At 41.1% G+C, this 72,089-nt stretch overlaps 1 protein-coding gene across 1 annotated transcript; it reads left to right on the top strand.

Annotated features, from left to right (window-relative positions):
• The first annotated feature begins 37,922 nt into the window (after positions 1–37,922).
• LOC118228076 (G1/S-specific cyclin-D1) lies at positions 37,923–50,554 on the top strand. The gene is made up of 6 exons (XM_035419306.1): positions 37,923–38,191; positions 38,756–39,117; positions 40,554–40,769; positions 41,239–41,398; positions 44,702–44,850; positions 46,752–50,554. Exons 2-6 carry the CDS (start codon positions 38,923–38,925, stop codon positions 46,905–46,907), a joined length of 876 nt encoding a protein of 291 aa, XP_035275197.1. The 5' UTR covers positions 37,923–38,191; positions 38,756–38,922; the 3' UTR covers positions 46,908–50,554.
• The last annotated feature ends 21,535 nt before the right edge of the window (positions 50,555–72,089 follow it).

Genomic DNA, 72,089 nt, shown 5'->3' with positions numbered 1-72,089 from the left:
GGATATTATTAGCACTGATGCAGACAATGAACACAAATTTGTTTTATGTGATGTCTGTTCTGATAATAATCAATATTAACATGGATGTGAGTTCCTGTACTCAAATTTACAAAGATTGGTGACATGGTTTTCATGTTCTTGGAGGGAAAAGTCTCCAATGAAATACCCCCCCCCCCCAAATAAAAAGAAAAATAAATAAAATAAAATATTTGTCTTAAAAAATCTAATAATATATTTTAGATTCGTGCTACTTTTTCAGACTGAGTCACACTTTACACTGAAGTATGTATTCCTGAAGCTTTCATGAGGCATGTATAATTAGCAGAACATCCTTATAAATGATTCATAAGCACGAGTGCTGGAATGTTGGTCAGAGGGTTGACCTTTAGTCAAGTGACATCCCGTCTTCAGTGGCATTTCAGAATAGAATTTGACATAACTTTGCCCAAGTTCCAAACTACTATTCTACAATCGAACTTTTTCTGAATACTGTTCCAATACTTCTCAATGTATCTCCTAATCATTTTTTAAACTAGGCATACCAGAATGTGCTACCATAAACACCCTACTACATTAACGGTGGTAAGCAATGAAATATATACTTAAATGCTTTTAAATCTGTCCATTGACTTTGTTTTGGTGTAATTGTCAGCATGTTTCAGAATTCCGGTTACCAGTTCCAAATTGGCTATTACTGGTTGTTTCACACAGTAAAATTGCAATAGTAACAGAACTTTGGTGACATTCTGAGTCTAATACTCATTGCCAAGCTACAAAGCTAAGATCTCTGTGTCCTTACTATCAATCTGAAGAACTCAATTTTAGGTCTCAAACCCAACTCTCACTTGCCTTAAGATAGTTAGCTTGCCATCAAACTTTTTACTCCTTGCCACTACAGCCACTCAGCTAACCTACATGCCAACCACTTTAGCAATCTTTCCATATTTAACTTTCAAACATGAACAAATATATTAACTGTTTGGATATTAGCCTGCATGCTAACATTAGCCAGAGCATTACTTGGCCACAGTTAAATTAACATTACCCGTGGGCAGCTAGTGGACTCTGTGAGTGGACTTAAGTAGGAACAATAGCTTTACATTCATATTAATAGCACAGGTACTGTTAACTAGGGATGCACAGAGATGCACTGTCTGTATCTGTATCTACATCTGCACAACCAACAAAATAATTTGGTATAAAAAGGGAAGTGGGCGTGGCTTGAAAATGGAAGCTGAGAGAAAATGTCAATTTTCAAGCCGAATGTACATTGTTGTTGCAATGATTGTGATTTGATGGCAAAGGCATTACCATTTCTACAATAACTTTGACATTTCATCTATGATATGCCTTTCCATTATTTATGATACAGATTTGTTAATATTAAAACAGTGGTGACACAAGATAGTGGCGAGACGCAAAGAGAAAAATTAGGCCATTGTGTCAGATTTGATTAAATGTAGATGAAGGGTTATAGTGCCATAAATGTGGAAATCAGGTATTTGCATGCTTCATGGTGTTGGTTTCATATATTTAAATGACACTAGATGGTGAGGAGTGAGATGTTTGATGAGAACATGTCTTCTCAGGGGTTGACAAAGAAATGGCCTGAAAACAACATCAATGCTGTCAAGGATTTTTCCCCCCTCTGTAGAACCTCATATTCTTCCCTGGGTCAGCGGTTTGACGATGGGCTCACCTCATTAAAGACCTACCTCCGTCCATTCGATTTTCCTTTTTCAGGGTTTTGTTTTGATTTTCAAAAGGGGGGGCTGTCTTTGTGTGAGGAGGGGGGGCTGAAAGGGACGTGGAAACCCCTGGAGGTAGGACGGGGGAAATGGATTGTCCTTCCCTTTCCTTTATCATCTTTTAGTGGGAAACTACGCAATAAAGAAAATAGAAGTTCAGAGGAATCGGGACTATAAACACTGTTCACAGGCACAAAGACCGAAGGGTCAAAGGTCACACAGCACCAAGCAAAAGCTCTAAGGAATGCACAACAATAGCCAGGGCCAACCTGAACCACAGTGTTACAGAGGGGAAGCAAGCCACCCTGAATTTACAAATGGAAGGTTCCATTCAAGCTCATTTCTTCCCTTCGCTGTCTCTGTCTCTGTACATGGTTGATGAGCCACTGAATGATTAGCACACAAAGAAAACATCAATTTATTTGATTTATTATTACACATTTGTGTTATCAGGGGCAAACCAGATAACTAATGCAGTATGCAGTTGCGCTGTAGGTTAGCATTGGCTTGTGCTCCTGAAATTAGTGAAATACTGAACATTGATTTTATGTATATTAAAACAACAATATAATAATACAAATGTAAGGAGTGGTTTACAGGGAGTAATGCAATATGGCCTACATATGTGTATGTGTGCATGTGGGTATGAGTGGGTGTCTGCGTGTGAGGGTAATATTACCCAAATGTTTAACATTACTATTATTATTATTATTATTATTATTATCATCATCATACAAGATATATTCATTTGACTTCCTGTTCTTACTTTAGTCAATTAATCTCACCAGCACCAGCTGCAAATGCATATGCTTTAAAATCCAACCTATCCTCTTTGCTTGGTATTTTGCATTATGTAGATTAAATGGAGGCACACCAGTTGAGGTGGTCAGTTAAGCAGATAAATTAGTGGTGTACTCTGCAGATGGAGCTGAAGTGAAGAGGATCACCTTCGTTCCTCCTGGGAGATAATCACCACAAATGTGCTACCTCAAAAGTTAAAAGAAAACAATAGAAATCGATGGTGTGGGATTAGCCCAGGAATTATGTATTACATTTGTAATATCAAGTCTCCGAACAGGTCAGCACCGCAGACTTCTTAATTATGTAAAGGGCAGATGGGACAGTGTGGTCCACAGTGGTAAAGCCGAGGAGGAAGAGAGATTCTGGTCATGACCTTTTTATCCTATTACCGTAGCGATGCACAATGAGATGGACATCGGACTGACAAGGCCTGAATTCCCAGCCAGTGTCCAACTCGGCTGAGCTTGTTCATGCCACTATTCTAGACTGCATCGCAGAGATGTGGTCTGGTCAACAGTCTCCTACCGCATGTTACAGAAGCTTCATTTGTTTTTACTGGCAAATGGGTTATTGGTTTGTAACACCTCTACTCATTGTTTGGATTGAGTTTGTACTAAGGACACCGACGTTACTCGTACAGTCTTATGCATAACAATTCAACAGTTACTTTTTTATTACTCGCACAGCTTTTAAGTTATCAGGATATGAAACACACAACAAACAATGTCAACATTCCATTCATTATCAAGTCAGCATATTTCCATTCACTTTCTCTCTGGACATGGTCAATATATCCCCCATGTCATAGATTACTCAATGCAACACTGAACTTTAGTGATAGCCCCTAAACAGGAAACAGAATTCCCCTTGGCAGGAAGTTGCACTGATTAACAGATTCTTTCACATAAACTGAGGCCATTTTTTCCAGTTAGGTTGTAGCAGTCAAAATTTGCCATTTGCCATTTGCCTGTCAGAAAGCTGGCTTGAAAGGACAGGAGAATCCTGTTCCATTCTTTTTCCTGGTTCACCTGATCTCCCGCCAAAGACTTTTTATTCGTTACTTTTTGTTCCAACCCCCCAATATCTGACAGCTGTGGCATTTTTCTGAAATGGACTTATTTACACGTGGGAGTAAGCAGAAACAAGCGGAAATCTCCTCACTACTGAAGCTCTGCCAGATACGTCAGAGAAACTTAAAACGAAGCAGTGCTCCCTTTAGCAAGTATCCAAGGAGGGAGCGACATTTTCGAGAGGAAAATGCTTATGGCTTCACAGCACTTTTAAGGGGTTCATTTGCCCCGTCACATTACAATAAGTTGATATTTATGGATATTTTGATGAGTACCTTTTGGAGAGTCAAATCCATTCCAAGTGTGAAGGGGCTTTGGGTTTGAGTTGGCTGTGATTGCAAATATGGAAGCGGGTGTGTAAAAATAGTCTCTGCCTGGGAGAGAGGCGCAGAAGGCGGTGGAGGAGCAGCAGCTGTTGGTCTCTTATTCCCAGGTTTCTTCAGCCTTTTTCTGTGTGTGATGTCATTCGGCCCTCGCTGCGAGGGTCGGGGGGGGGGGGGGGGGGGCACGTCAACAAGCCCACAAAACGAGTCAGTCCTCTCGAACCAGAACACAACCCCTAAGAAACAGCAAGCCCCTCTGATTAGGGGCTGGTTTTAGATGAAAGGCAGCGCAACCAATCAGTGATGAGTTATGGGCTCCATGGGAGGAAGTGGGCCAGTCACAGGCATTTCTGCAGTCTAGCTATTTCACTTGAAGTTACTAGAAGCAGAAAGAAATTATTTAAAAAATATTGTTTTGTAGGGGGGGGGGAGGGTACACATACACAGACACGGGCACACTATGTATACAGTTAATGGTATATATATATATATATATATATATATATATAGTATGCAGAATGTTTGGGCCAAAGACATATTTTGTCTTAAGCTCTGTACTAAACCTTGCTTTTTGTCTGTTATTGGCATGTTTCAACATGAGGACAAAAGCTGTGCCAATGAAAGTCAAGGAATCCAATATGAGGCGGAACAATAAGAAAACAAAGACATAAAACCTTAGTCTTCTGTTTGGAACATCAGAAGAGAGTGCCGGTGAGCTCAGTCATCACAAAGGGCCTGGTAGCCCAAGAAAGACCTCTAAAGTTTGATGGCCAAAGAATTCTCATCATAATAAAGAATAACCCGCAAACACCTGTCGAACAGATCAGAAACACTCTTCAGGAGGCAAGCGTGGATGTGTCAGTGACTACTGTCTACAGAAGACTTCACAAACAGAACTATAGAGGCTACACTGCAAGATGCAAACCACTAGTTTGCACAAAAATAGGATGGCCAGCTTACAGTTTGCTAAGAAGTACCTAAAAGTATTGAGTATGTATATTTATTTATATTTATACAATGGCATGGCTGAATACTCCATTCTGGTTGGTCCAAGGATGTATATTAGCACACACCGGCCTTTTAACAGTTCTAAAATCAATGTGTTGCAAAATTCAACAGTCCAGTTAAACAGCAACATCATCCTTTACATTTTGAATGTATATTCCATCCCCTCCCCTTTCCAATGTATATTCCATCCCCTCCCCTTTCCAATGTCCAATTTCTCAATTAATGGCAACATTGAATCACAGTTCTAAGTACTGTCGCCTATAGCTTGATTTAGGGGTGCGACCAGTCCACAAAATATAGAATCATTTGGACAGTAGAAGAGGCGTTCCGTATTTAATTCATACAGGACGCATTTTGTTCCATATCTTTCTGAATTTTAATATTAGCTAGGTAACGTGAGTGACGATGAACATAACATAAAGCTAGCTTGCATTCTAACCTGGTCTCAGGGGAACTAGAAAAAAACGCTGTCTTCACTGCATGACCAAGCCATTATAAAAAGGAAGACAGAGCAAGGGAGATAAATTTGACTGGGTTGTGGCTTCATGCAATTTTCTTAAGTAATGACAAAACTAACCAAAAAATGGGAAGGAACTATTTTTTGCTGATAGAATCAGTGTTCTCATAGAAGTAACAACCAGAGGTTTTTGCTTAACAAGAGTGCTATTTAGTAACTATTTTGTATAGTTATTGTCAGTAACCGTTGTATGAGGTTTTTTTTTTATTTTTATTTTTTTTACTTTTACTGCTTTGTACAGCTCAGAAGTTTTGAGCACTTTTTCCATATGTGTCACTCTTTCTTTTGCTTTTCATGTTGCTGAATCACTCTGGGGACAAAATCTGTCATATAGCTGCTGCTAGCCAACACCACTTTCCATGGAGCAGAAATCCCGGTGATGCGTGCGTGATGTATGCTTGCAGCACAGCAAAGACTTTTCAGCAGAGAAGGTCCGCTGTTGATGTGTGCGGACACATTCAACACAATGCTTTACGCGCCCAGGAGTGTCATCCACCTCAGGGTACTGGCAGTTCTGCTTCCCATTCCTGCTCCAATTTAATGACCCCTCCACTGGCACATGACCACTCTGTCAGCAAATATGAATCCAAACCAGAGGGACTCCCCCAGACCTGCCTGATATATCACAGGCTTTCATGAGGCACGCAGGCACCGCAGTTCTCTTCGCCGCTCTGTAACGACACTAATAAATTGATTGCGGTTTCACAGAACCCTGTTCCTAGGCATTTTCAGCACAGTGTACTCCCGGGGTAAACCATCCCTCCCCTCAGACACATGCAGCGGGTTATGTAAGCAGAAAATGGCTGAAGCCGCTAGGCTGCTGATACTCCTCAATTCATCACAGCTGCTTGCATTCGGGAGGCTTTGCCTTTAATTTTCCCATGGCTTTGAAGCGAAACATTCTGAAATTGCGGTATGCACAGGTACCTTGAACCTGCTGGGTTCTATGGGAAAAAAAGCTATTGGGTAAGGTCATTAAGGCATGTACATGCTTGCTTGGTCCCTCGGGATGAACCAACCCATAGGCTTAAATACCATCCTAACTCTGCAGTTTCATTATAAGCCATATAAAACACATCAGCCTGTGGCTCATGCCTGTTGATTTTTTTAATATGCATTCAGGAAGACACATTATTACTTAACAGAATCTCTTGTTAAATGCAACATATACCAAAGAACATTGGCATACATACATACATATTTAGCTAAACATCAAATGTAAAAATGGTCTTTTTTCTCAAATGTAGAAATTATTGAGACAGATTTTGCAGCATATAATGCTTGCACAAAATCAAAAGCCAATATCAGGGTTAGACAAAGCCTCTTACGTACATCAGTGGTGTTGTTTTTATTTTTTGTGCACATATACTTTTTGCTGTTGTCTGTATGGATGTCAACTTGAAATTAAGAATGTAAATGAGTGTGCTATTATTGTGCAATGACATAGCTCAGGAGGTAAGACCGATTGTCTGGCAGTCGGAGGGTTGCCGGTTCAAACCCCGCCTTGGGCATGTCGAAGTGTCCTTGAGCAAGACACCTAACCCCTAACTGCTCTGGCAAATGAGAGGCATCAATTGTAAAGCGCTTTGGATAAAAGCGCTATATAAATGCAGTCCATTTACCATTTACCATTCACATCCTTTACCATGCACATTGTATGGGCATCTGGTGTCTTGATTAATTCTACTGTACTCAAATACTACTCAAAAACCTAGTAAAATCTTAGAAGCCATGAAATAAGCATCTGAACATTGTGAGCGTGATGCTCCCCTCAGTCTATTGAGGTCAGTCAGTCAGTCAGAACCTTTATTTAAATTCTCAGAGGTACAATTGAGGGCCACGCCCTCATTTTCAATGTAGCCGAGATTACAAACACAATTAAAACACAATAAGTATAATAAAGGTCACAGAATATAGCAACAGTAACTAACATAGTATATCATAAAACAACTAGAATAAAATAAAGTAAAATATAATTTAAAAAAAGTTAAATAAATAAAATCAAGCACAGATAAGATCAAAAGCAGATACAATCAGAGACAGGAATGTTCAAAACCAGCGATCTAAACTGCCCATAATATGATGAAGTAATAATTTTACAAGAGTTGTCCCTACTGACACGATTATATGCAGCTTAAACAGTCAACTAACCTTGCAGAAGATTATTGGTGAGAAAGTAGGCAACTCATCACTCTTGGAAAAATCAAGTCTAATCTATCCTCTCTCTCTCTCCCTCTCTCTCTCTCTCTCCAGCCTGAGGTGTTTAACGGAGAAGGGAAAACAAGTCTTTCCTGAAAAAAGGCCAAACATTGCCGCAACCATGGGAAAATATGTGTTCTGGGCTTACCGGGCTGCAGTCAGCCATTCAGAGAAATTCAAATCGTCTTTAACACAAGAAATGTGAGCTCTTCGATGCCAAAATATCATAAGGGGAATTGTCACGCCCAGACTATACAAGGATGCCCCATGAACTAATTTCATTCTGCCTGTGCAATTTTCCCACATCACTCCAAAACATCATCTCATGTACACTTCAAACAATGGTTACTGGATATCATCAGAAATATAACAATAAAGCCAGTCCCTGCTGTTGGCTGTGCTAGTTGGCCAGGTTTCTGACACAATCACTGCAAAACTAAGCGGGTGGACTGAGTGCGTGTAGCTGGCAGCGGTAAATGGCGTGCATTTTGGAGGTGAATAAGCCTGTAGTTAGCCATATTCTGCTTGGGCTCAATGGGATAGGGAGTAGGGGATTCAGATTGTCCCACTTATTTAGTATTTCTCAATCCTGGGATCCTTTTATACCTTTCCAGGGAAATCCCAGGTATCCTGACTAAACCAGACATAGCATTTGACAGAGATTAATATAATTAATGTATTTAAATACCGCCGTAACCTAGTAACCATCTTGGACCAGAATAAGCATAATGTCAGTATAATGTCAAGTGAAATACAATGAAAGACACTGAAGCATGGAAACTTATAGTTAAAGATTGTGGATAGAGTTAATTCAGAGCAGTGAACAGCGCTTCTACCTATGGGAGCCTTTACTTAGCTGTTCCTCCTTAGTCCTGCAGAGCTCTCAAATAAGCCATTTTGGGCAATTCGTTTTCTCACTTTTGACTTTGAAGCCTTCTCCCAGCTTGCCTTTCTGCTTGTGTTTGTTTATTTACTCTGCCTCCAAAATGTTGACGAGATGACTGAGGGCAGACGTGGTCCGTAAACACTCTCTGGATGCCTACAGGCCTGTAGGGGGGCCGCATCGCCGGCGTCGTGCATCCGCACCCCCCCCCATCCCCCCCCCCACACACACACACACCCGCCCCACGCTTAATGTGGTAAGGGGCCATGCAGAAACAGTCCCCGCTCCTCTCTCTCAGGAAAGGCTTTGAGCGTGCGCCACAGAGCAGTTTGCGGACAAGCTTGGGAGGTGCCCACACTCTTGGACGGAGATGACACAGCTGCGCTATTACGTTTGCCGCAGTCGGCTTCGGCCTGCTTTTTCCAACCCCCCCCCCCCCACCCCACCCCACCCCACACACACACACACACACCCCGACTCCGTGGAGGTTGACTGTATCTGTTTTGCATTCTGACTTCCTTCTGAATGTAATCTCTCAGCAGACAGGCATTAGGAATAAGAAGAAAAATGAGGGGCGTGGGCTTTGATCTGCTCCCCGCCGGTGTACGGTGGGGCTGCCCACTGGCCGAGCGCACGTCCCTCGGATGCTCGTCTTTCATTTGGGTAATTGCCCGAGAGACTGGGTACTTTTTTTGTTCTTGAGGGTGGCAGCCCCACCACACAATAGATAAGAGGGTTCTGTAAGTATATAAACGCAAGCAGAGCATACCCTGACAGGGTGTTGATATTTCTGATCGGATGGAATAACAGTTCTATTTCCTCTCAGTTCATGTTTGAGAATAAACGAACCAAAGAAAAAGTAAATATGCTCAACTTCTCTGAGTGTAGGTAAACAGGAGTCATTCTTACACTCCTCGGTCCACAATATTGCTTAAAATAATTCAGCATGCATGTTTTGTTGCACAATACATTTTGCCACACTGCATAGTACTGACAAAGCAATATAACCAAACATGTATATCTAACGGTCTTTTTGCAAAGGGAAATTAAAATATCAAACAAATCATACAAAATCATTATCATAAGCTTTTGTGTACCAGTGGTCTTTCATAATTACGTGTCCTGCTTCATCAAAGTTTGTTTCTCTGTTTCTTTGAGAAAACCACCAAAAAAAGTCAAGATACATTCCAATAAGTATTCCATAAAGTCTAGAGATAATTTCATGATTTCATATTTCCATGATCATCTCAATGGCACTTTTGTGCTGATATGTGACATGCATATTACATGGAGTTTGACACCTTTTTAACACAGGAAGATTAGCCAGTCATCTCAGCTTAGGACCAAAGGAATCAATCTGGACTCCCGCCTTGCTGTGGAACACAAATGTCACTCCTCAAAATCAGTGTCCCAGACAAATATTAGTCGAAGAGGATCAATAAGGGTTACGCTGATGCCCAATTATCCTGATTATCACGTCTGCTGAGAAAAACACGGCCATGCACAGACAGTCAGAGGTGACTTTCATAGAAGATGGTTATTAGAAATCAATGAAGAATGAACTGTGTAAAAACAAACACACGGATGGCATCTGACAGCGCTGTCCATATGCGTTCCCTGTGATGAATCTCTATCTGTTGCATTAATCAATTATTTTCATCCATCACATATTTATTTGCCGGGCATCTTAACTACAAACATATGAATACCCGTTTGTGATCTAGATGTTCTATTTCATTATGGTCAACACGCCACTGTATGGGTCATCCTCACCGAGAGGGTGAACTTCTAGAAGGCTGAATCGCAAATTAGCCACCTCTATGAGGTGGACACAAGATCACACAATAAGTATTGCCACCTGTCCACCTCCAGTTTCTCTGTTTGCCTCCTCAAGACAGGTAAGGGTTCTGAGACTGATTGAATGATGCTTTTGAATGTGCGTTCCTATGGCTCTTATCTCCAAACTTTGCCTGAAACTCCCGTCCGCCTAATGGAGCCTGTTCTCCCAATAGGAGTAGGCTACCCAAGGCAATTTTCACTTCTGTGTAGGGCAATATTGCGTTGCTTGTTGTGATTACTCTGCTTATTGAAAGTGCACGTTCACATATCTGGTTGTTCAAAGCAGCCTGCTGCTATTTCCTTTTGAATTATAGTATTTTTTTTGGAGAATATACATATAGTATATTGTACTCATTGTTTTGCTACTTAAACATTATTATGGAGAATCTTTCCCTGATATGGAGTATGCTACCAGAGACATTTCATTTGCACTTGGCAAGGCGGCGTTGTTTGGTGTGATTAGACTGCTGATTGAAAGCATGTGTGCTTGAGACTGGGTGCTTACAGCAGTCTGAGATCATTTGCTACCTTAGGCTTCTCCACCCCTCATGCCCCTGCAGTGTTACTGTCCGAGGCCGTGGTTTAGTACTCCAGCATTTAGCATGTCGGAGGGTGCACAGAATTTGGGAGGTGGTGGCTCATTTGTGGGGGACGTCCCATCTGGGCAACTTAGTTGTACCAAGCATGACAGGGAATTACACATGCAGACACCTGTGTACTACAAAGTGCTGGCATCAGGAGCCTGAGCACCTTCAGCTGCAGCTGCAGACGATGCAGCAGACCTTCCAAGGGTCAGTAGCATCGCAACAGCAGCTACTGTTTGTGAGAGGTCAGCGTCCAACCAGGAGAAGTGATCCTCTTCACCTGGGCCCCCTGCCTTGGATCCCTCGGACCGGGCTCAGAGAGGCTGAGCCTGCTCCATTTCTCTCTCAAGCCTAGGCTTCAGCCCATTCAGTTTGTGATTGTGGCCACCAGTGGCTTAAGCCTGGGGGTTTGCTGCTTCTGCCTGCCTTTATGATTGAGTTATAACTATCTTACCAGTCTCTGGGGACTGCAGTTCTCCGCAGGCCCCAGCGGGCCAATCTGGCAGGTGCTGCATCCTATGGGGTGGCTGCTGTTCCTCTTATTGTGCCTGTGTTTGCAATGCTTGCAGGCATGATTCACAGGGCTGGACGGGATTACTGGCATCCCAATAAGCCCTGCCAGGCAACTGTGCCAAACCTACCAGGCTTCTGCCTTGTCGGCTCGGCTAGCCAGCACCAACGCACAATTGTTGGTGTGTTTGGAGGGGTCGCTGCAGGACATGCCCTCCACTGTGAATTATCGGTGGACATTTTGTGAGTGGTTGACGTCATGATGCACGGGGCTAGTGCGCATGCCCAAACACTGGGGCTTTCCATAGCCTCAGTTGTTCAGGTATGTCAGCAGGTATGGCTGTCCCAGTCCAGTCTGGCAGACGAGGACTGCATGGTAGTCCATGCGGCCCCTGTGTTTCTGCAATTAAGTAACCTTAGAACAGCTCAGCATACGTCTCTTCAAAGCATTGTTATTTCAGTTTAGGTTTTATTAATGTATTGACTATTTATTGTGTATTATGTATAAAATCTAGCCCGGTTTTAACATTTTCTTTGATCTGATAGCTTAAGTGCTCAATTTGTATAAGGTAGCAACACCTAGGTATTGTGTCAAACATTTGAGAAGATAAGAGAAGCTCAGAAATTTGTGGTGTTGGCAAAATTGCACAAAGATACTGACTTGGAATTTATTGCTTTGGGAGGAAGGAACCACAATGTGTTATGTGGTTTTGAGTACCCTTGTCCACAATAGCCACATGACTGCTGACCCAAGGCCAGGATTACACCTTCTGCTGCAGCAATCTTCAGCTGACCAAATGACACGTCCCTCACTGGTGGGGTAACACCAGAGATGTCACCTTTCACAGCTTTACCCAGGCCAGAAAAAACACATGAAGTCTATTTACTGAGCAGCGTCTTGTACCACTTCCATTATCCCCCCCCCCCCCCCCCCCCACACACACACACACACACATACACATACACACACAGACACACACAGTTATTGTATTGCTGAATTATGGTTATGTTTCATTATTTCCTTGCCAGACTATACACCACTGTAATGTTTCTGAGAGGCTCAGAAATGCCCCTGGACATTGTGTTGTCAATATCACATCAGAGTTTAATCTAACATCCAGAGAATAGAAAATAATAAAACCAAGGCACAATATTGTTCTCTCAGTATATTATTTCATGTTCTTATTTGAAGGAATTGTTTTAGGTTGCAAAGACCAAGTGACCTGTCAATGCGTAAAAAAGATTTTATAGGTTGGCTGAAATGATGCCAAATCTCACAGACACACATTTGGCATGCTTTTAGAAGTGCCGCCCAAGAGCTCCAGTGCTGTTTGGAGGCGGCAGTTTTTGATTAGCTGCATGCCGACGACCCCCCAAGCTCTGCGCGCCAGGGCCAAAATGGCCTGGCTCTGGACAATTTGCTTAGAGAGGGTGTCCATGCATGTGACTGCACATGTGGACAAATGCATCCACCATGAGCTGCTTCCAGACCTTTTTGCATTTAAGAGAATTCTTTCCACTTCGGGGGTTGACATGGCGTCTCGGCCATTCAAAGGGCAATTAAAACAAATGTCGGTTTACAGCAACATAATATCAAAATCAGTTCCATAGCAACTGCAAACAGGACGGCAACAGTGCCAATGCAATGACACAATGAATTTGCAATAAAGACCATGACCGTGTCTGCAGCACATGCAAAAAGCAGACGGTTTCCATGCATTCCTTGCACCTCATCAAAGCCTAGCCGTCTAAAACTCAGTTCCTACAAACTCCGGTTGAAACATTGCCATCAGTGTGCATGCATGAGGCGCATAATCTGAAACTACTTAGTGGGGCTCCGTGAGTGAGAGAGAGCAAGGGGCTGCCTCTGCCCCTCAGACAGGCAGCCAGATAAAAGCACACTTTCCCCATTAAAAAGCCATCAGACTCTGCAGAAACACTGAGCTCTGGGGGGCCGCGTCTCCCCATATTCCCATTCCCAGCCTTGATATCATAAGATTGATCGCTCAGGCCAAAAATAACAGATCAGTTCCTATGGAGACACAAGCAGGGTTGTACATTCTTCAAAATCACATCTTTTTTCCCCTGTATTTTGAAAGTGATTATTATTGTTGCCACTCCTATGATGTCATTCTGCGATTTAACTCGTTGCAGGTCCCGCTCAGTTCGCTTTGGAGAGGTTCTCTTGTAGAAGTAAGCAAAGATTTTTAATGAAATGGCAATATGTTACAAAATATGAGTGCGTGCACAAATGTGTGCGTGTGGGTGTGCATGTACATGTGTGTATGTGTGTGTGTGTGTGTGTGTGTACATATGGGTGCATGTGTGTGTGTGTGTGTTTGTGTGTGCGTGTGTGTGTGCTCATGCATGCATGTGTGTGTGTGCTTGCATGTGTGCACATCACATGAAAGGATTCCCCTTCCATCATCTCAGCGGAATCACAGTGTGCACAGTAGCCATGTTTAGTGGTGGTAGCTCTTGTTGCCTATTAGCTCATTACCTGCAACACCATGTAATGTGCGTGCACCAGGCTGCCCCATGTCCGCACTGTGTGTGGCGACTTTTACTGACTCCCCTGTTGTCCCAGTCTGACGTCTCTGGCTAGACGCGCTCTCACACTTCTTTGGGGGGCAGCGCAGGATGCAGGGGTCCTGCTAATTTGCAGGGTAGTGCTAAATCCTAGCCCTCACCTCTCAGGCCCTTTGTCACAATTCAGCCAGGGGAGCACAAAGAGGTTTTCTAACAGATTTCGCTTGTGTATGTTTGGAGGTCAAGGGGAAAGCGGAGCCAGTTCCAGGCCTTGGCCGTGGGCACTAAAACATCAGTGCGCTCAATTACAGTTACTGGTGGACGGGCCTGCTTTGCTACCCATAACTTTGTAATTGAAAGCATGAGTTTTTGGGGGGTTCAACTGCTCCAGGAGGGTGTTTTGATAAGTCACAGGAAATGGGCGTTGGCAGGAAGGGAGGAGGGGGGGTTGAACCTTTCCCTCTACAATGGGGGTTCGCATGTGGGATCCTAGTTACCCTGAGGGGGAAAAAATAAAATAACACCAAGCCCATGGAGAAGTCATCGTGAGGTTGAACACAATGTTATACCTGCTTCTCAGGTTTGGAGAAAAACTGAACAATTCACAGTCTCATTCAGGTGTGTGTGCTCTTTCTGGGTTTGTTTTCTGCATTGTGATGATTGCATTCATTGAGCAGGAATATTAATCCATATATTTACAGGGTAGGAGAGCAAAATTGCATTCATCTAATTTACATGAGTAATAGTGTCAAACTTGGCTAACAACATTCCCAGACCACTAAGCACATATAATTCACTTAAGGAATAATGCAAATTAACTATACGAAGCAACAGCCAAAATGTTCATTCTGAATACCCTCATAACCTACATTACCTCCATAACAAGTCCAAAGAAGAAAAACCTAAAACCATAAAAACACCATAACCTGAACTAGCACAAAAGACATGAGTGTTAGTGGGTGGAGATGGGAGGTGAACCAAGATGCAGTGTGAAGTTAGTTGTGTCTGAAAATGGACAATGATTCTGTTGTCCTGACCACCGTGGGAAGTTAGTTCCACCATTGGGGGTCCAGAACAGACAGGCATCATGACTGGGAGGAGTAACTATGGAGGGAGGGGATAGCCAGTCGTCAAGGTTGAAGTGTGGAGAGATCTGTTCAGCGTGTAGGGTTTGAATGAAGGTATGGTGGAGCCATTCCATTAGCTACCCTGTAGGCTAGTACTCGGCCTTTAAATTGATCTGAGCAAAAACAGACTACTAATGAAGTGAGATGAGGGTTATTACATGAGCATGTTTGGGAACATTGTATACAAATTGTGTGGCTGCATTCCATATTAGCTGCAGGAGTTTACTGGCACTGGCAAAGAGTCCAACAAGAAGGAAATTGCAATAGTCCAGGTATGAGTACCAGGGCCTAGACTGAGAGCTGTGCAGAGTTGGTCATGAGGTAGGGACAGATTTTTTGGATGTGGTATTGAAAAAATCTGCATGCCCTACTGTCAGTGCTACTATATGGGAGGAGGAGAATTGATTATCTATGTTTATTCCTAGGTTTCTTAGGAATTGCTGTGAGTGAGCTCTTCTGTACCTTCAGGACCAAGTGGGAGGTCTTGCAGTGGTGGGAAATAGAGAGCCTGAAAATTCTGTAGTGTAAGTTAGGTTATGCTTTAAGTGACTGTCATTGTGCCATCGAGCACAAGGCAAGCTGAGATGTGTAATGAGAAGTGATATGGAAAAATGTAAAAGAACATGACAGACCAGGGGGATTGCATGTAAAGGAAAACTAGGAGCGGATCAAGTACAGAGCCTTGGGGGACACCATAGGAGGTCATTATGAAAGTAAGATAGGCTATCATCTCAGGAATCCCTAAAAGGACCATCCAGAGATGTAGTTTTTAATCTACTTCAGAGGTGTGCCAAGTTTTTTCGTTTTGGTACCAAAGTTAGATTAGATATTTTCATAACCAAATCAATGGGCTTAATTCTACTATAGGACTCTGTTAAGAGTGTGAATAGCCTGAGGATGTATGGAAAGAAACCAAATAAAATTAAATTTATTGGGAAATTATGTGAGAACACACATTATTTTATGTGTCTTCTACAAATTATGTACTGAAAATCATATTCATTTCTATTATGACGCAGTTGGAAATCCAGTAACTGGCCATATACCTGAGGGTGCTTTAGGTGGAAGTGATAAAATATTAGTCAACCAAACTGTGGCTGTCAAATAATGAATCATATGGCCCAAATTGTAAATATTTTAGGCTGACAAAAAGCTCATGGAGCAAAACTGGGCTTAAAAGGTGTTATTCAAAAGAAGCCAAAAGTAGTCAAAGCAAAATTTAAGGACCAAAGGATGAGGGTGTACAGGTCTTTAAAATTGAAATTATGTTTAACTTCCTGTTGAGTGCTCATTTTGCCACCCTGAATCATGCTGTGATGTCTGTTAAGTTTTTGGAAATTTAAAGGGCAAAAAAGTTCTGCAGCTTTCATAGCACATGCTGTGCACTGTGTGTAAGACCTAGTATTGTTGGGTTTGTGCTCATATTTTCCTGGCGACTTAGTACTAGTGAGAAGAATAGAAGCATACAGAGCTGCAGAAGTCCTTTCACTCATTAACTCTAACAAGCATGTTCGTGAGATGGTACCTTAGCACTGGCCCCATTTTTTCTGCTCTAAAGGTGCTTTTGTTCATGGTAGGAACCACCTTTAATAGGCCTTTTGGGTCTTTCCTGAGTAAAGGCAGAATCCGAAGGTGCAGATGTTTGTAGTCTTCTGATGTCCCCGAGACACTGCAACCATTCCATTGGAAAGTCATGCCTATGTCACAGCATTCAATTTTAAGAAAAAAGAAAGATATGAGTCGTGGCTTCAATGCAATACTTAGAAAGCGACTGATTTCATAACAAAGATCATTATGAACTAATTATTTTGTCACAATTTATACCATTGAGTTTAAGCACAACTGAAATCTTTATTCTCTGGTTCAGTTCCTGTTTATGTGTGATTATTCTGAAATCTTCTTAAAAGGAACGACTTTTCTGTTCTACAGCCAGCTATATAATTAGCACCTGTTTGGATTCACTGATGAGGGTTTGTAATTCTGAGCTGAAGTCCAGGTGCAGAATAACAACTTTCTTTGGAGACACAGCCTTTGTTTTTAAAGTTTGTTTTGGCTTGAATCCCATATGAAAGTATGTTGCGTGGTATGACTAGCAGATAGCTCTACTATCATACTGGATGTGGTTTGTGAGCATTGCAACAGTGAACTTGTTTCAATATTGAACATTGCAAATCATTGGAGAAGTTCCTTAAATTAGCATAGGTTTAAGAAAGATAATTCATGATGAAAATATATTCCCTATGAGAGAAAACTTTTCTAGCAGTCCTATCACAGAAATACTTTTTTTTTTTTTTGCATATTGTGTGCATTGTTTTTTTTTTTTTGTTTGTTTGTTTTTTTTTTGCACATTGTGCACATTGTGTCATGTAGGTTATAGCTTGCCTTATCAAAGCTGAAAGTAACTAGATTGAAAATAATTATTACAATCAGGTAACAAACTGTATGTTATTAGGCTGATAGTCTTTATTTTTATTCAACATTAATTCTGGCTAACGAGTCTGGATACATTTTTTATTGTGCTATAGCTGAAAGTAATTTTAGTTATTTTATTAGGAATGTATGTTCACCATGTGTTCTTTATTCTTTTAATTTAAGCTTCAGGTAGCACATGTACTGAATTTTACACACACACAGACAACAAACACACACACATGCCCATACACACACACACATACACAGCAGCGGTAACAGCACGTTGTTCAGGTAATGCCTACTTGGTAAATCAGTAAACAAACATTGCATTTTTCAATGAATTGCTTTTTCAGATATTCCAGGCATATCTGAATGGGGGAAATATCTCAATAACTGATCATTCTTTGGAGCTTCATTTATGGTCCTCTTCAAAGGTGAATATCATATATCATATAGTTCCTGCTAATTACCATTACCATATACAAGCAGATGTTAAATTGTACAGAACTCTCTGCAAATTCACCTCAGTGCTAGGATGGTGAATCGTTTTAGCCACAGATCCTTTTACAATGACGATATGAATACTGTCCACATTAATAAATGCAGTATAAATACCAAACTGCTCACCTTGTACATATCTAAACCACAGCTAACTAACTGTGATTTCAGCTATTCCCAGCCCAGAACATCCTATATGAGGAACAGTTGTATAAATAAGTGAGAAGGAGATGCATTATAACTAATGGATGTGTTGCTGTAAAGCTTCAGAGGGAAGTATCTAGTCGCATGTTCTCATGGCTCCATACATGTCCTGTTATTTGTGTTTATGTTTTTCTACTGTGGGGTTTCCCTAGCTGCCTGCAATCTTGTCAGTAATCCTGGGAAGATATCTTTACACTCAGTGAGTTTACATGCACAGTTGAAATCGATCTATATTAATAGCCCCATTTGACAAAGATGAGATTTAATTGGATTATTGTCGTTGTCCCAATATACATGACTCGGAAAGAATCGATTTATTGACCGAAGTGTGTCTGACGAAGGCTTCTTATAAATCCTGCTTCCTCCAATTTTGTCACAACTTTTTTGAATAGTTCGCCATTACGCAATATTCTTGCAACTCTTTTAGTTGCGATAGCATGAAGTTGGTCTCCTCGTCCGTCCAGAAATGTGCTTTTTTCGCCGTGATACTAGGGAGAGCAAAACGGAGCTTTAGAATGTCGCCAGCAGTGTATGCGTGTGAGCTCGACAATGCATTTCTCACAGAAAAGGTCATTTGTCGCCTTTTTTTAGTTCATTACAGTGGTCATAGAAGTGACAATAATTAAGTGGTACTGTGCTGTTAGCCTTTATTGAATGCCGTACAAGGTTAATGTGACGTAGCTAGCACAATTGGACAGCACTAACCCATAAAAATATACTTTGAATGGTACTCGCTCAATCAAATGGTACATGTGAAAAACATTCGATTATAGTCAGCGGCACCGAAATTTTCTGTCACACACTCAATAAATGGAAAAAGTCCCAGTAGAAGATTTAATTAAATCTTTTAAAGTTATATATTTTCTGAAACATTATCGATTCTGCTTGGCCACCGTGAGCGTATAGTTGCTGTGTTAAATACGGAACATGCGCAGAATGCCTAGGTCGATTTTTGGCCTATTGAGGCATATACATGCCGTAGTAAATCAACCCCCAACCGCATTATCTAGGTATGTTAGTCCGACTATGAAAAAATCGACTTTGTACGATTTCAGTCGCACTACAATGTTTACCTGATTTTTAAAAGTCCAGTTTTAGCCGGACTAAAACAATAAATCGACTTTTTCAAACATCATGTAAACCTACTGAGTGATGATAGTACTGGGAGTGAAATCAATTCTACGGGCTTCTTAGCACACCACAGATACAGACCTTATCAACTGTTCAAACACCCAGAAAACAAATATTCAAATCTTATTTGTAGATGTTTATTCAATTGGCCCTGGAGTGTCTCTCTTCCCGCAACCAGCCCATCTTCACACATCCTTCTTTATTGTGCTAAATAAAAGTCAACTTGCGCCTGAATGTTGCTGCAAGCTTGGACAAGAAAGCACCATTTCCACACATAATTTTCATTGTTACATTTATGAAGGTTCAAATTCTTCATCATGGGAACAGTATGCCACTTGCCTGCGGTAGATTAGGGCTGTTGTGAAAGAGGGAGAAGATTAATTGTAACAAGCCAACAGCTGCTTCAAACGACGTTCTTCTTTTCCATGCTTATAATTGCCAAGATTCAATCACCATTGTGTCCTTAACTTTGACTTACAAAGAAATGTGAGTGCAGCTTATTTTCAACAATATATTCCCACAGTTTCTTTTATTTCTTTATTATTTATTTTTCTTCATTTTTGTGAGCAGCATTATGCTGTGGAGGAGAAGTAAAAAGACCAGTGCTTCCACATGATGGGAGTCATAGTTAATAACAATATAATGTTGATTGAATCCAGGCCAGTTTCTGATTATTGCTGCCTGAAATCTCATTTGCTGAGTGTGAGCGTCTTGGGTCCTGGTTTGCCCGTGATTGCTTTAGCTGCTGTGCATTCTGTAGCTGCAGAGCTGTAAATATCTGCCAGGATGGCCTATAAAACAGTCCGGGGCCTGCTTTTATCTGCGGTGTCTTGTGCGGGTCGCGTAAGCCCGAGAAACGTAGGTGATTTCATGCACGCCCTCTTTCTCAGGATCTTTGCCCCTAAACACCCAAATGCACAAAAAAGAAAAAATTCGCCCGGACCCAAAAATCATGGGTGTCCGAGATAAAAGAGAGCGGGAGAGGCAGGGGTCATTGTTTGCCCCTTCCCTCTCTCTTTCTCTCTCCCTGTCTTCCCATTCAGTCTGTCCTGAACTCGACCAAGAGGCCAGGGGCCTGGCTATAAATGCGGGTTTTAAGAGGCAAAATTCAGAGGTCAGTTACTGAGCGACTTGCAAATGCTTGGGGATTGGGCTGAGGGGGTAGGGGGGTGAAAGCGCAGGAATGTGGTGGACGGTGGCATTATGCCATTGGAAGACTGGGCTGGAGAAGGCCGATGCTGTGTTGTAAATACTGTCCTCCCCGTGTACTCTTTTATTTGGATGGGCGATAGCTGTGAAGCCGCAGTGTCCCCGAAGGTGTGAATGCAAACGGGGTGCGGTCGCATTGTTGTCCGCACCCTGCCCTGATGGGCTGCCCACTTTCTCACTTGTTTACACAAAACAACGATGGCATTATGCGTGGAAGCAAATCGAATGTGAAAAACACTAGGACTATACATGCTGCAATGGTAATCCTTTAAAGGGAAAACACTCCTGTGTTTTCCTCTTTGTCAGATGGGATATATTCCTTAATCACTGACTCCAATAAAGATATCGCCGGAAAAAAATACACAGATTTTTCCATGAAGTATATATTTAATTATTTCAGGTTTTTCAATAAATTATAATCATTCTTTTGTATGTATTCACTCTCTTTACCTCAATTTCTTTATCCCAAGATAATTTAAGTAACAAGAATCACTCAGTCCAAAATAAACACATCATATAACTTTCACAGTAATATTGCATGGCTTTGCTAGAATTTGTGTGTGTGTGTCTGTGTACGTGCATGTGTGTGTGTAGCTATATGATTTATTTTTGTCTTTTATTTGATTTTACAGTCATGTCATGTCAGTCCACCCAGTTACCTCTGATTGCACTGCTGGCTTAATGTACAGGTAAGCTGTGGTTGGAGATGGCAAGTTGCATAGCTGCTCGGCCTCATTTGGCCTCATTTCTCATGTACACAAGAGAGGCGCGTGCTGCTATCAGCCATCACCGTAATAAAAAGTAGCGCGGTGTCATCGCCTTTTTTAACAGAGGCCCTGTGCCTCGGACTGTCGATCGACCCGAGGCACTCATCTCAGTGTGAGCAGATGACAGCCGCTGCCCTGGCCGAGAGTAATGCAAGGATAACCAGCCATGCCGTACCGGGTCAGGCAGCACCACCTCCTGTGAGCCCGCTCCCAGCTCCACAATGGAGAAGGAGCGCCACAGCACACAGAGCGCTGGGGTTTTAGGGGGAGAAGTAATGGGGCTGGAATGTGCCAGTGGATCACTTTGAACTCCACTGCATTGTAAACTGCTTGGAGAAGGTTTGTTCGAGTCTCAACGAAAGGTCACATTCCCTGGCCCTTGTCTGGCATTATTAATATTTATAAGGATTTAATGTCTGCAGAACATCTTCCCATCCTCCTCTTTCCCCCCTTCAACCACACAGATTTCAGCCGAGAACAAAATGCTCACTTCTCAGGAATCTGCGAAACAACTCAAATGTAATTATAAGAAATTCTAAAACTTTTATTAAATCCCTTGTAATGCAGGAGTAATTCACGCTGTGATTCAATAAAAACTCTGAGATTTTAATATCTCAAGGTTAGATACGTTTATAGAGACTACTGCATTTATTTTTTCTAAACAATACTTAATGAATGTATCTGCTCATTAATACTGAGAGGAAATATTTATAAATGAAGTGGCCTGTACTAATTTAAGATCCATCTCAATGAAAATAACAATTTTAAGTAAACTTATCGTTTTTGTTTTTTTTTGTTTGTTTTTTTACAATAAATACATACTGGGAAATAATATTGCAGTAGCATTCTTTATATTTCAGACTAGTGTGGAAATATGAAGATTTGCACAGTTCATCTAAGGAAAAACTCTCCTAAGGTTTGAGGAGGTGGAATAAATTAATACATAAATATCTTGATTGAAACCATACCTCAAAAATTTCCCTCGTTTTGTTTCTTTGTCGTCAATAGTTTTGCCTGTACTTTAAATATGATCAGGTCACATTGTGCTGAGGTAGGGAACAACATTGGATGTCTATAATGTCTATACAGTTCAAGATTGTGACTTTGGAAATGATAAGTTTTAAAAAAAGGATGCCCATTTAATATAATTAGCCTACCAGATATTGCTATGACATGTAAGAGGCCAGAGGGTGATTTTGGAATTTCATCGCTCCTAAAGACATGAAAATTTGCTTTGTATTCCTGGCCTTGAGCTTGGGAAGAGACCAGACTAGTAGCCTACCGCTCATGCCTAATCAAAGGCTTCACCTTGAACCACTAGGCCTGCTATATAAGGGCTATTGTGGTGCGTCATTTACATGAATGTAGCCATTGCGGATCCAAATAAAAGTATATCACGTTGCAATACAACCAAAATGTTTATTAGTCTGCATCGACTTTCTGTAACTGTGGTCAGAGGGCATGACTATTATCATGTATCCAGTCCATTTACAGAAAAATACAAACAACTGCTGCTCTGCTACCTTACAAATATGGAGTCTTAAGAAAACTGCATATAGGGTGCAAAGAGTGACAGTTAAGTCGCAAACCCATGTCTTGAAGGATATTACTTTTGTAAGCTGATCGTCTTACTGTATGCAGTCCCTGAATGTGCCTGAAAGTGCACCTCTCTGTACCTCCCCGGTGGAACAGGTTAAGACTTGAAATTCAAGCATGAAGGATGTGAGGTGGTACTTTGTTTAGTCTGCCTTAAATAAACAGAGAAAACACTCATTGTGGCATAATCCTGTGAATGCTCATATGTCAGATCCCAGTTTCATGGGAAGTGATGTGTGACCTTATCACGAGCAAGGTGCTTCATTCTATGTTAATTCTGTCTAAGCAAGGTAACTGAGTCCTATGGGGTACGTTGTTGATTACACCCGGATATTACTGGTTCAACATATGCATGCTTTTGTTTGGATCTAGTATTATATGTAACACTTATTGTTTGTTTGTTTGTCAGAATTTGTCTAGGCTTGTTTATGTTCAATTCAGGTGCTTTAACATTTGCTTTGAGGCGCTTTGTTGCTTGAGGCATGGGGATTTCTCTGTTAATCACATCTGACTCATGCATGCTCCAAGGATACTTGCTTTGAGCATTAGCCACCACCCTGTCAAACACATTGCTCTAAAAAGTGTTGTTGTGTTGTGTGTACATTATGTATGTATCTCCTACAGGACATACATAGCTTAGCATGTAGCATGAGCCTAACGGAAGTCTTATCTCATAAGGTAAAATGAGGTTATGTCGTTGACTGCATTGTGCAGTGCTAACTGTTAGTGCTTTCTTGTCGTTGCAAGACAGCAACTGCGTATTATCCAGACCCCCAGTACATTTCCATGTATTTTAGCCTCAATAGATGTCCTGAAAGAAATATAGGAGCCTAGGCAAAATCATGCAAAGTTATGCAAATTCAAATCCTGGAATGTGTTATGCAGGAATTGTATTAACATGAAGGGGCAAAAAGTCATACAGGAACACGTTCCTATTTTCTGCCCTAAGGCACCATTACTGAAGTGTATTTCCTGATAAAAACGATGAAATTTACCATAGAACTGAATTACAATGAAAGCTGCCTGTGTTGAATTAGAACTTCCTGACTAGGGAGTGCCGGGTACTTTCCTCATGACTGTTAAAGCAAAAAGTTTGGAGACCATTCAAAATTTTTGCATACACTTTACCTACCAAGATAAAGGGCATCCAGGGTTGTGTAAAAAAAGGGAAAAAATCAGTTAGTGTTTGGTCCAACATTATTGTGTGTGTTAAATATCCACTGGGACAGACATTTGCTTTGGTGTGTTATTGGTTTGTTCAAAGCTGACTTTCCCTTAAGTTCACTTGCTAATGCTCATTAAATTTTACCCAGAAAAATGCCAAGTTAATATTATCATATACACATTACATACAAATGTTCTATTTCAAATTGTATGTAAAATACTGAATATTTAATCATATAAAATTAATGGTGCAATAAATCCTTTTGGAAAAAAAGCATAGAAAAATTTGAAGACCAGCAGGTCATAAGCACTTCTTTAAGCGTATATTTAGCAAACGTGTCAGCTGGTTAGCAATCAATCAATAAATCAACCAATCAGGAAATACAATTATTTAAAACTCAGGTTTCCCATTTCTTTTCTTTTGCATACATCTTTGTAATGAAATATGTGGAATATTTGCAACTAATAAACTAATACCACAAGTGACAAAATGCAGTGACCTTTATCTTACCATCCACACACAGGAGGTGTACTGCCAAAAGAGGAAAAGATATTGGGCTGTAAACGCAACTTGGGTAACCTGGGAGAACATCATTTCTGTTTGAAGGAGAAAAAAATGCTAATTGGTTCGTCAGACGGGGACGAGAGTAGGTGATAAGGAGGGAGCCCCAGACAACCGTCCCCTAAACAAGTGCATCCTGGGATGCCAGCATGCTTTGTATGAGACAAGATAAGAATGAAAGGAAGGCTAAGAGGACATTCACAGGCAAATTAGGGCAGTCTCGAGAATCTCTATAAAGGGGTGCAAATTCTCCTACGAGCAGAGGCGCCCCGCTATCAATGCAAAGATTTACTGTCAGTTGTCAACGAGAGCTAATTGACACTTTGGCTTGTAAGACCTGACAGAGAGTACAAAATGTATTTTCACCCTAAATACCCAGAAATCATGATATGATAGTCAATTAATGACAGGGCAGTAGTTCAAAACTGTGCTTCTGAATACATATTTAAATTATTTCATGTAGTTTTTAATTTGAACAAAAATGGCTAAAAATATTAATAATTTGTATCGAGATACTTTGGCATACCAATAACTTCAATGTGCACTCTTGTAATCTGCCACAAAAATGTACCCACCACAATTTATTTTCCAGATAAACAGAATCATCATTAGAACAAGTTTTTATTCTGCGCTCAGAGTTGTCACTGTTATTCTACTATTTAAGTAAGACATGCCAGCCATGCTAAAGATGAAAACAAAAGAAATGTGATTGCTCAGCCACTGAGGTACAGTATTGCAATCCTTAATTGGAGAGAAAGCTATCAGCGGCAGTCAGTGCCTGTTGTCTTGTGTCTGCCACTTCCCCAGAGTGATCAAATATGCAAATATGCACTAAACAATCAAACAAAAGTGCTAAAATTGTGTATGTACATATATAGCCTGTAAATCAGTGTGTGTCTGAAATCACTAGCTGTGCTAACACCAGTTGTAGGTAATAGTGCAGGAAGATTTGGTGGATGCTGGCTTGTGAACAATAATGACTATCACAATGTCAACATGTGACCGTCATATTGAATTTAAGGTTAATTTAAGTAAGCAACAACAAAAAGCAGCAGACAATCAAAATCATATAACTGTATTCCCCTGAGAATATCTGCATTTTATTCACAGAAATTGTGTTAGCTAGCCAAAAGTTCAAATTAGTGTTTATGAGCAGTCTTGTAGTGCTAGATAATGGTGGCCCTATTTATAGCGTCATTTGGCACTAGAAATCTAGAAATATATTTGAGTCTGTGATATATATTGAAATGTATAATTTGGTTAAAAATTCACTCTCCGTAAGTTGTTTCTTTTCCCATGCGTACAAATGTTTGCATGAAACCTTTTTCCAATCCTTTGTTGCCAACATACACTGATATTGACGAGATCTTTTTAACTACACTTTCAAATTCTAACCTCAGACCTTTAACATCCAACATGGTCATCTAACGATGTGCAAAAAAAAACCCCAAAAAAAACAACGACTGCAACCACAACCTCCGTGAAGGTAGTGTTTTGGTCTCAGTGTCCAGAAAATAAGATTGATGACTGCATAATTCTGTTCTAATTGCCTTCGAATGCTCTAATTTCCCATCTGCGCCTTTCTTGGCTGACAACATAAACAACATTCCTGAAGGAGAGAGAACAGTGGCAACTCCAGCCAGGAGAAAAGGCCCGGCTTATCAATCACAGGAAACACAGGCCCTATTCATTATACGTTCAAATGGGTTTTTCCCCCTTCTTTTTTTGTCAAATCAAATCATTTTTATTTTCCGATTCAGGCAGAGCGTCTACTGTCGCCCTGACCCCCGCTTGTGAGGCCTAAGTAAATGTTCTGAGCGGCGGGCCACACCGGCTGCTCGGCTGGAGGAAACTTCACGTTCTTTCCGCTCCACTTGGCCTTCACGTTTCTAAAGTACTTAATGTTGCGGCTCCATAGCCGGCGTGGCGTGAACGGCGCTCTCGCCCAGGGCCCCCATTGTCCCCGGTTTCCCTCTCGTTAGCACCCTTGGCCTTTCATTGTCTTGGCTCACCAGTGTCAGGTCAGGCTTGGTGTAGGCCTCTCCTCTGCTGAAGGCCCCCTCCTTTCCCATTTGCGGATCACTAAACAGGACAACTGCTCTATCCATCTTTTCAGGGCCTATTGTAGAGCCACCCCAGGTTGAGCGAGGGTCTCTTTCAGGGGGAAACCCTTTCTCCTTTTTTTGTCTCCATTTTTGGGGGAGTTAAAGACCCCCCTACACACACTCACTATGTGTCTCTTTTGGGAACCCCCTTCTGCCCAATTTTCAAGACTGACTTGATATCTTGATATGAAGAGGATTCTGGACATCAAAGCTGTAGATTGACAGGACCAGACAGGGGTATGGAGTGGGGTGGTGGTGGTGAGGATGTGGGTGAGGAATTTGAATCATACATTATTTTGATATTCCCATAAAATTTCATGCTCATTCGCAAAGGCAAACAGTCTGTTTCTCACCTGAATCATGACTCAGTGGGTTTTCTGGTGTTAAAATATACTGAAGATATAACCCTGTTCTATTCTGTCATGACCTCCTTTCACTTAAACTCACATAGTGAAGTTATTAATCACCAACTGGCAATTTCCCAGACATTCAGAAACCTGGTTTGGGTTTTGCCACTGCTATAAGGTCAATCAATAGCCTAGCTGCACGCAAGGTTAAATTATGAAAGTCAAATCACAGCTGTCAGCTGCGCCCCACACAGTAAACAAGTTGTATTTTTTTTCACGTAAAAGCTGACTAGAAATAGGTGTTATCTTTACTTGTGACCACTTCTAAATTTCACAACAGTACATGTCCATATCTTATAAAAAAAATTTAAGGGGAAAAGCAGTGTTGCATATAAAATGTCTTTGGACCAGCAGCACATACCCCAAGAATGGGGGATTTAAAATGTGAAAGGTTCAGTTGTATCATTTAATCTTAACTCTCCACCAGCCTTGACAGGTCCCTACATACAGTAGGTGCATTTAAATTCTTAGGCACTCACTGTATTGTTGAGGGAGGATGAGTCAGGCAAACAAGAGCCTTCATGGAAGTCCTGCCCAGAGGACTGGGCTGTGCCTAGTTCCCATGTCTGTGTGTCATTAAACTATCTCAGCAGCCCACACAAGGCAATCACCTTTCAAACAAGTGTGTTCTGAACTACAAGTATGCCAACAAGTATATACTGTAATGTCAAGATTTGTACTTGGAAAGAGTTTTGAGCATGCATCAGCACATGGTTGCATGTGCACTTAATTACCACTGATTATTGTGCTAAAACCATGAATACAATCATTTATTTTTGTAACCACTGGCAAAAAAGCTAATTATCAATTGCAAGTTATATATCTTAATTGTTATGGTTCATGATACATTTCCGATATATTTCATGAAAAATATTCAATATGGAATTGTATAAGTGACAGTAGCAATAACTGCAATGAACTAGCCACAGATTAGAACTTGCTAGTCACCAGATAACTAAAGATAACAATGTCAATGCAGGCAAAAATTCAGCTAACACTGGCTTGGTCAAATATCGTGATCACATAGTGAATGAATGATAACTAGCTGAGCTATTTCATTTGGTAGGTGGAAGGACCACCAGCAACCAGTCAAGTACTTCTGACTTTCCTGTTAGGTCAAAGGTATTCTGACAATAGTGATGATGTCATCAAATGTGTTGCAAATGGGTCAAAACCGATGAATATGTATGGAAGTATAAAAATGGAAAATACACAGAAAACAAGCATGCATAACAGAACACACCCTTATCATGTTTTTTCCAGTGGTTGGTACTTGTGCAAGGGACAGCAAAGGAATTTGTTGGCTCTAAGGCTTGTTTCTATAGAAGCAGATCGATCCTGACTGGACAGAATCACTTAGTAATGTGTTGGCGCTGCCTGCTTTGATGAAGCATTCTTCATGCTTTTTCAAGAGCCAACGAGGCAAAAAAATTGCAATCATAAACATTGACATTTCATGGAAACCAAATTTGACAGATTGTATTTACACATAGAAATGTCACTGGCAGGCACATTTGAAATCCTATTTTATGAATCACTAACCAAGCACTCAAATTAGATACCTGCCTACCCTGATCTTCCTTTGAAGCAAGTTCCAACAGAAAGATGAGGGATCAGCTAAAATTCCAACTGTTATTGTCTGTTTTTAAAGCCTATGCCTCTGTTTAAAGAAACAGTGCTTCATATTTTGTTTTAACCCAGTCTTTTCCCTTTATTTAGACTCAGTTCAATTGTGTAGTAATCTTGCCTTCTTGCTGTGACACCTTTCATCAATACAGACTAGAATGTGCACTGAATGTGCTGCAAGGACGTGCTTCTAGCCACCACATATATTGACTGCCAACTGTGCTGGGAAGTCATTGTATCAGAGGGCTGCTCTTTATGTGCAGGTGGCACGGTCTAATTGTGGACACGTAACTGACCAGTACATTCACTGACAATGTAAGATTAACAATCCCATTAACTGAAACCCTCTCTTGGTGGTACTAGAAATAATTATGTATCATTCTGCAGGGCTGCTGGGCACTGCCATAGTCAGAAGTGACACAAATCTGTGGGATGCATCCACACACAGAAACCTAGTGTCATTGCCTGGACTTTTCCCAGAAGTTATTGATAAATATATATTTTTAAAGGAAACTGAGAGAATATAAGTATGTATTTAGTAATGGTACACATATTGAAATTTGTAATGATTAAGAAATCCATAAAATATTTTTGCTACTGATGTTGGAATGACATGGACCGAGGAATACTTTTTTGGAAGCAGATTGTATCAGGTATTGAGTGAGATCTTTGGGGAACATGATACTGTAGAAAGTGCCAGGATTATCTGCTCCTCTGCTCTGCTGTAGTCTCTGTGAAACTGTCTAAGAATAGGGAGAACTGGACCGGCCTGTGGGAGAATCCTTTTTGCTAGTCAATCTGGTTACACTATGGAAATCATGTGCTGACAGGAAAGGTGACAGGGAAGTTTCCCAGGGAACATTGTCATGCTGAAGTACATTGCAAGGGAGGAAGGAATGTTGAAGTCCTTCATCTTAAATGTGCAGTCCATATACAGGGAGTCACAAGTGGTATTCTCAAAGGGGATTTTCAGGCCCAAAATGTGTCAGAAGGTGTCGTTCTTGCTGATCCTGAGGAACAAAAAGTGGGAAACAGTGGGACACGTACAAAAAAAAATAATAATAATCTATTTGGTGACTTCAGATTAAAAGTTCCTGCAACCACAACCATACCCATATGCACATGCACAGAGACAAATTCAGCCAGCCCTATTTCCTTGTCCAAAGCTCTAACACAACACAATATTTCAAGAGGCAATGAATTATGACCTTATGGAATGCATAACATGTACTGATATGTCAGGCATTCAGTTATTACATGCATTAAATGCCTCCAGCTATGTAGATACTATCAAGAATTAAAATGTAAACATTAAAATGTTATATAACTATAATATTTATTTATTTATTTATTTGATTGAGTAAGGCTACAGAAATGTCAGAATATTTCAAGATCATTAAAAATAAAACATCCATTATGAATCATGCTACTGTCAAATCTGCCAGCAATCATACTGTATAAGTGAAGTGTCAATATAGGCAGCGACCATACATTCGGTGTAATAAAAAAACGTGGCTTCTTTTTTGTAATCAATGGACCATAAAGCAAGGTAAAACAGAGTAATTGTTTACTTCAGAGGAATGAGCAGATCATTCATACATTTGCACAGGTACATCTCGGACACTTCCGACAGGGGCTGTGCGGTAATCTTGTCATAATTGCTGGATAAGCCCCTGCATGGTTTTTCTTCCCTTTACCAAACCTGCAGTCAAGGCTAATTATAATTTTAGGAGAAATTTCCTTGGAAATGGGGGAGGGCCCAAGGGGAAGATTACAGAGGCGACTTTGTGTCTGTCACCAGCGCATTTCCTAGAACCTGAAGCGTGAACGATCCTGCAAGAGACCACCAACCACCCCCCACACCCCCAGCTTGCCTCAAACCCCTGATCCAGCACATCTATCTCTGGAGATTACCCTGTGTATACAGACCCTAATCTGGCCTCTCCAACTTGAAAGGAGCAGGGTCTTCCACTGGTGCTCTGGGAAAAATCACACCGCAGAGACTCCTCTGTTGGTCTGGGTTGGGTATTTCTCCTGTGGGGTTTGCCGTGGGCAAGCTCCACACATTTTGATCCCTGGGATTAGGAGTTGGATTTAATGCTCTAGAGTTATATGGGACGCACATCAATTTCAGGAAGCAAAGCAGTAACGCTCGTCAATCACAGCTGGAAAAAGGATGACGGAATGATTATATGTTGAGAATATGCAGCTCATTAACAAGTTTTTATGTTTATGTAGTTCTATGGTTGATTTTTTGATGCTCCCCATTCATAATCACCGTTACAGTGTGTTTGCTGAAAATACTTTCATGGCGTGTTTTTGTTTTTGATTACTCTTTTTGTTACAAAGAACTCCTTTAGATGATGCTGAAAAATAGACATGATATTCTTTTTAAAATATGCTGAATATTTTAAGAAATTACTTGAGTTAATTTCATAGAATCTTATCATTTAAAAAAGGTAATTGTTTTGCTTTTAGTTGAGGACATAAACATCCTTCTTGGTTTTTAGTTATGTGTCTCCATAGTCAAACATTTGTCTCCACTAATTTCCTTGGAATTATCGATTTGGTGTCTGAATACTCAGGTCCTGGGAATATGGAATGTGTAAACCTTTAGGTCACTAGCAGCATGTGGAAAAATCCAAATGCCACAATAAACAATCACAAAAAGTTGCAGAGATCCTGGGATGCCTGAGCTCCACCCTGAGGTTCCTGAAACAACAGCACAGCCATTCATCTTAATTCCTCTCCCCTAAAGGGCTTGTAGTTTGGCCACCTGTGAGGTGAACGGGAAATCCATTTTATACCACATTCATCTTCATCAATGAATACAAATCTGCTCCAGTGCATTAGCATACAAATAACAATAAAAATTCTTGCCTTTGACTCCGCTCTTCTGGACACCCCGCACCCAGGAGGAACCCCACCCATATGTAGTCTGATCAGTTGCTGGCAAACTGAAAGCCAAGGGCAAAATAATCACATTTCCCTGTTATGGTTTCATGAAGAGCAGAATTGTTGTGTAAGTTGCAACTATTTGAACGACTAAAGATTGAAAAGATAAAGAGTCCAAGCATCAGAAGCAGACAGATACTGGACTTAATAAACGTTTGAATTAGTTTGGTTTGGTTCACAAATAAGTGTACGTATCTATTTTTGTGTTCATCGGCACAGTTTGCTGAGTTATTGTGGTGACTACTGAGTCCAGGCTAGACAGTCATAGAGAACAAATCGTCCAAACAAGACGAACATTCACGGAGCCTGGCCCTGGAGATCTCAGTAGTACAAAAGTTCATGCAAAACCCTATAAACCCAGCACACCCTCATCATCCTATTACCAGGGGGTTTGCATGAATCAGCATCATCCAAGAGCACACAATGATACACAGACAGGAAGGTCACCTTGCACATATTTCACAGTTTTGTTTTCTCATTTTTACTTTTGATTTATATACTGTAGGGATATATTTCAGTGCAAATATGTATTTGAGAGGGATGCCTTCCAAGTCTTGGCTGCTCAACTATGCTCCTCAGCTACATATTTCCAAATGTCTGGAATTTGTTGGAGGGTTTAAAAGTTTATGTCTAACAAGTGCACACGTGTATGGCTAATAGAAGTACACATGAGTACAGTATGCAAGTGTCTTTCCACACTTCTTTCTACGTAACTCATGAAGGTTCCAAAAATACATTCAATGTGTATGGGTTAGCAGCAGCCAGAGCAGCTCTACAGCATGTAGTTGAATGATCCTGAAGATGAACCTGTGAAAACAGGCATGAGACCTACCTGTGTTCAGTTTACACCAGATAAACGGCATCGTTTTGTAAGGGATCTATAGCCCATATTATTGTTTTTTTTTCTGTTGTTTTTTTCTCTTTCTTTTGAAACCTTTGTTGAAGAAAATGAGACAGGTTTACATCCTTCTTTTGAGTTCAGTGCTTTGGCTCACTATCACTTAAAGTGTAAACTGTGGAGTGGTGGTTTGATTTATGGCCACTGGTTGCAAATGTAGTCAAAAGATGGAATGGGTTGGCTGTTAATCTCTGATTCCCGTTACATGGTACTTTAACACTCCCTATGTAGCTGGCTTTCCATTATATTGTCTGATTTAGTGTCACGTCAATGCTTGGACTACTTTTCGAGTTGAGATTTACTTTCTGTGATGTCATGGGTCATGATCTGTCCGTAGGAAACAATGTGGAGGGTGCAACAGGGTCCTAAACTATGATTTGGGTTCGGACAGAAAACCCAGTTAGCCGCCCCCCACTGAGCCATGAAGACCCCAGACTCTGCTGAGGCCTGGACACTTCCTGCTTTCAGTCCTCTGTGAAAACCCGGGGTTCCTGTCACCAGTGGTTCATGTTTTAGAAACCCTTCACACTGAAGATTGAAAATTATGTTTCTGCCTCTTGAAATCGGAGGGGGCCTTGGTGTTCTTCAGAGACTAGAAACGCCACAGAAATGCAGCGAGGGTAAAACTCAAGCAGTCTATGGCCACATATTGTACTTTAACAAATAAATATATCAAAACCAGGATGGCTAAATATGAACATTACCTTCCATATGTTCTTTCAGGAATGTTGCATGTGCAGCATTTAAGATGCATACTTGTTCCATGTATTCTTTGCTAAATGGGGTGTATACAGAAAAAATTGTATCTGTTTGAAGGGATATTAGTTTGATATCTCAGGTATATATAAACTTAGCTCTCTGCATTAATACAATCAAACCCTGAAAATAAGAAAGGTAGGAAGTGAACTCATTGTGCCTACAGGGACAAAGTAATCTAAAGATCCAGTACCTGAAAAGTCAGTCTGAGGACAATCAAGTGGACAACCTCTAACGTGGCCCTCATTAGCTGTTTATTTGTCCTTTGGAATGCCTGAATTAGCCTGGTTCTTAGGAGCAGAACAAGCCTGGTGTCTCCTGAAAGCTGACGCAAAAATAATTCACATTGTGCCTTTGGGCACACAGGCAGAAAAGCGAGTCACCGCCAGGCCATGGGAAAATTTCTGACTTCTCACATCACCCCTCCTACACCGCTCATTGGTACTTGGGCTGGGCCTGCATGTGCACACACACGCACGCACAAACGCATGCTAACATGTTCTCCACACGTTGTCAGCACGGTGTGTGCGACGGAAACAGTGAGCAAGCCCTCCCTCAGGCCCCTTGGCCCTCAGACAAGCAGTAGAGCTGCTTGTCACTCTCTTTGCTTTTCATAACCCTTATGCTTTTCATAATTATGCTTCTCCTTTTAATATACTATACTCATACTATGCATGAAGGATTTGACACACAAGACTCTCAGACTTCTTTCTGCTTAATTTGCATACAATAGCTTCAATGGTTTTTTTGTGCATGAGACAGTTTTTATCGTTCCTTTCTGTCTTTTGGTATTGTATGTTGAATCAAATATGTACAGCTGCATGTTATAGAGCTATAAAAAAAGTATAAAGGGAAGATGAACAGTGCAGCACCTGAGCTTTCTTGCAACAATATTCTTAATGCATGTCATCCAGATTGTTAGGCATGTTAACTCCATTTCAGCTTTGGACATATATCTCCACCTGTAAGCCAAAGATGTAGGATACAGTACACACAGTACACCTTATTAGCAGTTAAAGAAACACCTACTTTGTTGCCTGGAAGGGCTGAGTAGTCCTTTTTCTGGCCCAAGGGTCAGAAGGGCCATTTATTGTCAGACACCTCAATTTCCCATTCATCCAGAGGACAGTCCAGGGGCAGGGCGGCTCTTAGCGCCACAGAACACGCATACGACTGCTGTCCCCCGCGGATTGCCTCATCCACTCCGGCCCTCTCTCTTCGAGGCCAACTGTCAACCTGCACACTTGCGACCAGCAGTGATTGATCTGTCCCACAACCTCGTCCTCACTTGTCACTTGATATAGCGCCTCAGAGAGAGAGAGCCAGCTCAACCTGAGCAGAGGAGCAACGCGGAGGCCTAATTACATAGGTGAAAAGGTGCCCCACCTGACTCACACACAAGAACGTAGCGAGGCACTGCCCTGGCAAGATTCCGGCCAGCCAAAGCCAACAGCACCAGTTCCAAGCGGATGTTTGCTCAGCAGTAAGTCACCTCTTACGGCCACCTGACAACCGCTATTCCTTTGATTAAAAGCAAATTCAAGATAACTGTGCTTCCTGCAGAGTAATAGAAACCTAATTAAAAAGAATACTTTCAACCACATCTGGCTTGGTGAGTTGAAAATGTTATTTTATGGCTAAATGGCTAGAAACCTTAAAATATATGTGGAACAATGCACATCTGGCTGGTCCCCAATTGACAGTAAAAAATCCCCCTCCCCCAAGAGTCACCTCATACTCCATACAATGAAACATTTAAACATTAAAGCTAACACTTTAAATTACCCTCCACAGACATTTAAACATTAAGACTAACAATTTAAATTATCCCCCACAGCTGTATTTTTGCCAGTTTAATATGCCATGCTATTTTCTTGGAGATGAAACTGTGGCCAACCGTCTTCCCACCTATTTTATTCCCATCAATCATAGCAAAAGCCCTGAAGAATAATTTGAAATATACTCAACCAATGAACCAACTCATTGTTGCTGTAGCCTTTATATTTGCAGAGTGATACACAAAAAAGCAAAATGTCGTATTTTTATACACGACACCGCAAAATGTTTGGCATTAAATAAACTTTCATATTGCATTTTGTCTTCTTTGCACTGATGTAAACTCTGTTAAGTGTTGAATTAACATTACATTTTACTGAATCTTTTTTCTCACCGGAAAAAAAACCCGAATTACTTTTCAGGTCCTTGGAGCGATGAATGACATGATATATGTGCAGTCAAATAAAGCTATCATTTTATTTTGACTAAGGCATCCCCTGAGGTGAGACAAATAGTGAGCAGTATGAAACAACCCAGAGTCACAGTGCATTTCAACATCTCCAATGTGCTTGTGTTTCAATATAAAAAATTTGTATGTTTTGTCATCAGAGGAACTTCACATACACACGTCTATGAATAGTTACCCTTCATAATTGCACATTTCTGCTTCTTACACCGAATAAAATCAGAAATTCCCATGTCCAAAGAGCAGACTGGGTAGCGGGCATATATATAGAAAAGGCACTTAATAAATTCTTTACAGCAATTTTGAGATAAGACTGGACGTTATGCACTCTAATAGCATTCCTCTTTTAGTGTAACATATTTTAAATAATTATAATAATAATAAAATAATTAAATAATTTTTTTAATTATAAATATTTTTTCAAATTGAATTTAATTTCCAGTAGTAATCGATGTCATATTAACTTGGTGGTAGCTACATGCATGCTTGTCATAGAGACTTACAAGACTCAAAATTAATTGTAAAAGTATCTTGTATCTTATGGTTGGTACATAGCGGCATATGGGTCGAAAGGTTCTGTGGCTTTAAATGCTTCCTTTCCCCAAGCAGCTTCACTTCCTATAATTTTTACCGTAATCCTTACAGTAATGGCCACGTTAAAAAGTCACATGGTCGGGCAGTTATTGTCTTCATTGAGTAGGAGAATGAAAAGAAAATGTAACCTCTGTGTGTGTGTGTGTGCGTGTGTGTGTTCAATACAACATCTGTGGTGCTCTGTATTTTAAGTTATGTTTTGTTATTTGTCAGTCATAGTGAATGGCATGATAGTTTTAAAGAAGCAGGTGCTTTTAAGAATCAGAGAAGATTTGCGTGTATTTGTTTGTTTTAATAAAGGTATGACGCATTATAATTTCAGTATTGACTCAAGCTGCAGATTTCATTAATTTTACATCTAATTACACACTATTAAGATTTTGTTTAACATATGGCATACATTAATTGTATGTTTAGTGTAATGCAGCAAGGAATTACTGTTATCCCACTAAGTGTGTTCTAATTTTGTGGCTTCTGTCACTTCTGTCTGTTTCATAGCTTTGGTCAAGAATTAAATGATCTTTTTTGAAAGAACGTGCAATGATCTTATGAAAAACTTTTTAAACACACACGCACGCACACACACGCGCGCACACACACACACACACACACACACAATGATCAGGGCAGCATGAATTTACAATATTTCAACTAGTTCATCCTTCAACATCATAATTTATCCTATAACCCCATAACCACGCTTTGTTGTTTAAAAAGTTACCCAGTTCCGCTGGGAACATTCCGGCCTTAGTGATGCGTCTTTGTTATAGGTTTTATGGTGCACAAAACGCTGGTAACATGGTAGAGATCGGAATGCAAGGAATGTACAAGACTCCAATTTATGCTCAAGCGACAGTAGCTTTTAAAGTGGTAGTGACCGTATTTCAGTGTAGGCTATATTAGCACTTTGTAAATGGTTACAAGCTGAAATAAAGAAATAAATAAAATACGGGTTTGCCTCTTCAATAATTAAATAACGCGTGTATGAATTCTGCAGTACTTAATTTTCCGAGCAGGAATGAATTCACTGCGCACTTTATTCATTTGTCCTAGGTACTTTTAGTTTCATTTCGTACACAAAGTCTTGTACAGACCACCGGAAAAGCTGCATGCTGTAGCCTATTTATAATAATTTAAAATGATCAGCAGTGGGTTGCTTTGTCAAGCGAATTAGCAATCAATTGTTATCGTATTGATATGAATTAGCGCGTTGTTTTAGTAATGCTATTTTCACGTTCTCTTGAGTTAATTTGTAAATTTCCGTTTAAGGGCTGAAACCATAGTTCTAATTGTTCGTCATAATAATAAACGTAAATAAAAATAAATAAATAAATGAAATATCACGCGCCTTCCGTCACTGTATGCCTAGCTATTTGCTGTAATAAAACTGTGTGCTCTATTGTAAATCCTGCAAGACATGTACCTTCATGAGTGATGGTGTAACTTTTTACACGGCCCCTTACCAATAGACAGCATGGTTGTGTGTCTGCTTCATTTCCGTGTAGTAGCAGAAGTTAGTCCCATTGGTTTAAAGTAATTTCGGTTTCTTTCCAAATTGGGCAGATGGAGCTGGGGTTCCTCTAAAATATTGACTTTACCACTAACTTTAGCCATTATTGCTACACTAAAAAGGAAGTTCTGCACATTTTGTGTCGGAGTAACAGTAGACAATTTGTCCTATGCAAAATTTAACTATTTAAAAACCCAACATGTCTTTACGTAGTAGCCCACTGCCGTTGTGTAGGCTAATAGGCTATCGCACATGCAGATGTACAGACATGCATATTCGCAATTTCTCTATGAAACGCCTAAATGATTTTTCACGTTTTGTTGCATTTCCGTGTTTGTTTTCCATTATGGGCTTGCAAATAATGTGTACGGCAATATATCTGTGTCAAGGATCCAGAGAATAAATATGAAAGTAAAGGTAATCTTTAAAGCTGTAATGTCATGTATCGTTGGTGTTAAGTACAAAGTCTTGCCTACTTATTGAAATATATATATATGCAGTGTGTATTATTAAATAGTATCGATGCTACTTGAAAGCTTTAGAGCTTCAAAGTTTTTAATAAAAACTTAAGCTACATATTGATGTCCTGCCATATGTACAGATACGCACTTAAAGCACATTTATAAAGGCTATGGGTAGTTCTGTGCAACAAATGAAAAAGCTTTCCTAATGGAAATTTTCTTGCAGATGACAATATCGTCAATGTGCCTCGTATACCGCCCCCATCAGCCCCCTCGCAATACACAAGCATATCCCCTAGCAGGCCCGCCGCCACCACGAGAAAAAGACCTCCCATCATTGCCATATCTAAGCAATGTTCTGGCGGCGATGGGAAGGACTAGAAAAACGTGTGGGATAGCTCTTTAAGACTAATACCCTCCTCCCTGTGGCCTCTCTCTCTCTCTCTCTCTCTCTCTCTCACTCTCTCTCTCTCTCTCTCTCTCTCATGCTCGCTTTGCTTTGATCTTCCCTTAACAACAGTAACGTCATAGCAGAGAGCTCTTAAGAAGAGTTTTGTCTGGAAGAGCGAAGTCCTGGAACCTCCAGAGGGCACACACAGCAGTAGCAACGCACAGCATCCGCGGAACTTTTGCAGAGCGTTCCCTCTGAATCCTTCGAAAGCCCAAAGCTCCAGCTGCCCAAAAGACATGGAACCCCAGCTGCTGTGCTGTGAAGTGGAGATCAGAAGAGCTTACCAAGACGCTAACCTGCTCACTGACAGAGTGCTACAGACAATGCTAAAAGCAGAAGACACTTACCTCCCCTCTGCAAATTACTTCAAATGTGTCCAGAAAGAAATTGTGCCTTACATGAGGAAAATTGTTGCCACATGGATGCTTGAGGTTTGTGTTTTTGAAAAAAAAAATACAACAAAACAAAAAATGTATTTGGCTACGCGTAATAATTCTCCATGATTCTGCCTCCTGACATTTCTCGCTGTGCCCTTTGGACCCGTTTTAATGTATTGGAAATATAGTTTTTCATGTAACACTGCTACAACTCGGGCAGCCACTTCATAATTTTCATGAAGTGTTGTTTGGGCACACGCATATACTCTTAGTCGTACTGTTTTAGTCATTAATGACTTCTGCCTTGAATGTTTATCTGCCGTTGTACCATTAGCATTGTTACAGCGTAAAATGTATTCCTGGCGTTTGCATTGTGCTGTTGTTACTTATTTGTTTGTCTCATAAAACAGTTTTGCAATATTATTTTTTGTTTCTTTACCTTGCCTGGAAGCTTAGAAAAATGTTTTTTTATTATTATTTTATTTTAAATCAATGTACACGTATGCAGTGCAACTCGTGCCAGTAATATGCGCCATCTTTGTTCTCGTGTGATAAAGTATTTAATATTGTAGAAAAATCTGTAATAATCGATTTACTGGCATTTATGTAATTTATGCACCGAATAGTCCTTATTTCAGTCACTCTTAAAATTATACGGCGATTTGGAAAATAAAACGTTTTATTTCTGTTGATAAAGTTTAGTTATAGCTCAACAAACGCAGTTTACGTACTGAGTTTCTACAGATCGCTTCAGAAATATGGTAAATATTATTAAACTGGCCCACTGGACTCTGATAGAATTTATACAGCGTGGAAGTACACATGTTTTGCAACATTTACATGTCGGTTATGTTCATATTATGCTTGTCTGTATATTTTTTATTAATTTTTGAAGTTGCGTGTCATGAGGAGATCTAAATGTCGCATGGTCCCTGCGAATAAGCGGGGTCTTTTTATTTAAGTTATTTTTACTCATTATTTACGTAAATATTCGGAGTGTCGTGACATTATGCAATAAAGCATACACCAATTGACATTTTCATGTAATTTTCAACTACTGTAACAATTTTAAAATATTTTTAAATATTTTTTGAAAAGATGACGAACTATAAAATTCTTCCCGATTCTTGAACTGGACGCCACCTTTGTGCTTGAGAAAGCATGGCTAGGGAGAAAAAGGCGAAAAACTCTTTTGATAATTTTGGTACAACTTACTGCAGTTAATGCATTTTTTCAAAGGTTTATTCTAGGCCTATTTTTTATACCTGATTATTATATGCAATAGGTAGCCTAATGTATGCATTGCGTTTTATCAATAAAGAGTTGCGTATTTTTGTTGAGTTCATAGCAACAATGATTTGCTATATTTATTTCTCTCTTGTATATTGTAGCCTATGTATAATGCAAAAGGTTAAAGAACGTATATGCACTTGCGTTGTTTTAATTAGTTTTGTGCAAGATCTCTAAAGGTGTTTTCTTTTTGATAACAGGTCTGCGAGGAACAGAAATGCGAAGAGGAGGTCTTTCCTTTGGCTATGAATTATTTGGACAGATTTTTGTCTGTGGAACCCACAAAGAAAACCAGACTACAACTACTGGGAGCAACCTGCATGTTTTTGGCCTCCAAAATGAAGGAAACTATCCCGCTAACGGCAGAGAAACTGTGCATATACACCGACAATTCCATCCGACCCAGCGAATTATTGGTAAATTGACTTATGAATAAGTGTTCTCTTAAACAACTTCGCATATGCACTTTTGCATATTATATTTCATAATATCATCACAAATCTTCACTTTAAAGTGCCCTGTGGGTTTTTTTTTTTTTTTTTGGTTATGTATGGGTGGGGGCACGTGTTGCATAACATTTTGGAATTATAGTTTAAATTAGGGTATTATTTGGTGGTCAACACACTCACTGGTTAAAAACGTGCCTGTCTTTGTTGATATTTGTATTTATAAAACGAATCATAACTTGAGAGTTTTAAGAGACTTCCTTAATTGGACTGTAGCCTACTGCTGCCCACTCATTTAGAGTGCAGTGTACCATATTTAAAACCGCAGAGCGACACTACCCTCTAGCGGTGTAAATGTGTATTTGTATGGGTACTGATTTTTCTTCTTTGTAATGTAAGCAGCTGTGCTCACTCTGTTCTTTCTTCCTCTTTCCTGCAGCAAATGGAACTACTAGCATTGAATAAACTGAAATGGGATCTAGCCTCTGTAACTCCCCATGATTTCATTGAACATTTCCTCTCCAAACTGCCCATCCACCAGGACACCAAGCAAATTCTACGCAAGCACGCCCAGACATTCGTGGCTCTGTGTGCAACAGGTATGCATGGGAGTCACCTGGCCATCTGCTAACACTGCTGCCCCCTGGTGCGCGATGGGGAGCGTTCTGTCCTCTTTTGTCTCTGCCATCATTGGCTTTTGTGCAGGGCAAATGACTTAGGGTGATGTTGTGTGTTTCCCCTGAGATGTAGGAGTGGATTACTAAAAAAAAAGGTTCTGAAAGGTAAGCAATTCAATTGATATTCACCAAGGAAATGTCAGTTTCCTTTGGCTTGAAGTGTGTGTACAATGGCATGATTTGTTGTGTATTACTTAGTAGTTGTAAAAATAAGTTCTGGCTATTCCATTTCTTGCTGTGTATCTTTTCATTTCAACTTTTTTCAAAGGATTTACATTCATGTGTGTGCTGGATTGCAATGGTGGTTATCACATTTTCCATACATCTCCATTTTACCTCCACATTTACCTCTGTATTGCTGCTGTGGTCCTGAGTTACGAGTTGGTCTTGAGTTGTGTGTTATGCCGCCTGATCATGAAGTAGAACGTTGCCATCACCCCTTGCAAGCCCTTGTGCAATCCTCATTATCCATTATAGTGTGCAGCATATATGAAATTTACTCTTTGTTCATTGTACAACGACAAGTTTAATAAAAGTGGATGAAGGTCTAATTACAGTATGAGGTATTGCAGGAATTCTACCGCTAGGCGCAGCAGTTTTCTTGTTCATTTGACTGTAAAGGCAGAGTAAATTGGGGGCAGTTAAGTATCTTATCTGCCCTTCTTCCTTGTTGTCTTTAAGTTAATAATGGCAGACAGAAGCAGTGGGGGGGTGGTGGGGGGGGGGGTGGGGTGGTCCGTCCTCATTGCGTTGCGTTCGGTGGGCGCGTCTTATCATTGCCGGGCCCTGCGGCTCACAGCGTGGCAGTGCCCTGTGGCCCCGGGACGGGGTCCTTTGACGTCCTAAAAGCAGATGAAAGGGGCTTAGAAAGGCATTCGGTCAGAGCGCGCGGCGACGCACTGCGCCCGTTTCCACTCCTTCACAAATCCTCTAAGCCCCAGCCGAAGGCCGGCGAGTGGAAGCCTTGCTTCTGGGAGCGGGAGGAATTTCACTCAAGGTGATCTGAAGGAGCATTCCTCCTGTGCAGCTTTTGAATCCCCCCCCCCCCCCCCATCCTCCTTTTCTGAGAGGAGTGAATTTGCGCGAAGGAAGTTCCTTTGTGCCGCGGCGGGTCAGAGGGAAAGCTTCGCTTGTGGTGCTGCTCGGAGTTAACACTTAATTGAGGGGAAAGGAGCGTGCTCTGGCAGGGCCCTGTCGCACACTGTCTGTGGCTTAGAGAGAAAGGGTCAGTCCTGGGGAGGGGGGCTGTGGGGGGGGGGGGGGGGGGGGGCTGCAATTGAAGGAGGACAGGAGAGAAAACCTGAGCTTTAATGAATGGCGAAAGTTGGTGTGAAGCAGAGCTGAGGTTTTTAATTACAAGAGAGGCTGCACAAAGCCACACAGGCAAATTAGGACCAGTCGTATTGCAGCCGGGTGGGTGGGTGGGGTGGGGGGGTGGGGGGGGAGGGGTGAGGGGGAGTGAAAGGGAGAGAGAAAAAATTCTGCATTGTGATAAAAACACTAAATTAAAGAAAAGTGTTTTTATGCATTATTTACTTTCTTTGTTTGACTGAAGAATCCCTTCCTAAATCTCAGAAGTAAATAAAGAAAGGCTATTAGCCTTACTGGGAGAGGGAGCCGCAGCACCCCTGGCTGTATGGAATGTGGCAGGGTAGCCTAGCCTCAGGCGCAGTGCATAGGCAACTACAGAATTACATTGTCCCTTAGATAGGTTTATTTATATGGCTGTTTTTAATGTTCTTCATTGTTATTTGTTAATTAGCACCCTGTCCCCTTCTTATTGTTAATTGTATTATTATTGTATGCTTTGGTAGTGTAATGCCTTACTGATGGTCATGGCAATAGAGTTTAATTGAAATGAGATGCATTTATAGAGAGAGAGTACATACTCTCAGTACAGTTCCTGTATTTCTGTTTTTGTTGTTGGGTGAACTATGACCCTGGTATGCAGCCAGTTTCAACCAGTTGTACCTTTAGCCTCCAAAACCAAATGTTGCTTTCATTTACATCAATGAAACATTAGCAGTCCAGAAGGAGGGGGCATATGTGCTTCTCCTCCCCAGTGAGGCAGCCAAACAGTCCGGCCTCACTAGGGGCCACCGCAGCTCATGCCCTCCCCCTTTTTGGGAGGGGCATTGTATAGGTTATCAGGGATGTGGGCTAAGCCAAAGAGGGCCTCCATAGCCTTTGTGTTAGGTCTAGTTCATCTGACCACCCACTCCCTTCTCTTTGGGCTCTTGGTAGCTTAGGGTGGGCCAACAGCAACCAACAATGGTGCCACCATCTTTTCCTGTGGGCAGAGGGGACATCCAATTACAATCTTCTAGTGCCTCATAATTAATATTCGGAAATAAATGGTTGACACAGTAGTTAAATCTGTGTTGTTTATTGACTTGGGCCAAGCTATGGCTCAATAACAAACTACTGGAGATCTTTAAGAATGAACATAGCAGGATTGTGGTAGGAGTGTGTAGAGGCTCATTTGGTCCTTGATGATGGGAAGTATTTGGGAGTGCAGTGTCATCAAACAATGCCTGAAATGTTACTAGATCCCATGCATGTGTCTCTTGGATGTTTTTTTTTTCATGTTTGTTTTTAAGGATTTAAAGTCTTGGTGGTATATTTTGTAAATCCAAGTATGATAGATGTATGCATGCCTGTGTTCATTCTTGTGTGTGCATGCAGACGAGCGTGCGAGTATGTGTGCATGTATGTGTATATGGCGTGTGTGTGTGTGTGTGCGTGTGTGTGTGTGTGTGTATGTGGGAGCTGCAGTGGAAAACATTGAATGAGCTAACATGTTAATTGGAGAGTCATCCAGGACCTACATTACAGGCCCCTGGAATCAGGCTATCCCACAGCTGGTCAGCACAGTGTGACTACAGAATGCTCCCAATTGTTCCACATTCCTCTCAGGCCTACCATTATGCAGCCGTACCACATGATATGAGCCCCCACCTCCCCCTCCCTCACCCACAACCACCCACGTCCCACACTTTAAAGCAGTAAATGAGTAGAGAAAGGTCCTTTGACTTCTACTCACTTTTGTCTCGGACCCAGCACTCCTTCATGTCTTTTGCATTGTGCTGTCCACTGGTGAGGCTCCTCCAAGACTGTGTGTGTGCGCGTGTGCGCGTGTGTGTGTGTGTGTGTGTGTGTGTTATCAGATGCCTTGTGGCTGGGTCTCATCGCTCGCTCTCTTTTCCGTGTGTTTCCCCGTTTCAGACGTCAAATTCATCGCCAGCCCTCCTTCCATGATCGCGGCCGGCAGCGTGGCGGCCGCCTTCGAGGGCCTCCGACTCAAAAGCACAGACAGCGCGCTGTCGTCCCGGAACCTCACCGAGTTCTTAGCGCGGATCATCAAGAGCGACCCGGTACGTCACCAAGCCTCCTTGTGTATTCACAAAAAAACGAATCGCTAACAAAGGCTATAAGTCCACCCGCTATTTTACATATGTACCTTGTGTGAAATGTACCAAATTCTCCACTTTTCTGTGGTAAAAGAGTGGCCTCCAGCTAGCAGAGAGGCTACCAGGGTGAAAGGCTGCCCCTTTCCGATTTTTGTCTCATGACCATATTTTGTTTTATTATTCGGGGGCTGGATGGAGGGGCAGGGTGGGTGTGTATTGCCAGCTTTTAGAACAGTCACTGTGCTGGAAGACAGTAGATGAGGCCCAGCAGGTTGCCAGATCATGAAAATGTGGCCAGTCAATGGGTCGGTGAGAGGAGATTCCAATGCGATCATCCGCATTAGAATGGCTGTGTTCAAAATCTGTGATGACACCCCTGCCTCTTTGTTTCGCGGCTTGGAAGCAGGAGGCTAGGCTCTTGTTGGCTTTTAGAGGGGGGGTGGGGGGGTGGTGAGGGGGGTGCGAGAAAAAGCAAGGAGAATGGGGAGAGTGCCAGAACGCATGCAAATACTTGTGTCGATGAGGGCGACCTCTTGTTCATCAAAGTCTGTCGACATTTGGGACAATGTGTGTAAAGAGGGGGGCACTCCCCCCAGTAATGGGTGGTTGAAGGGTGGGGGCAGTCATAAAGGACCAACAGGTTGGAGCTGTGGAATCTGTTCTCAACGCATGCCAGGGTTTGCTACAGAAGGCTGGTATATGCAGGAAGAATTCAATTATTCCCAAGTAACTATAACTTAAGCAATATGTATATACGTGTATATGTATTATAATGCCAATTTGACATTGTTGACTACATGACTAAATCCAGAAATATCAATGTTTAAGGCTTACTTCTCAGATAGTATCCTCAAAGTTTAAACAACAAGAGGACTTTTGTGAAAGTTAAAAAGGCCATTTGATTATAACTTTTTTAAGCCTTATTTTGACATCGGCAGGGATCCAGTTTCCTGTCGGCCCTTTGATCCTGGGTAATTAGAGTCCAAATCATTAGAATTAGGTCCCTGAGGGCAATCCTTACCCGGCCTGAATAGAGCCATCCCTCTTATCCTACAGCCAGTGAATTGCTTTACCTTCCATTGTTTTGGGGCCAGGAATTTGCTGGAGCAGATTGGGTTTCTGGCCTTTCATGGGGCATTGTCTTCTTCCTAATCCTCCCACACAGAAGCACAGCGGCTTCATGTGCTCACATTGTTCCTCTACTGGTCAGCTACACACGTTGAGAGCAGAAGCTCTCATCAGATTTTATACCTACCAATCTACATATCTATATCTATGTCTGCGCAGCCACGTAGATATATTTCTATATGTGTGTACCCATAGAATTAAGGGTATATTAAAAGTATTTGAGCATAATAGCTTGAAATGTTTTTGTATTAGGGGCTTTAACTTCCTCACCGCCCTCACAGCATAAACAGCATCACAGTGCACTGAAAAATGAGGAATAGAAGAACTGACAAAGCACCGGTGAATAGTGTCCACTTTTGAAGCCAGAGTGAAAGAATGCAGTAGGCCTCTGGCCTTTCCTCCACGCTGGCCCATTCACAGTCAGTCATGCGAATGCTAACTCTTCTGAGGGGCCACGTCTCCTGCCCAAGTGGCTTCTGGGACTGGGGCCTTACAGAGGTCAGGGAGATGTCGGACAACGGCTCTGCACTGGCTGGCCCGTGATGTTATTTGTAAATTTGCAGCGGTGGACTGTGCCTAACTTGTGGTGTGGTGTGGTGTGGTGTGGTGTTGTAGTTTAATCACCAGAGGGTCGTTGGCTTAGTTATGTGGGGGACTGTGTTCAGAAAAGTAATTTTACACACTCTCTCTCTCCCTCATTCTCTCTCTCTCTCTCTATCTCTCTCTCTCATACACAGGATTGTCTTAGGGCATGTCAAGAGCAGATCGAGTCCTTACTGGAGACCAGCCTTCGGCAGGCCCAGCAGCACAACGTTTCCTCGGAAACCAAGACCGTGGAAGAGGAGGTGGACCTCTCCTGTACTCCCACAGACGTGAGGGACGTGAATATTTGAGCAGTCCGTCAGGCGCAGGGGGGGTCCCGCCCCGGCGGGACCGCCACGGAGAACTCTTCAGGAAGAGGATCTTGTTGCCCCGGCAACTGCCCAACACACACGCTATCACAGTCACCCACCGGCGCGCACGGCCCCGGCGAAGCAGCGCCGTCAATCGTGACGCTCCGTTTTGCCCAGAGGGCCCGCGCTGAAGAAGGGATGGAGGATTTGCTTCTTTTCATCGCCATCGCCATCGCCATTGACATCACTCTCCCTTCCCTTTGGCCTGTGGATAAAAAAAAAAAACGATAATGAAATTGCCCTAATTTTCTTTTAAATAACAGTACAACTTTATTGAAAAAAAGATTTAAAAAAAACAATATTCGTGCAACTTACAATATGCCACACAAAAAAAATGACATTTACACCAGAATTTTGTTTTCCATTTTAGAGACTTTGTGCCTATAAGTTTATCGGGCAGGAAAGTGGGTTGATGTCATACTTCAGCATGTCAAACCATTTTTAAAATGAGAAGAGGTTTGTTGTTTTCCTGCTTGCTTAGATAGTACATTGTTACACTTCTAAAAAATCCCTTTGTTTTGCAGTCTAGGCCTCTGTGTTATCTGCTTGCTCATGCGTTTGGTCACTTTATTACATTGTTGTCTAGACTATTTAAAATTCACTGTCCTTAGTGTTTGTCCTCTTCAGGTTTGAAATGGTATTGTAACTCTATAGCATATTTTTGTTTAGCATACGTCATTATATGTTATTCCTTTGATGGCTGTGGATTACTAGTGCTTTTTGCTTGTAAAAATGTAACCATTAACACTGCCTGTGTGAGACAGACTTCACCCACTCGTTCGAATCTTATGTATTTTAGTGGTGTTTGACTGCTACCTATAATTTACTCTGTACAGCAGCCAGCAGCTAGGCACGAGACAATAAGCTGACTTATCATTAAGCTTCGATCCACAGCCTGGCTTTGTAGAAATCATTTCTGTCTTATTTTCTAATACCATTCCATTTAAAAGCACTTTCAGTCAGTTAACGCAGCGCTGGCTATTTTGACAACCATGCAGGACGTTCAGAGAGAAAAATGGAATGGTTTAGGAGTAACGGCAGGCTTGCCTCTGCGCCATGGAGCAGGTCTCTCTTTCACTATGGTGTTATCTGGAGAAAGCTGCTGGGAAGCCCGACATAACCGGTGCATGCTTAGGACCAGTCACAGTGTTCTGGGCTCACCTGTTATTTCCTTAATGTCGAAAACAAGATTACACACACACACAACGCCGTCCCCACAAGTCGGGGCAGTGTGTGTACAACCGAGGGCACAGCTTTGTATTTCCTATTGCCTGAATTGCATTGGAAGCTTAAGCGTTTGCAACACTAAAGTGTGTAATTTATAGTTATATTAAAGACTAATGACTATTTATTGCAAAATGCTCTCCTCTCAAGGCCAGTACAGAGAATGAAAGGATGCTTAGTTCTTCTTTAAATGATTATTTGAACCTGCTAATCATATGATCGTTTGCAAACTGTTATAGGACAGGGTTTGTTTAATGCAATGAGAGCTTCACGTTGCTGGGCCCTACTTAAGAGAGGTATTAGAAAATGTACAATAAAACCGCATAGTTAGACATTGTACAGAAACTGGTGTACTTGGGGTGGGGGAAAAGGGTAAAGGAAAAAATAATTTTTCGATGTGTTTTCCCAACCTTCAAAATTAAAAACTTTAATGTGGCTAAAAGAGGATTTTTGCACAAACTTGGAAGATGTTATTTTTGTCATATTTCTAGAGAGAAGTGTTTGGGGTTAAGCTGGAGGGGAAAAAACCGTTGAAGTTGCTGAGGGGAGGAGATGGTGTGGCGTAAGCGCATTGCTGCCGAATCAAGGTGTTGATTGTACAATGAGAATAAAAATGGGAGTGTACTCTCCTCATATTGAGCTGCTATGGAGATATTCCCAGCAAAGTATGATGACTTTTAAATGAAAAATGGAAAAAAAAATGAAAAAAAGAAAAAACAATGCTTTTTTTCTTGTATCTAAGTGTTTTTTGCTGCTATTTGTGGATCATTTTTATTACAATGTCAATATACTGCCATGTAATAGATTTTAATTTTCTCATAGAAAATTGTGATTTTATTGACATCTTTGTTTTTTGTAGTTTTTTTATGTGATCAGTTTTTACTTAATGTGATTTCTGCGCTATTCCAAAAAAAAAGGAAAAAAAGAAAAAAAAGTGAAAATAGACAAAGGTTCCTGTTTTTTTTCACGATACCTCATTCAACAGTCAAGACTTATTGTTAATGTAGTCTGGGTTATTTGCTTTTATTTTTAATTCTATTTTATTTTTGTTTATTCAGTGCCTGATAATTCTGTCTTCAGCTGCAAATTAAATGCATTTATCATTATCCAAATGGGTCCTGCAGGGAGAGAACAGGGAGTGTGGATTGAAACTGGTGCCATAGCAAACCTGATTATTATAACTCTTTGAGTTTTAAACTGTTTCATTGAAAGAGACTGTATTCCCCCATATTAGGCCATTGAAGGCCCCCCCTTTATATTTATAAAGCTTTTGTACAAATTCAAAGCAGGTATGATGGGACTTGTAAATGCCATGTCTACTTCTAAAGCCATAGTATGTTTTTGTGATAGTAACTTAACACAGTAATGTACCTGATGTGGTCTTGTCTTCAATGCAGGTGGCCAGGGACATGGCATTTGTAACTGAGTGTATTTTACTGCACAATAAATTTGAAGTAGATTCCATCAATACCACCACTATTTCTTTTTCTCCCTCCTATTTGAGAACGTCGTTTTTCTGTCGGCGAATTTTCCTTTCAAGGGGCGTCCAGTGTTTGTTTAGAGAGATCAGTGCAGAGGGAAGAGTTATAAGTATGTGTTTCAGTCCTCCAACTGGTGAGAGAAAAACTTTCACAAGCAAGCTAAGTTCCTGCTTTGCCAGCAGGAGTCCAGTAAACCACAGATAAGGTGCTGCTATACGTTTTGCTAGAAAGGGCAGAAAAATGATGGAACAGTCTGACTGCTTGTAAAGCTGTTATTTAAGTTGGGACCCAGGGGGACCTGAATATTTAATTTTCGGTCCAGGAACAAGAATATTTCTTACCTCAAGAAAAAAAAAAGTTAAAAAACAATATCTGTGACACCTGTTTATTGAAAAAAAACTGTCGATAAGAAAACATGACTCTTTCAGTGTTCTGTATGTCCATCTTGTGAAAGAGAAAAAAGAGAACAAATCATGGTTCACGTGTTAAATGTGGCAATATGGCCCCTCTTGGCCCAAAATCACTGAGGGACACTGCGTAATCAAACTAGTCTTCACATCCCTAATGAATAGTCAGCAGTTTAACTTCACTTATGGTATGTTGACTGGGCTGCAGTCCTCTTTGAGGCCATGTTGCTCTGTGCCGTTGTCCAGGAACTGAGTTTGAAGGCCAAAGGTTGACTGCAGATCTAAGATGCAACATAACTCATAAATCATTGGCTTTTTTTATTTTTATTTTATTTTATTTTATTTTTTTTTATTTTTATTTTTTTACAGTCGCTGGTCTTAAATGCACAACATTTGACTTACAGACCTGTATTGAACATGTTTGAAATGTTGGCATAAAACAGAATTAAAAATTAAAATTCGAAAAACCATCATCTATCCATCTCCTGTGATTCTGTATCACATTGTTCACACTGTTGCATAGTTTCTTTTTATATGCAGTACATCATTTAAGGACATTTAGATTTTAGAGGTCATATCAATTTAAGACACAAACTCACATATGCACATGCGCACACACACACACACACACACACACACACACACACACACACACACACACACAGTAGATAAATTGAGAGGATTTTACTTATCATGTTACTTTAATCAAACTTGGAGAAACATAACATTTATAGTACTTCACTAGATATATCTGCATTATTTAGTACATGATTCTGGTAGACTTTAGGTAGGTGGGTCTTACATAAAAGCATAACAAGCATTACTTACATACAAAATAAGACCGTACCAATCTAGGTGACCCCATATATATATATATATATTATTTGTGTGTATATATATATATATATATATATTTGTGTGTGTATATATATATATATATATATATATATATATATATATATATATATATATGTGTGTGTATATATTTGTGTGTGTATATATATATATATATATATATATATATATATACACACTTTGGGTGGGGGGCAGGTATTCTGTGTGTGTCGGGAGTGATGGAGGGGGGTTAAGTGCTAGCATGTGTGTGTGTGCGCATGTGTGTGACACAGTATACAATGTTTTGTTATGCAAGGAATGCCTTTGATCAAAGGTTTCTGTAAAAAAAAAAAAAAGAAAAAGGCTGGAACCCTAATCCGTTCCCACAGACCAGCGAACGTGAGCTGGACGGCGAGTGGACAAAGGGACAGGGAACACTGCACCGTCGAAAAGCCCTGCTGACTCACAGCCCGTCCACCCCGCGGGTCCCGCCGGACTGTTTGTGTTTGGCAGGAGGAGAAACCCAACACTTTGCGCTGCGGCTCTAGCACTTTCATTAAAGGCTTCCTTGACCGCCGTGTTGGGGGGTTGGACTCCAATAAAGAGATAAATGGCCAGCACTCGTAAAAAAAGAATACTTTCTTTATTTTGTGCTACGGACATGTTTTGCCATTCTTGTACTCTTGCATTAGTCAGTGTAGCGTGTGGGTGTCACAAGGCCAGTCAGTTCTTAAAAATTTGGACTGTTTTCAGTGGACTTGCTACCCACAGGGATTGGAGCCCTGGTGACAGACGTCCAACACATTTCCCTTTTTGGTGATTCAACACATTCCTTCACAAACGCGGCGCACAGTTTAAACACTGAAACCTCAGTTATGCTTGTCCATCACGAGACAGCTCCACCTTGTTTCTTGACTATGGCTTGTTAGATGTGCTCAAATCAGGCTTGCAACATTACACATATTCAGCTGCTAATCTTTCGATGATGATTAGTAGAGGTGGCTCTTAAGTGCTCAGGTGGAACAATACATTGCAAATAAAGTGGGTGTCCAATTTCTGAAGTGCGATGACTCTACCCAGTAGAATATTTGTTGTGCTGTGAAATGCATTTATGTTTTACCTTCATTTTTGAATGCCATTTTGAATGCCATGTTTGAGGCAATTGAAAGGCATTTCTAAACGAAAAAAAACTTTTTTAAATGTCAAAAGAAAGTCATACCTCCTCTGAGACATGCTGATGTCACAATGGTACAATTAATGCAATCAATGTATATGATTGTTGTAATAGGTATTAATAATTTTACTAATTTCTCCTCTTTTGTTACTTATATACATTGTTCAATACTTGACTGTACATCGTAGAGAAAGTTCATGGAAACTATCAATAACTTGAATTATATTTTCCCATTTTCTTATAATAAATTGTAAAAATGGAGGGATGACCTTGATAATCTGAAACTATAGATCGAGGAATCTTTTATTCTCTTATTCATGTCGGTGTGACTTGATAGGCTTCATTTATGTGTAAAGGGAATATCAACTTTCTAAATTTTATGTGGCATTCACAATACGCAAAAGCAGAGCAACTCAGGGGATGCATAAAAACTCATATTAGATGTAATGGGTTAACTTTTGTTATTTTAAAGTCGGCTACACCTCTTATACCTTCCTCTGACCATATTGCTTAACACTGTTTGTGTATTGGTGAATAATATAGACAATCACCTTGCATGGCTGCCTTTTAAAGTTGGTGTGTGAGTGTGTGTGTGAATGGGTGAATGAGAGGCATCAATTGTAAAGTGCTTTGGATAAAAGCACTATATAAATGCAGTCCATTTACCATTTACCATTTACCATTTATAATGAAATTATCTGAATCAGAATCTACATCATGCACCATTGCTGATTACAACCTACACAGTTGGTGATTGCATAACAGGGGAAATAACAGTTTAAACATGTTTTCAGAAAACTCTGGGTCCTTCACTCCAAGGACTGACATCATTCCATTTACTTCAGAAGAATATATAGACAAATTAGATTTAGTGAAGTATTACTTTGATGGAAAACCAACACAAGTACTTCAGAAGTCATACCTCATTGCTCTTAAACAATATGTCCATTATGCTTGTGAAACTATATTTTGATATTTTTTTCTATATTGCTATTACTGAAATGACAGTAGGAAGCCCTGTGTAATGCATGAACTCCCAAACCTGTCAGATAGGCCTGTTGGCTCTAAGCAACAGGGAAGGAGCTCAAAGTATTTCACGAGGTCCTGCCAATGACAGGGGCGGCAGGGATACGATGCTCTCGGACTCTGTGATCACAGCGGCTGCGGTTTTAGGAGGCAGGGTCGACATTGCTCCCGGACGCGCCAAAAAAAGGGGGGGGGGCGAGAAGGACCCGGCGAGACGCATGACTCCCAGACCGCGGCGGCCTGAGCGGCTTCGCCGAGGACCTCTCCTCCCGCCCGTGACCGCAGATCACCCTTCCCCACCGCCCCGAGGCACCGCGCAGCGTCCTTACACGCTGCTTTAGCGAAAGATAAATCGGCAGTCACCCAGGAGCACCGGTATTCAGCCCCGCTCAATGGCCTTTGTAATAGATTGCGCCTTGTGCTAGCCAGTCCTTGTGTCTCGGCCTCTGATGTGGCTCGGTTTTTTGGTTGTTTGTGTTTAAAAGGGGCTTGCACATTTATCATTGCCAGGCACAACACTACTGAGGTGGGGGGTTGGTGGTGGGGGGTGGGGGTGTGGGGTACGGGGCCAGGGGTGGGGTGGAGGGGTATGTGGGGCCGGGGGTAGTGTGTAGAGACCCAGGGCACCCCACAATTCAGAATGGGGGGGTGGGGGGGGGGGACCGGACGCTCCTCTGTTTGGCGGGGAGCTTTCAGGGGCCACAGTTAGGGGTGCCTGGCGGTAGCGTTTGTCATGTTTCTTTTTTTTTTTTGTTTTTTTTTTTGGTGGGGGGTGGTTTTTGTTCATGGCACCACTCACCACCTGCTTCTGAAATTCCTGCACATTTACCAACCCCCGGATCCCTGGCTGAAAGGAAACCCAAGAAACGCCACCGCTTCACCTCTTTTTTTTTTCTTTTTTTTTGCTGCTCTGTTCTCTCTCTTTCCGCGCCCCTCTCTCTCGCCTCTCCTTCTCCTGCTCTGACTACGTTCTGAATTAGTCACAGAACATTTCTGTCTATGGATCTGTTTCCTCCTCGTTGAGGGTGGGAGGCCGACTGCAGCTCATAAAAAAGAAAGCCAAGAGGGGAAGTGGTCTTCAGATACTTCTTATATGCATGTTACAGAGAGAAATCAGAGGTTTTATGGTGGAATGTGCCAATGGTCTCTAAACTGCTCAGATAATTTATACTTTCAATTTTGTGTATTAAGAATTTCCTTATATATATATATATATATATATATATATATATATATATATATGGGCTCCAAACTGTTTGGACCGAGACATATTTTTTTATTTTATTTAGTAAATTTTATATTTTATATTTTATATTAGTAATCAAACAGTTTGCATGTGGTACAAGAAAGTACAGATTCTCAGCTTTTATTTAAGGGAATTTACTGTATACACTTTGGTTTCACCATGTGGAAATTACAGCACATTTTACACATAGCCCCCCTCCTATTTCAGGGCATCATAATATTTGGGACATATTAATATTATATAAATTAATGTAGTCATGTAAAAAAAAAATTTTGAACCCTTTTCATGCAATGATTTGCTTGAAGTCTGTGACCCACAGACATCACCAGGTGCTGAGTTTCTGACAATGCCCTGCCAAGCCTGCACTGCAGCCATCTTAAGCTTCTGCTTGTTTGGAGGGCTAATTGCCTTAAGTTACTCTTCAGCATAAGAAACACATGTTCAATTGGATTCAGATTGGAGAATTTTCAGTAGTTGGCTTTGATAAACACCTTTGTTGCTTTAGCAGTATGCTTGGGATCATTGTCTTGCTGCAGGATGAATCACCATTTAAGTATGGAGGCATCAGCTTGAACTTGAGCAGATAGGATGCTTCTGTACACTTCAAAATTAATTTAGCTGGTGCTATCAGGAAATTCAGATTTTGACCAATAAAGACAACCTTTTCAAATAGTACCTAAGGTAGTTCTCAGAACATAGGTGTACTGTACTTAATTTAGCATGATCACTTTATCAGAATTGGCATCTGTTTCTGCATTGCCTTGGGCAGAGTAAATAAATATTTGGAAGCAATCTCCAGGGAAACATTTTAAATGCATTCACCAAGCACATACCAAGTCTATGACATAAGCATTTTTACGATCTACCATGATCACCTTACATTTTTATGTTAATATAAATATAAGAAATCAAAATAATTTGATTGTTTAAATTGATTCATATTATGGATGACATCAGCAGCACTGTAAGTCCATTGTTTAACAAGCATGTCTGGGTATGGCAAACACTATCAGCACAGGACGTGTGATTGGCTTAAGGGATCAAACTAGTTACCCAATCTTCAAAGTTTTTACATAACCAAACCTAAGCCAAAAATGTCTTTAAAACCCGAACCATCACCTCAAGTATAAGTAACAGCAACAGAAGAAGACAAGATGGGAGCCGAGATGTAGAAACCTTGGATATGTATGTCTTGAAGTGAACATCTGGTCTCACTTCTTACAGAAAACTCTTTTGGGGAGGAGGGGGGGGGGGTTTGGGGCTTTTGTCATGTACATTATGTCTGTTACTAATGGCAAGTGCTGAAGACAATCTCCTGCCTTTTCTCTTTTGTTAGCTTCCAGTCACTCAGCAAGACTTCTAAACAACTTGTAAGAATTAAATGAAAACAGGATCTAGTCTGATGGCTTACTGCAGGTAAATTATGTATCAATAGTGTCCCAGCCTTCATTTGCTTGCTGCTAAGCTGTGTGGGAGGAGCATGGTGTTGTCTCTCATACACAGAACTTGCTGCCAGGCGGTGCTCAGCTGCTATGGAGAGTGGAGGCCAGCTGTCAGCTGCCTGTCTGTTTTGTCCTTCTGAATTTCGATATCGGACACCAGAGGCGACCTTACCATCATCCTTACACCCCCTGATGTTATTGTTATCACCCACAATCCGATCCCCACACTAGGCCCTTGAAAGAGCCTGAATGCCATCTAATGGAATCACATTTACTAAACCACTGAGAATATCATTATGTTTCTTTTATTAGCAGAAGCCTTTGCCCAGAGCTGCTTATATAGTCACATTGTGAGTATTCTAACACATTTGTGCCGCTGAAGTTTTATAAGAGTGTGTTAGACAAAGAACATTCCTGAAGAATGCAACAGCAAGACACAGAATTTGAACATGTGGAGCCAAGAGTGGAACTGTAAATGTAACATCTGAAGAAAAACATGTTTCAACTAACAAGTTAGTCACACATACAAAGCACTGTCTATTAGTCATTCATTCCAACTTGCTAAATATAGGCCGGCCATTAAAAATACTGATATAAAAATTAGGTTACAAGCAAAAATATTGGCTCTGATCTTAGTTTGCACAAATGAAACAAGTTGTATTTCAAAGCATTGCTACTCAGTATTTCCTAAATTATTTCAAGCAACTTGGTCCTGTGTTTTTTCATCTTACCATCTGAAGAGAATGTGGTGTATTTTACCCAGAATGGTTCAAACAACAGGATGTTCCTTTGCAATAAAAAAGATGTTCTTTAATGTTGTCGTTTGCTCGTTCTTTTAAAGAAGGTAGACAATCGTTTCAGGCTTGAAGTCAAGGCTGTGGGTCTGTGATCATTGCGGTTATGTCTGTAGTAAGCCCTGAAAAGTGCCAAACTCTCAGTGCCGTATCGGTATGGGGCATGCTGCCCCGCCAAGTCATAAGGTGGCATACTTGCCATCCCAATCACCTGCTTTACCTGATACTCCTGCCATACTGTTACTTAGAAATATTGTATTGTTGTCTATGTACCTGTGTGGTTTGGGGAGTGGAGTGTGGTGAAACCTATTGGCAATCAATATAAAGTTTCTTTTTTGCATTATGTCCTCATGTTTCAAGCAGCATATACATATGTTGCTATACACAAGGGCATACACACGTGCACGTACACATGCCCACAGAAGCAAATGCACGAAACACATACATGTACATGCATGCTAATATGCCCACACAATCTTGCACACGGCTCATACACACACTCACAAACAAACGTGCCCACATAACAGGTTCTGGTCTGAAAGCACAACAGTCTAAAATAAGAGGAAGTAGGTCAATTAGAGAAGTTTAGAGTAAAAAGAAGGCAGTAAAGAGATCATCCATGACTATCATACTTACATGACATTTCATGTAATGTCATGGTGGCAATTATTCAAATCTGTACAGTGAAATAATATCTGTTTATCTGCATCAAAAAGTGTTACGCTATTTTTGCAATGGGTGACAGTAGGTGGCATGTGGTCACATGTTATGGTACAGTGGCCTTGCACCTGTGTAATTACATATAAATAGTATGTGCTATGTAAGTACACATGTTAAATTACATAAGGATTTCCCATACAGTACTGTTTAATGAGATGTACTTGTCAGACGTAATAACACACGTCTGCCACTCCGATGTAAACATTAAGTAGCTGAGCTAATCTGTGTTTGCTCCTGTTATGCTGTGGTGGTTTCCTGTGCATCTCTTTCCTGTGGCATTTTCTTCTGATCTTTGGAAGCGATCTCCCATCTTGATTAGTAGCTGAGCGGGTGCAGGCATGCCACTGAGGTTTTGGGGATTACAGGAGTGAGGGAAGTCTGTACCACTGCATTCCACCCTCTAGCATATAGTCCATTAGCTGCCACTGCTCTCCTCTGCCTACTTTTAGATGTTTTCTTCAGTTTAGGCCTGGTTCATACATTGTGGAAAGGGTAGTTTCTTCTGATGCTCTGAAGGGAGAACCTACAGGACCATGTTGTTGTCATGCTTGCTTCCCAAGAAGCTCAGCTGGTCATCCAGGGTCACAATAAGAAGTGAGTACCATCAGCATAGTAATGATATGACATGTCACAAACAGAGATAACTGATCCAAGTAATATAGTGTCCAGGAGGAAGAGGAGAGGTCCAAGAGCCCTAGCCCTCTGGGACACCGGTCAATAAGTCATAGGGGGAGGACAAAGATGCCCTCCAGGCTGCCTGTTAGGATCAGTCAGCAAAATATGAGGTAAACTATGCAAGGCACAGAGCGGATCCCTTGTTCCCATCTCCACAAGAAAGAGAGAATGATGGCATAACATGACCAAAGACTGCATTTCTCCTTTTGGCCACAAGATGACAGCACAGGACTTTATTTATATCGCAAAGATTTCCAAAGTATGTATATAATACTGTACCTTACATGTTATTATGTAGTAAAACAAGTTATACGTGAAACTTTCTCACGAATGTTTAGTGATAGGACAGACAAAATTCGCTTTGATTGTTCTCTACAGTTTCAAGAATGCAACCTGTTACATTCTTTGTTAGCCTACTATGTAGCCTCATTATTGTTTCTTTTTTTAAATTTAATTGCAATTTACGGTTACATCGTTATTCTCCCTTCTTTTCAAAATAAAATGAAATCAATTAAAATATCATATTCGATTTTTATACGTTGGATTAAGTAAAATTCTTTCATTCTGATTAACAAATCTCGCGGTTTAGTGGGGATGTTTCCATAATCTTCTTTTAATTTTGCGCCTCTATAGCAGGGTATGTACAGGCCTCTAATATAAGAAATGTTCAATACTCAACAGCATTAATGGATACATTGGGAGGCTGAAATCGCATCTTGCATCCTACATGGTTAATTGCGAATCCGTAAATCGTAATCATTTGAACTCTTCGGTTATTTAGCCTAGGAAGCAGTCATAAGCAAAATATGAAAGGCAATTTAGGGGATTCGGGTTCCTTATTGAGAAGCTCCCGTAGCTGCGGATTGTGAATACATTCGCAGAAGTGTAGCTTATCTAAATGCTTATTTCGCTTGTAGACTGTTCGCGTAAATTGAAGACATTAGCTGCTATCAAAGCCTTCAGCGCAATGATGATGTGAGCAATGCCATCTCTCAACAGCCTCACTGAATTCTCGTATGTTGCTATTTTACGGTCTGAACGGGAGATGGCGCAATTGTATTACTAGTGAAAATCATTCCCTGTAATTAAGAACGATATTTTATTATCTAGTTATTAATATTATTATTATTATTATTATCCTTTAAGAAGTTGTGTAATTCATATGAACCATGTAAATAAAATGTGTGCGTGAGCTAAGATTGCCAATATTGTTTGTGGTAACTTGGCCGCACTTTCATACCAATACTTTGGTATAATGTATATAATTTTTGTCTCTGGACTCCACAGTTTTAGATTTGTATACAACAAACAATTCACATGTAATTGAATTGCACAATCTCATCTTTTTATGGGCATTTTGTATATACATTTTTATGTAGATATTGAAAAAGACTAGATATTGAAAACTCTCTTATACCTGTGCCAAGGAAGCAACTGAACACACCTGACTAATCAGAAACTCTTGTGATGCTATTTGTCCAAAACATTATGATGCTGTGAAATGGGGGGACTATTAAAGTGCTGTAATTTTTACCACATGTGAATTATTTCATTACAAATTTAAAATTGTGGAGTACGGAGGCAAATAAATAAAAAGTATGTTTTCGTCCCAAACGTTATGGCACTCACTGTATATGACACTACTTTGACTCTACCATGATGCTACCTTTTGGCCTTTTTAATCTTGTTTAGTGTGTTTGCTCAAAAGGAGTGATAACAATGTGAATCTCTGTTATACATTTCATGACACAAGTATGAGAATGATAACTTGTCAATACTATTTAATTTCCAGCACTTTTGAGTTTAAAAAGTTCTGATGTTCTAAACTTGCTCCATTGAAGAAGCAGGACCTCCTTTATGGGCCATTTAATTAGCCTCTCATATAACTGCTGGAAATGAAAGAAACAAAAAACAAGTTATAAAACAGTGATACACTTTTTATTTGTTTGCAGTAGTTTATTTATTGTACAACTGGAGCAATGTACCTGGAATAACCCCCCAGACTTCCCTGAGGCCCAGAAAAGAGTGAATGATGCTATCTCTATCACATGGTTCCAACCTGATGGAAAAGGCCTTATCTACATCCAGGGGCGCCGTCAGGGATGTTGGGCTCCATGAAAAGATCTCACATTGGATCCCACCACCCCACACGACCCCAAGAAAAAGATAAAGAGACTGGTTGTTTTATTAGTACATTGTAAGGAAAACGTTCTATTAATTGTCCTTTTCAATAACTGAGTGTTAAAAGTTATTCATTGTATGTTCTGATATTTTTTGAGGACCCCTCTCAGTCAGGGCCCTTGGAATCATCCTAACTTCCCCCCCAAATGGCGCCACTGTCTATATCTCATCTTCAATGCCTTGGAATAAAGGCACATTACATACAAAATGTGAAAATAATATAAAAAATAAAACAGTTAAAACATTCATAATTCCAAAAACCTACCAAAATTTAAGCAACTTAAGTGCACAACAAAGATAATGTTTCAGCTTAAAACTACTGATGTTGTACTACACCTGATTCTATTAATCAAATACTGGAGTCTTTGCTAAGGACCTTGATTAGTGGAATCAGGCGTGTAACTGCTTGGTTGGAATGAAAGCCTGCACCCAGACCGGCCCTATCTGGATAAGATTGAGGACCCCTGACCTAGACTGTACTGCGACCTCTGCCCAATACCTTGCTTCAGAATTATATTAAGTACAAAAATAGGATATATCATTCGAGTATTGCAAAAATAAATGCTTTACGATATAAGCAATGCAAGAATGACAACTTGTTATGCGATTCTCTTTCTCAAAGCGTACGCGCAGGTAAAAGTGCATTAAATGACTTTTAATTCATTTTACAGTTCATATCAAACATAATTTCCGAAAGAAAACGACCACTCTAAACTCAGACTAAACAACCAACCAAATTGAATTCGTCCTATACTGTGATTTTTGGGTGCAATACTCACTGTAATAACTTTGGAGAACAGATCCGTCTACTTTTCTATCTCCGTTGATTTGCAAATGAAGGCAATACTTGCTAGCATGCAGATGGCTGAGTCTAATGACTCGTCCCATCGACTGGCAATGTGTGGCCCTGAGTCTGACAACGATAAACACAACACTCGTACAGCAAATAAAAAATTGGACGGGTAAATTGTAACGCAAATACTGAACAACATTCCGAAAGTGGGTCTCGATGAAGACATTTCAAAATACTGGTATACCAGTATACCAGTATTACGGTTTTAGCCTCTGCAATAGGTTTCAAAAATCAATTTGAGCATTATTGACCGCTAACTCTCACTGAGAAGAACCAGATTATTTGAAGTGATGTTCTTGTTCTCTCGGTCCCAGCAACTGGATGCAGGCAACCTGTTTCCCGTGTTTTTATTATTCCTAGGTGGCGCACCAGAGAGAAACGTACGGTTACAGACGTTGGCAGTGTCCGAATAAGCACACTTGCCTAATATTGAGCATACTCATGCAACTTCTCAATAGTAGGCAAGTGTGCTGATTCGGATTCGGTCGTTGGGTTCATCCTGTTCATCACATCCGCTTCCATTGTTCTATACTTTTATCCTGTAGAGGGCGCTAATGGTGATTTAATGTTGCATGGCGTCACTCAGGTGCTGACCAGAAGCGCGTTTTCTTGAAAGGGGAGACTATTTCTTTGGGAGTACAAATGTACTAATTAACACGTAAATGTGTTAAATTGGAGACAATATCGTGCAGTGTCTCAGAGGACAACGTACCCATAACGATTGCAAACTGGAAAGCGATTTTCGAAATACCACAGCCTTTACCAAACAAACAGCCAAAGTTCAGCAGTGGGAAATCTGGAACACTCTTGATGTCAGCACATCGAAAACAGAGGGTATGCGTAAACCGGCTTATTTTAAGGCCACGAACAAAGCATTCTCCATCAGTGACCTTTCAGATGTATTACCAGTTGGTGGAAAGCACTTGGTCAGAACTTTAACATACTGAACTTTTAACAGTATCTGTTTGCAACGATTTATGGGACCTTTTCTCTTCCAACGAGGGCTGCGGCCTTGTTACAGAAAACCTAGACATGAAAGGGATGACAGCATTTGCTTGCGTATGATTTAAATATATCAAATTAAAGTAACGTAGATACTTTTTGTTAAGGTCACTTAATTGCCTATCTCGATGCCCCCTTTGTTTTAAACTATGTATGAATTAAACTGCCAGATAAGACACATTTATTTTGCAAGACGATGACGCTCAGTTATTTTCAATGGGAAAAGTGACGAAATAAGTTGAAGCTTGTTTTCAGCTGATTGCATTTCGGAAATGCAATGTGGTGCAATGTATTGGTGAATTAAACCATTTATTTTGGTTGAGTCAGAGTTAGGTTGCCAAAATGATGTCACTGTGTTATGAATGCTTGACTTGTGTTGCCGATTTAAAAAAAAAAAAAAAAAAATTGCTGCGGAAGTGACCTCCTTTAGCGGCGGGTATAATGTTGACCTATGTGGTCATCCTGATTTCAAACAAGCATGTGATTTGGTGTCACTGCAAATACGAAATAGCTTGGCCATTATACCAATCTCACTGAATTATGTGTAATTCTACTCATTTAAAATTAAATGTCATTTAATAATTTATGTTAAAAAATTAAATGTAATGTTTAATCATATGCTAAGTCAGTTTGAAATGCTTTAAGATTTTATATTAATGCTACATGGCTTTTGTAGACCACAACTTTCAAATAATACAGCTCTGTATGTATCCGTTAGTACAAAGACAATAAAAGAGTCTGAAGGGAGAAGTTTGGTGCCAACACTGATCATGCAATAAGTACCAAAGTAAATCAGTTGGTCTTAAATGTAAATTGTTCTCATTCTGTTGTTTCACTTCAACTGTATTGAAGCAGGACTCTCACCACCCAGAGTGTCTGCATAATGTAGACATTTGAACCAAAGGCCACAAGACTTGTGCATCTCTCCAAACCTAAGTGACACATTCGGTAGTACTGGCCAAGGTTTCTCATTAGAGACAGAGTTAACCAGGAGAGCTGTGTACTCTGTGCACTGTGTTCATTAGGTAGCTGCATTGCCTGCTCAGTAATGACTGCTGATAATATTTATATAATATTAAAGTGAGTGGGGTTGCAAAAAAGGAAAGAAAAAGTTCAGCAGGCTCATGTTTCATGTTGCAGAGTTTGTGTCCTTGTTGTTTACGCTGTTCATGTTTTTTAAGGACTCGCTGTAATTCTTCATTGGAGAATAGCCGGTGATGAAAAGAGCCACCATCACCAAGGCAGTATTGGGAAGAAGAATCGGCCAGGGTGAGTCGACTGCTTCAAGGCTTTCAAGTGAGTACTTAAGAGCAGAACATATCCTTGGAGCCAGCTTGGCCACCCATAGGGGTAGCTGCTGTGCTCTCTTCTAACCCGCATTGGAGTAATCTCGGATCTCCTTGCTGCGGTGCACGGAGTCAAACCATCTCATCTTAACATGGAGATGTGCTGTCTTATCAGTCTTCATATTGCCTTTGATGGGCTAGCTTTCACATAATGAATGCAGGTCAATGATATTCTTTAAAGGCACCATTTTAAGGGGCCTGTTTCTGCGGTGTTATTACAACGTTCACTATAGGTGGGATCATAACGTGAAATCTCTAACAATGTTTGGTCACAGCTTGTGCTTATAAGGAACCATAGATCATTTAAATCTTCTTTTGAAAATGTGCGTGCGTGCACGTGTGTGAATTAAGAGGTTTGAGCTGCGAAGATGCAATCGGTGTATATTTTTCAGTACTATTTGTTTTGTTTTTTTATTTTATGATGATGTGGTTGCTAAAGTGTTGTTGTTAAATTACTAACAAATCTCTTAGACATGTAAAGTACTCCCCAACTTTCCCAAAAACAACTTCCATGAAAACACAGTGATTTATTTATTGAAATACAATTATATATTAACCACACTGGCTCTTTGTTTGTTATAATGGAATGCCGAGAAGCCAGATTTGTCATGTATTTTAGAGTATTGCATCTAGTCCACTCCATCAAGCCAGAAAACTTTGTAGTGGTTTGTTTAATTGAATAATAATGTAATTAGTCCTGCTGCACTGGCCTGATTCAGGACTGGGTTGAGCAAGAGGACGTTTGGAGGTATGTGTGACTCTCAGCTCAGTGTGCTATTGCATCCTGTGTTTGTGCTGATGTGCGTGTTACTGGAGGATCCAAAACAGGCCACAGACTCCATCCCTTACACAGCAAACATTCTGCACACTATCTGAGTGGTGTGCCATAAAAGTCCATTGTCACTCGTAGTCTTTTTTTCCACAACCAATGCAGAGTGGGACTTTGAAACGTTGTGTCGGATTAGACATTTATGTGGGAGAGACCTGTTGTACTGACCCTTGATATTTTTTATTGTGTTAAACCCAAACAGTTTGTATATATGTGCTTGTAACTGAAGAAAGAGAAGGTGACTTAGTTGAATTACATTTTCAAAGTTCTGCAAGATGTGTTTGTCATGACGTCGTGGGCCCTGTGCAACACGTACAGGTGTTCTACCGTTAAGGCATCGGGCTTCTGAGAGAACCTGGAAGTAGCACTTAGGATATGGGCTGTATTTTACGTAATTGCCATTGGTTCAGCAAAATCCTAACTCTGGCATGTGGAGGCAAGAGAGTGACTTTGACTCATATCCTGTAAATCTAGAAAACCACGACAGGTGAACCCAGTCGGCACTTCAAACGATGCTTTTGAAATTTCCTTGCGCTCTTTTTTTTTTCTCCCTTTTTGAAGTAACGTCTCCCTCTAGTGGCAGCCATCTACCGCAAACGCGAAGATGCAACTCAAATAATGAGGTGTGAGACAACAGATTTGTCAGCGGGGGCTCCCTCATTGTGAGTCCTCCACGTGTGGCGTGACCCAGGAAATCTTTGTGTTTATGCGCGGGACGGATTCTGTTTCGGAACAAGGAGAGAAGCCGCTGTAACTGGCTAACACGAGGATGAATCAGACCTGTATGGGTGTCTCGTGTCCTTGGAGGAACGGCTGACATCTCGGAAAAGGGATCTTATCCACAGGCTCCGTCCCACTCACAAGTGGGCACAGTTGGGTCGAAAGCAAATTTGCCTGGAGCAAAGCTTGAGCTCACCTGCTGATATTTCTCCTGGGTGCAGAGGAGTGTAGTGTCCTGTACAGACTGGGAAGCTGAATTTTCAAGCCAGATTTTAATAACTCATTTAGATAAACTTTTTTTTTTTAGATAATTTTTTTAATTCCCCTCATAATCTTTGTTTCAGTTTGTTCTTAATTTATTGTCTTTCATCAGTGACTTTTAAACTGTGGAAAATTGCACTTTTACTGTACTATTCCCTGTCCTCAGCTAATAACCTAATCCATTTAGCAGGATTTATTTGCATTACTTGATTGTTTGAGCACAAACAGGGTTAATCTTCAGTCATTTTTACAGTTTTCTGACAGGAATTGCTGCTTGATCTGATAAAACCAAATGTAACTAAGCTTGTAGTTAAGACTAGTGTATCAACATAAGGTTGATCCACAGTCATTAGTGTGGTGTGAGAGATATGGTTAATGCTGTGTTCACATTAGCATAAACAGAAGCTGGAAATGTCTCTTTCCTTGGGAAGATGGTGGGAGGTATTGGATAGGGGCATCTGCTGTTGTGTCCTTGTAGCACAGGTGGGTCAAAATTAGATTTTCCTTTAATTTTGACTTTAGGGCAGTATGTTACCACAGTCATGTTAAATTTATGAATCTGACTATACTGGGAAATTCAGGCAATGATTCATGTAAATTAAAAATTATATCATGTTACCAATCAACATAAAGACAATCAGGATAAGGAGAATCAATGCCAAATGGAAGTATTTAGGCTAAAAAAAGATTCTGAAGTGGGAAAATGATTTCAAATTAATTTTAGTAGCACTCACTTTTTTAATATTCTGTACTTTTGCAGTGTCTCTCTATGACAAAATAACTTTGGAACTGAAATGGCGCATTTGTCGTATACCAGTTGAATGCAGAGAGATGGGATCTGATTCCTGAGTGGGTCATGTGATCAGGTGGCTATTTAATCAAAGTAGATGTTCGCTTATAGATATGACATGTTCCTCTTGTAGTTTTGGAGCAGTTTGGCTTTGATAAATCAAATGTGAACTTCCATCTGCAGGTATGTTTACCATCTGATAGAAACACTTGGCACTCCGGCATATTTTTGCCAGTGAGGTGGGGGGGAGGGTGTTTGAGTGGGTTTTTTGGGTTTTTTTTTGGGGGGGGGGGGTATTATGTCCAAGGCCATACATGTGAGATTGAGGAGAGCAAAAAGGATCATCAGAATATTACAGTTCTGCCTATGGAGGTGTTTGTCTGCTTGTTGTGGCCATTGCCCTATGGTGTTGGAATGGTCTTTGAAATCTAATCTAGTCAATGGTACGTGTGTATTACTGACCAGGCAGTTGGATTTCAGAGCTGAGGATGGAGGGAGAGGGGTTGTAGGATTTATAATGGAATGGACCTGTATATAAGAAAAACTGAAGTGGTCATGTGGGAGAGCGCAATTTGGTATGCCGATCATGCCAGTGCCAATTCGAATGAGAGGCATCAATTGTAAAGCGCTTTGGATAAAAGCGCTATATAAATGCAGTCCATTTACCATTTACCAATTCGCATAGCTGCCTGGCACAGTGTTGCCCTGGACAGGCAGGTTATAGGCAGCTGGCTTATCCATGTCTGCCCTCACCTGAATTAAAGGAGAGACATTGCTGCGATGTGTCTACAGACACTACTGGCCATTGACAATCAGGGGTAGTTAAAATCAGTTTAAAAACTGAGTCATCAAAGACCATTCAATGATCATTACATTACATTACAGGCATTTAGCAGACACTCTTATCCAGAGCGACTTACACAACATTTTAAATAGCAATTGCATTGCATCCATTTATACAATGAATTTATACATTGAAGCATTGCAGATTAAGGGTACAACGACAGTGTCCTACCTGGGAATTAAACCTGTGACCTTTAGGTTACTTGACCAGCTCCTTAGCCATTATACTACAGTAAACCTTCCCCCTCCCCTTCTGCATTCTGGTTGTCATTCTCTGTGAATCGCCTTTTCCCTGACTGAGCTGGGAAGTTGTTTTAGCTGTAATATTGCAGCCCATGTCTTCCGACGGTGACCTGCGCCAACCCCTCCGCTGTGTGTGAGCGCCAGCCGAGAATAATGGGAACTTTTGATAACTCCGACCGGCGAGTCTGAAAACATGTCGGAGGAATGCGCAGGGAAAGAACCTGACCTTTCCGGAACAGAAGTCTCATTTTCACCCCCTCCCCCCCCGCCGAGGCCACTAATCACGGACTCTCGGATGTTAACGCCGAAGGTGTGACCCACCACTTGTTCCCATCATCTCCTCTTACTGGTGTATTTACGTACCGAAGACCTGTCAGCTCCGCTTCCCTTCGTGTCGAAGAGCCCGCGCGTCACGACCATGATATGGGGTCCCAGCATTTCTGCCACGGTGGTATTGTGATTGTGTATCTCGAGCTCTAGGGGTTGTTTTCCCGTCCAATGAATGACTGAGTTATTGTTATACGTATGCCTAATAGAAGCAGTATCTGTAGAACTTGCATTGATTGCAAGCAATGCTCTGTACAGTACTTAAAAAAAACCTTCAAATAGTTAAGCGGATAATGTGACTCTAACTCTCTCTGTGTCATTCAAAGCATTCCATTCTCTGGACTACAATCGAGCTGCTTGTGGAGTATGGGAATGTATTGTTGCGTGTGGGTTCAGTTTAGACACTGATTTTTATGGAGGCCTACAGTGACAATTAGGCGTCCCACAGTGGGCATTAAGCTGAGGGAGTCTGGGAGTCAAGTTCAAGTTAGCCTGGGAGAGATAAAATGAGGGCGCTGGACGGCTCCCAGGGCCTCGGTAGAAAGTGACTCGCGCCTCCTCCGTTTCTCCCTGCGCCCCGCTCACTCTTTAAGCACCGGCCGGCCTCCGGCACCCTGATTACAGGGTGAAAGCCCACGTCGTTTCCCCTTTTGAAATCCTCGGCGCGGAGTGTTGTCCTGGTGGAGGTGGGCGGGGGTGGCGTTCCGGCCCTTTTGAAGTGCCCCGTCTTTACGGCCAAACATCTGGAGGCCCGCACGCCTGTCCCAAACAGACACCTCACAGCTGGCTCTACAAAGGAGCAGGGGGCACAAACACCCGGCTAAATACACACCTCGCTCTCCGCTGCCTGGCCCCTGCGGTACGAGCTCGGACCTGCTCCACCTCAGACTGCAGACCCGGGCCAAAACATGACCCCCCTTTCCCCCTGGCTCATACACATGCTTGTTCGCACACGCAGTCACTCACACATGCGCATGCACACTCATGTATGTAGGTACCTGTACATTCGTGCGCGCTGATGCTTGTAGATGCATGCGTGCGTCTGCATGCATGCGCACATGGACACAGCCAAATTTTTTGGGCCATCTCCACAGTGGTGTGTTGGTGTAGTGTCCTCCTGGAGATCTCTCTGGTCATTGGCTTTCTCTTGTGGTGACGGGTTACTCCTGCTTTTCATATTATTTTTATTTTTTTACTAATTCAAGACACATCCTTCCTGAATTTGTTTATAATGAACAAGGCCAGTGAGCGCGAGCTACTAAATGTGCACTACTGATGATATTACTTCACTGAGGTGGGAACATTTATGGGGTAAATTAAATGTTAAAATACAATTGAAAAACAAGGGTTTTCTTGATATACAAGGTTTGCTCTTTCTTTGAGATTTGCTTGCTGTTTTAGCCCATTTCTTACCACCCTGTCGTCTGTTAAAATAAATCTGGAAAATATAACAAGCCACATTGTTAAAGTTGAGGAAATTGAATGAAAGCAGTTCTCCTTGAATAATGTTGTCTGCAAGCAATTTTGTGAGATGGAAAAGACAAGCTCCCTGGATCACAGCCCTGCTGTTTGGTCAGATTTCCCTCGTTTGAAAAGATAACCTTTGTTGAATTATCAGCAGAGCCATGTACAATCTGACTCCTCCTGACCTTGAAGTGAAGTTCCTATCTTTTCCATGTTTTCTGTAATGTGATAGGAAGTGACCTGATAAAGGCTCGGAAACAGTCAAAACAATACGACAGCCAAGCAGCCAGCTGAAGGCTGTTTTACCAGTTGAAATGTCAGTGTTAACGTAGACATTCCATACCTGTGTGTGGGATGGGTACCAGTAATGGATTGATAAATTAGTCGTCGGCTACTCGATCTTTTTATTTTCTCATAACGTTATGTACGTTATGTTATGAACTACGTGTTGGAACTTGGCTCCATTTATCAATTTACCATACGTTAGCCTATGTAAAAACTGCCTTCGTCAATTGTAATGAAAATATGCGTTTCAAAATATTCGATTCCATTGCAAAGGAAACGTTAGCCTTAAGTATTCTAGCAAATATCACATACCCTATTGGTTTCCACATAACACCTCCTTCTAGTACACTACCTCAACCGGGAATATTAAAATTCAGTTTGGTTTTAAGTCAATGTTTTTAAAAAAATCACGGATCGATGGCAACTACTGAATTATATTCGAAACCGAGCCTAAACTATAAACGTAGTCAAACTGTAACTAGACTAGGTCCCCTCGATACAGTCATTCATGGACATCAAACTATTGCACGTATGATATTGTAAGATTCGGCTTGTTTGCTCTTACAAATTTCCACTTTAATTATCGAGTCAGACCGATGCGCATTCATTTAGAACGGCGATTGAACTTTTGCGGCGCTACTAGTCGGGCATATATTGAGAAATAATACACGTCCTAACCAATCAGAATTGAGTATTCAGTCAAGCCGTTGTGTATTGGTTTTGTGGGCGCGCACCATTTGTGAGTCGAAAATAAAATTCTTTGTGTCATATTTAACGCCGACTGTGTTTATTGGCACAAAAATTGTGTAATGATGGGCGTTGTTATGCGGTCATGCATTTTCTGTACAGCCAGTGGTGCCGCCCGGGCACGATGCGTTCTAAAGATACATTATTCCTTATGTTAGGAATCGATTTGGAATCGAGCACATTATGCGATCCCTCGATCTGTGAAATAATTGGAAAACACCATACCTAGTATGTACGCACGGTGCTGTTTCTGGGATATCAGACACAATCTGACTGCGGAGGATTACGCAGGCGATAGATTTCCAGAATTTCCCTGGAAATTGTAGGATTGTCTAGTCTGCAGGATGAGACTCATAAGCCCAGCAGGTGCATGACCATGCTCGTCTAGCCTGTGGTGTAACAGTTCGTTTACCTGCGGTCTGACCAGGTGGGAGAATTTGAATTTGTCCATGCTGGACTCATTTGCCTTGAGTCACGATTATGAATTTATTGCAAGTGCTGCAATCATGATTGATTCACTCTTGCTCTGATTTTTTTGTTAGTTGCTCACTGTCATTCGCAAATCAGGAACTGTGACTTATGACCAAAACTACCACTTCAAAATTTGCATTTTAAACTCTCCCCCCAAAACCAGAGTAGAGCGAGTTGTGAATTTCACCCTGTGCTGCACCTATCTCGCTGCTATTGAACTGCAGCAGTGTAAAGATCCACCCGATAGAGCGTTATTCCCAAAATATCCCTGATGGGTAGAAAAGAAGGTAAATTTGTCTTTGTCTAGAGTTCATCTGAGACCTGTGAACAAGCAGGAAGCAAGAGAGAACTGCTTCCCCCCCTTCTGTTGGATGGAGTTGAGATGCTTCACAGCACCTGGCCTCAGACACACACATACACACAAACAAACACCATCGTCTGTTTGTGGCAGTAAAACAAACAAACAAGGCTGTGCGGTGTCCATCTGTGACACACGATCCCTCTGCACAAGAAGCCTGAGGCCCAGGTCGGTACCCAGCATGCAAAGCGACTCTCTCGCAGTGCTTAGTGTATTCAAACACAAAGAGTCAAACCGAAAGTCGATGAAGTAAAAAGTTACTAGAGCCAAGGGGAAAATGAAACGTGTTTTTTTCCCCTCCTCCTCCTTGGCCACATCATGTTTTTTTTTGTTTTCTTTGCTCTCGTTTGCATTTCTTTTCTAGAGACATTTTGTCACTCATCAGTGGTCCTATCCTACTTCATCTGAAAGCACTTTTTATTGAATACCTGTAATTATGGCGTTTTGACTTGACAAAATGCTAATAGGTTGCTATTATTGTCTCTCCGGAGTATAGTGCGGGGATACTGAGTGGAAACACTTGTATGTTGAATAGGCACTGTGTCATGTAATATATTTGTGTATGTGAATTCTCAATAGCAACAACGCAATCAAATACAAACAGGACTGATATGAGAAATGTACTGGTTCCCTATTGGATACATCACATGTACATTTAGATAGAGCTTGCAATCTGAAGTGCAGTGCACCAGCCTCATTGCTGCTTGTGTGACCCTCTTGCTTGCCGTAGCGAGCCCCGTGAGGTGGATGGTGCGAGGGAGGTTGTGGCAGATCTGGGCGTAATTCCCCATGTCCCACTATCCTCCTTGCTGGGGTGCATTAGCAGTCCCCAAGTCTCCTCTTTTGTTTGTTCAGGCCGGTTGGCCCGTGATTAAGCCCCCCCAGTCCTGCCGTGAGCGGTCCCCCGCCGCCCAGCGCTGATCTCCTCCTGAAGGCTGAGGGCCCAGGCCCTGGATTTATTTGCCCTTGGGATAAAAGGGGAGAAACCCACAAGCTTTAGGTTAATGTGTGAAACACCCACGGAATGCAAAGCACCAGCACCAGGCCAGAAATACTGCCCCCTCCTGGTCTGGCATGGGAGCAGAACAGCGTGGGGTGCATTTAATGGAGGGCTGCTCAACTTAAGGGCTGCAATGTCTGCTGGTATTTTCTCCAACAATGCATCACGCCACCTGATTTCACTAATGAGCTTGCTTGCTGAACCAAGGAGGTGAAATAATTAGTGAAATTTGGTGGCGTAGTGCATGGTTGGAGGAAATACTTGCAGACACTGTGGCCCGCAGGACCTGGAGTTGATTAGGGCTGGTTTAAACCATCAAGTATTTATTAATTTGTTCAAATTAGAGGAATGAAACTTTGTTTTTTGGGGCACACTTGTA

This window comes from Anguilla anguilla, chromosome 5 (genome assembly GCF_013347855.1).
Source record: "Anguilla anguilla isolate fAngAng1 chromosome 5, fAngAng1.pri, whole genome shotgun sequence".
NCBI lineage: Eukaryota > Metazoa > Chordata > Actinopteri > Anguilliformes > Anguillidae > Anguilla > Anguilla anguilla.
This window is presented reverse-complemented; position numbering and strand designations above follow the sequence as displayed.

Coding starts and splice junctions, on each gene's coding strand:
- LOC118228076 (XM_035419306.1), top strand. CDS start 38,923: ATGGAACCCCAGCTGCTGTGCTGTGAAGTGGAGATCAGAAGAGCTTAC. Junction 39,118..40,553: donor TTGCCACATGGATGCTTGAG/GTTTGTGTTTTT, acceptor TTTTGATAACAG/GTCTGCGAGGAACAGAAATG. Junction 41,399..44,701: donor CGTGGCTCTGTGTGCAACAG/GTATGCATGGGA, acceptor TCCCCGTTTCAG/ACGTCAAATTCATCGCCAGC.